Source organism: Polypterus senegalus, chromosome 1 (assembly GCF_016835505.1).
Source record: "Polypterus senegalus isolate Bchr_013 chromosome 1, ASM1683550v1, whole genome shotgun sequence".
In the NCBI taxonomy this organism is placed as follows: Eukaryota; Metazoa; Chordata; class Cladistia; order Polypteriformes; family Polypteridae; genus Polypterus; species Polypterus senegalus.
In genome coordinates this window covers 88,109,531-88,181,619 of record NC_053154.1, presented here as the reverse complement: position 1 = coordinate 88,181,619, position 72,089 = coordinate 88,109,531, and the positions used below count along the sequence as shown (strand labels likewise).

At 39.1% G+C, this 72,089-nt stretch overlaps 2 protein-coding genes and 1 long non-coding RNA gene across 3 annotated transcripts; 1 reads left to right on the top strand and 2 right to left on the bottom strand.

Moving 5' to 3' along the window:
• Positions 1-13,321: 13,321 nt before the first annotated feature.
• LOC120528950 (protein rapunzel-like) lies at positions 13,322-26,142 on the bottom strand. Its single transcript, XM_039753024.1, has 3 exons — positions 25,974-26,142; positions 18,823-18,903; positions 13,322-14,522 (listed from the first exon to the last, which is right to left on the bottom strand). Exon 3 carries the CDS (start codon positions 14,496-14,498, stop codon positions 13,812-13,814), a length of 687 nt encoding a protein of 228 aa, XP_039608958.1. The 5' UTR covers positions 14,499-14,522; positions 18,823-18,903; positions 25,974-26,142; the 3' UTR covers positions 13,322-13,811.
• Positions 26,143-26,404: 262 nt separating this feature from the next.
• Positions 26,405-30,539, top strand: LOC120528961. The gene is made up of 2 exons (XR_005633596.1): positions 26,405-26,638; positions 28,154-30,539. It is a non-coding gene; the product is annotated as an uncharacterized LOC120528961 (long non-coding RNA).
• Positions 30,540-40,236: 9,697 nt separating this feature from the next.
• Positions 40,237-62,257, bottom strand: LOC120528930 (protein rapunzel-like). The gene is made up of 2 exons (XM_039753010.1): positions 62,179-62,257; positions 40,237-43,328 (listed from the first exon to the last, which is right to left on the bottom strand). Exon 2 carries the CDS (start codon positions 43,292-43,294, stop codon positions 42,155-42,157), a length of 1,140 nt encoding a protein of 379 aa, XP_039608944.1. The 5' UTR covers positions 43,295-43,328; positions 62,179-62,257; the 3' UTR covers positions 40,237-42,154.
• Between the last annotated feature and the right edge of the window lie 9,832 nt (positions 62,258-72,089).

Genomic DNA, 72,089 nt, shown 5'->3' with positions numbered 1-72,089 from the left:
AGAGATGTGTAGAGTTCCCACAATTTGTATGACTGGTAGATCGGTGACCAAGTTTACCTCTAAGAATCTGGCTGAGGTCTACCATAAACTAACATTTTGTAGATTCATGCTAAAGAGATATTGTAGCCGTATCAGGCCAAATAAGGAACCCATTTTGTATACTTATCAAGAACCCAAGAGACCTTTCATTTTTTTGCTTTTGTAATTTATTTGCATTATGATAGTGCTGAATGCTAATATTTTTGCCAGGAAGTCTCCCAAACCTGCATTATTGGCCAGAACTTGATGGAATGATAAACTGTTACCAGTAATGCCTGACAAATCATTTACTTAACAACCACACCTTTTACCTTAAAATCATAAGTGATGCAACCTGTGAGACTAAGGCTCAATATTCAGTCCTTCCAAAGCTATTGCCTCTCCATGATATAATGCATATGCAATATACTATGTCAAAGATGTGAGGCCTGCAACTTTTGCTGGCCTAACATTGACTTATGAAAGAATGCTCAGTGAACCAATAAATCAATCTATTCATTTTCTAATCTTTTTTATTTACTGTTTTGTGACTAAAAAGAGACAGAGCCAGTTCTAGTGAGATCAAGCCCCTAGAGGGGATACTCACTTACACAACTATACTCATTCAGTCTAGGTCAATTTATACCTAGTAATTCTCACAATATACACATCTTTAGTGTGTGAAAGAAAAGAGAAGTACTGAGAGTACAGCCCTGGAGACACGGATAGAATGCAAACCACACTACAAACAACACTCTATGGCCAAATTATTGAGTCCATTATTGTTATCAGGTGCACAAGATCAAGCACATGGCCATGTGATGTCCATGACGAACAATGACAGTAGAATGGCTTGTACTGAAGAGCTCAGTGACTTTAAACGTGGCACTGTCATAGGATGCCACATTTGTCACTAGTCAGTATGTGAAATGTCTGCTATGCTAGATCTGTCCCAGTCAACTGTAAGTGCTATTTTTATGAAGTGGAAGCATCTTGGGGCAACAATAGCTTAGCCACGAAGCAATGGCTAAGGCAAGCTCACATAGCAGGGCACTGAGCTCTGAAACTCAACAGTGGAAGAAAGAAATGATTATCCTGTGATGCATCACTTACAGCACAATTCCCAACTGCCTCTGGATTTAAACATCAGCACAAGAACTGTGCACTGGGGCCATCGTGAAATGGGTTTCCATGGCTAAGTAGCTGCTGATTGTGAGCCAAGTCTTTCCTTCCCACATCAGTACCTGACTCCACAAATGCTCTCTTTGCAGAATGGGCACAGTTTCCCACAGATACGCTCTGCCATCTTGTGGAAAGCCTTCCAAGAAGAGTGGAGACTGTTAAAGCTGCAAAGGTGGTGGTGGTTGAGTTGGCGTGGGGGGCGACTCCATATTAATGCCCTTGGTTTTATAATGTCCAACAAGCTCATATTTGTCTGATGCCCAGGTGTCTGCAAACTTTTAGTCAAATAGTATATATAGAGAGAGTAGGTGGGCTAATAATTGACCCCAGGTCCCTAGAGATGTAAGGGAGCTATAGTGACTATTGTGCTGCCAGTCCTGTGAACCCAGTAAAGTAATACCTGGATATTAATGCATCAGACAATTTTTTAAATCTGCCTAGTCCCATATTGGATCCTTGCATATTAGGCATAAGGAAGAATGAAGCTTGTATTAAATGCCAGCCCACTGCAGGCTAGATTCATGTACACACCTATACTTACTAATACAACTTAAACTGAAAATGCTCATACTTAGGATATGGAGAAAAAAAAAAGAACCCTAAAACCTAAAAGGAAAAAATATTCAAACTGCACAGATTGCACCTAGTCTAAGAACTGATCTCACATCCCCGGAGTGCTGATGTAACATTTTCTGGCACTGTACACAAGCTCTATGAATTCACAAAAAGAATATATTTTATGCAAATTGTATTAATTAATTTTCTAAACCTACTTAAGGTCATAGCGAAATTGAATACATCCAGACAGCATCTTGTGTAAGGAAGTAACCAGGCCATCACAAGGCACAGTCAGGCAAAATGTTATTCTTCATCATACGAGAATAATTTAGTGATGCCAATGAATCTACGACACATGTGTTTGGGATGTGGGAGAAAACTTAAGGAATAACTAACACAAATAAATGCCTATGACTGGAAGTAACTCTGAGTCAACAGAGGATGACCAAATGGCCACTAGAAACTGTCTGCTATCCACCAGAATAAGCAGAATCTCGATTCTAATTAAGACATGTCCATTCATAGATTCTTACATTGCCTATGGGGTACATCAGATTTTCCATGCGCAGTCGCTGATCTTGTTGCTGCACCATTTTAGATTGCACGACTGAAAATGCAGCCTGTTCTACATTTGCAGACTGTGTGCTGATCTTCCAGTGTAGCCATCCTTGCTGCTTTTTCTGACAGTCAATAAATAGCATGTTGCCTGTAGGTAGCTGGCTCTGTATGAAATAGTCATGGTGTGTATGACTGCAGTCTCTGCCTTTTGTTTTCTTTTTATATTCTGTTTTAGTATATAAAACATGAGACATCAGACAGACCAACTTCTCTTCTATTGGTGAGGTTTCAAACACGTATGTTCCTCATTCTTCAAAGTTACATTCCATGCATTGAACTTCCAGCTGAACGCTCATTGGTTCTCCACTTTCGCACACAAAGAGCCCACGCCTCTAACGAGATTGCAAATCAATCCGGATTGATTTTATCCTAGCCAGTCACAGACTAGTTGGGTATGTCACATTAGATGATCCAGCTTCTGATTGGCTAAGATTACAGAAATGAAGGTTATAACTGATAATTGGTGGCACAGCCTTAATTTCATAAGTGCTCCAGCATAAAGACAGAGTGTTGGATATTTTATTTTAAAAATTGCATAACACCATCAAACCACTGCTGCCTAAACTGATCCAGTGTCCTAGGTTTAGATATGTTGGACAATCGTTATCTGTGTGGGGTTTGCAATTTCTCCCTGCGTCTGTGAGGGTTTTCTTTACACATCCCCAAAAATATGCAAGTTTGGTTTATTAGTGATTCCAAAGTAGTCCAATGTGAATGTGAGTGGGTCCCACAAAGAACTGGCACCCTTTCCTGGGCTGGTTAGTAGTCTGAGCCCAGTGTTGCCATGATAGGCTCTGGCCCCACACAACCTTGGATTGGAATAAGTGGATGTGAGATTGTTATGATAACCAAAGCGATCCAACAGTCCCTTAAAATGATCAGTCAGTCATTTTCCAATGTGCTATATCCTAACACAGGGTCATGGGGGTCTGCTGGAGCCAATCCCAGCCAACACAGGGTGCAAGGCAGGAACAAATCCCGGGCAGGGCGCCAGCCCACCACAGGGCACACACACACACACATCCACACACCAAGCACACAATAGGGACAATTTAGGATCGCTAATACACCTAACCTGCATGTCTTTGGACTGTGGGAGGAAACCCATGCAGACACGGGGAGAACATGCAAACTCCATGCAGGGAGGACCCAGGAAGCAAACCCGCGTCTCCTTACTGCACCACCATGCTGCCCCTCCCTTAAAATGCACGCTATTCAGTGTCTCATACAGGGCAAATAAAGTTACAATATCTGGTAGATCATGAAGCAGTAACTATAGTGTTATATTTGGTCATTTTTTAATATTTTTAAGCAACCAATCGACTCTCCCCACTAGTCTAAATACTTTGCTTGTTGCTAGTCATTGTTAAAGAAAAAAAAAGGAGCGCACAGCTTCCTGAGGACTTTTTCAGGACCTTTCATAATCACTCCTGCAACTTGGGCAGATTACGTACTTTGCCAACAGTTTCCTGTGTTTGATGATCTGTGAATAAGACAAAAGGAAGGCATGAATCAAAAACTTTAAGAGCAGAGAAAAAAGGAGAAAAAGTTTCATGCCTCAAAAAGAAAAAAATAATTACACCTAGAAGATGTAAAGCAGCATCTCATAATCTCAAGAGAAGATTAAGGTAAAATCCCCTCCTTAGGAGTTTTATTACATAAATAAGAACAGCAGGGCAGATCTTTTAAAGTTACATCATTGTGTTCTAATTACAGACTGTAAACAAAAAAGTATCTTTTTTTACTTTCCATTATCTTTCAATGTCCTGCTGATTTGTTACTCTTTATACTTTGTATTATAATCTGTAAATATCACTTTCTTGGACAACATAAATAATTTATCCACTAGAGTGCTTTCAGACGGCCTCCCTAGTACGCACAATGCCCAGGCCATGTTGCTATGTAGAGGATTATTTATTCGCAGCTGCTCAAAATACTGCATTTTCTTTTTTTCCTCTGCTTTGAAAGGAAACCCCAAACCTTCCCAAACTACCATGCCAGGGTGGGTGTGTCGCTGGCTCAGCACTAACAGGTTTTTCCTGTAATGTATAAGATAAGCAAAGACTGTTGCAAAATGTACAGAAAAGCATGAGGCCAAATTTAAAACCTAGTTGCAAAAATTGAACAGAATCAGCAGTATTTGCATTTGAAAAAAAAAATCTTTTAAGTTTTAAGTCTTGGTGCAGAGCAAAAAATACAAAATATTAAAAATAAAACACAGGAAAAAAAGTAAAATGGAATCACGTGTGTGGGTGTGAGCTTGCAAGGAAATCACTGCCTAAGAAGAAAGTTCTAGAGAGTAAACAACTCAAAGTGATTTTAACTCTTGACTTGGAGAGTAAGGTGCCCTCTGGTGGATTATGAAAATATAGCATGTATTTAAATAAGCAATGACCTGTAATACCGTTTGTAGTCTCATATCACGTTCAGGTTGTGTTTAAAACTGTAATAAATGTACTTAGGAAATGTAAGTTGTGCTAATAAACCCAGGCATTCACTATGCCCTCATTACAATGGCTAAACAAGCAAATAAAGAAATAATTGACTAATTGAAACATTGATGTAATCAATCGATTAATCAGAATTCTGTTTTGAGTGTAATTTTAATGTGTACACATTTTTCCAATTCTCTTGGTCTTTGACTCTTCCACTGTCATCCACAAGCGCTTTTCTGTAATATTACCATACATTGGTCTAGTTTCTTTCAATATGTCTTTGTGACGATGTGGGTTCAGGCTCCACACTCCCATTGCTATTGGAAGCACTTGAACCCAACACCGTCACATTTTGGTGGCAGCGGTGGGATGAGCTAGCAGTGGAGGCCAGAAGAGGAGACAGAGCAGCAAGCGGGATTGGTAACTGACTTTGAAGAACCCACGTACCCAAGCCGGAGGAGGACATTTTTAAGGACTGAGCTTTTTAAGGACATTTATTTATTGCTGGTTTTTATTTGTCTTTTAAAGTTCTTATTCTTTTAATGTCCTGTTTTTATGAAGGGGGCTTGGGTTGGATTGTTTTAGTGGGATTGTTTTAGTGCTTTTATTGGTTTTAGTGCAGTGTAGAGTGGCCGAGCTGTGGACCTGAGCTCCAGTTGCATTGGGTTGGCAGTGGTGTGGAGCCTTCCCATGCAACTGGAGTTTTATGGGGGGTGGAATGTGGTGTTAAGGGTCCACAGCTCACTGAGCACAGGCCATTTTTAAATAAATAATCATTGTGCTCGCGGCTTAGTGAGGGGACGTTGGGCCATAGTGAGCCGCGGGACGATCCGTAGGGTGTGGGCGTTTCTCACCTAGTGCACAGGTGAGGAACTGCCCACATTCATGATTGTCCCGTGGCTAATGCTGCAGCTGCTGTGGCCTCGTCATTTTAAAAAGAAGCGCGAGTCGGGTGTGTTGTAGGGGGTGTAAAAAAACGATCGGGGAGAAAAAGGAAAGGAGAGGACGGAGGTTATCGGGAGCAATAGAGGAAGCAGGTCGGTGAGAGAGAGAGAGAGCCGCGAAGAGCGAGCGGACGGGCGAGCGAACGGGCGAGCGAATGAGCGCTCGTGGGCAGCTGCGTTGAAGCTGGGTGTTAGGCCGACACCCAGACGTTTGTGTTGATGTCGCTCCCGCTGAGCGATCAGGTAGCGGGAGTGACCAGGGAATGCGACTGGCCGCGGAGAGGCCATGGAAAGGCGGCGAAGTCGGAGACTTGGTGGTGGGAATCCCCAACGTGAGCGACCTGGCCGTTGTGGAAACCAAGTTCTCCGGGACTGGGATGAGTGCCATACCGAAGCCAGGGATCGGGAGGTCTCCAGTCTCGTGCGTGTGTTTCAGGAGGGCAGCTGCAGAGAGCGTCTTGCCTGCTGCGATGCCCAAACGGGATTAGCAGGTGAGACGCATACAGAAAATAGGCACCGGATTTTGTTAGTGTTTTAAAACTGCTTCCAAGAGAAGATTTTAACCTCATGATTTTAAGGATTGTTTTTTCTATTTATTGATTTTTCCAATGGTTTTAACCTCCACGTGTTCTTTTTATGGATTATTTATTTAATGAATATGAAGAACTGCACTATTTATTTGAACACTGTTTTTGTTTTGTTGACTGCTTTTAATAAAAGCACTATTGCACTTTTTGTATACCACCCCTTGCTCAATTGTTTATTTGCCTCCATTGACTAGCTCACTCGGCAACATTATCGACGGTGTTGGGTTCATGTGCTTCCAATATCAAAGGGAGTGTGGAGCCTGAACCCACATCGTCACAGTCTTCCAGCACATCTTTCACCAGAGGTTAGTTTCTTGATCTTAAAAACCATTTGAAATTTTTCCACCTTATGCTTTCACCACTTATTTTCTTTTAACATCATTTGCCTAAAAGTTTAAAATGTTTATGACTTCAGTACTCACTACATTATACTACAAAACCCAGCCCTCCTTCAGGATGTCTCTGTTCAATATGTTGGATGATCATCCATTTTTCCAACTGAAATTGTCACCAACAGTATGCTCTTCTGAGAGGTCCTCTGTCAAGGATGATCTTCTTCTTCTTCTTTCGGCTGCTCCCATTAGGGGTCGCAACAGTGGATCATCTTCGTCCATATCTTTCTGTCCTCTGCATCTTGTTCTGTTACACCCATCACCTGCATGTCCTCTCTCACCACATCCATAAACCTTCTCTTAGGCCTTCCTCTTTTTCTCTTTCGTGGCAGCTCTGTCCTTAGCCTCCTTCTCCCTCTCTCCTCTGCACATGTCCAAACCAACGCAATCTCACCCCTCTGACTTTGTCTCCCAACCATCCAACTTGAGCTGACCCTCTAATGTACTCATTTCTAATCCTATCCATCCTCATCACATCCAGTGCAAATCTTAGCATCTTTACCTTTGCCACCTCCAGCTCTGTCTCCTGCTTTCTGGTCAGTGCCACCGTCTCCAACCCATATAACATAGCTGGTGTCACTACCGTCCTGTAGACCTTCCCTTTCACTCTTGCTGATACCCGACTGTCACAAATTACTCCTGACATTCTTCTCCACCCATTCCACCCTACCTGCATTCTCTTCTTCACCTCTCTTCCACAATCTCCATTACTCTGTACTGTTGATCCCAAGTATTTAAACTCATTCACCTTCGCCAACTCTACTCCCTGCATCCTCACCATTCCACTGACTTCCCTCTCATTTACATACATGTATTCTGTCTTGTTCCTACTGACCTTCATTCCTCTCTTCTCTAGAGCATATCTCCACCTCTCCAGGGTCTCCTCAACCTGCTCCCTACTATCGCTACAGATCACAATGTCATCAGCAAACATCATAGTCCACGGGACTCCTGTCTGATCTCATCTGTCAACCTGTCCATCACCATTGCAAATAAGAAAGGGTTTAGAGCTGATCCCTGATGTAATCTTACCTCCAACTTGAATGCATCCGTCACTTCTACCGCAGACCTCACCACTGTCACAATTCACTTGTACATATCCTGTACAATTCTTACATACTTCTCTGCCACTCCTGACTTCCTCATACAATACCACAACTTCTCTTGAGGCACCCTGTCACATGCTTTCTCCAGGTCCACAAAGACTCAATGCAACTCCTTCTGGCCTTCTCTAAACTTCTCCATCAACATCCTCAGAGCAAACATTGCATCTGTGGTGCTCTTTCTTGGCATGAAACCATACTGCTGCTCACTAATCATCACCTCACTTCTTAACCTAGCTTCCACTAGTCTTTCCCATAACTTCATGCTGTGGCTCATCAATTTTATCCCCCTTTAGTTACTGCAGTCCTGCACATCCCCCTTATTCTTAAATATTGGCACCGGTACACTTCTCCATTCCTCAGGCATCCTCTCAGTTTCCTAGATTCCATTAAACAATCTGGTTAAAAATTCCACTGCCATCTCTCCAAAACACCTCCATGCTTCCACAGGTATGTCATCTGGACCAACGGCTTTCCATTCTTCAACCCCTTCATAGCTGCACTTACTTCCTCCTTGGTAATCCGTTGCACTTCCTGATTCACTACCTCCACATCATCCAACCTCTCTCTCTCTCGTTCTCTTCATTCATCAGCCTCTCAAAGTACTCTTTCCATCTGCTCAACACACTCTCCTTGCTTGTGAGTATGTTTCCATCTTTATCCTTTATTACCCTAACCTGCTGCACATCTTTCCCAGCTCGGTCCCTCTGTCTAGCCAATCGGTACAGGTCCTTTTCTCCCTCCTTAGTGTCCAACCTCTCATACAACTCATCATACACCTTTTCTTTAGCCTTCGCCACCTCTCTCTTCACCTTGTACCTTATCTCCTTGTACTCTTGTCTACTTTCTGCATCTCTCTGACTATCCCACTTCTTCTTTGCCATCCTCTTCCTCTGTATACTCTCCTGTACTTCCCCATTCCACCACCAGGTTGCCTTTTCCTCTTTCTAGATGTCACGCCAAGCACCCTTCTTGCTGTCACCCTTACTACATCTGCTGTAGTTTCCCAGCTGTCTGGTAACTCTTCACTGCCACCCAGTGCCTGTCTCACCTTCTCCCTAAACTCAACCTTGCAGTCTTCCTTTTTCAAATTCCAACATTTGATCCTTGGCTCTGCCCTCACTCTCTTCCTCTTCTTGATCTCCAGCGTCATCCTACAGACCACCATCATATGCTGCTTAATTACACTTTCTCCTGCCACCACTTTGCAGTCTTCAATCTCCTTCAGATTGACTCTTCTGCATAGGATGTAATCTACCTGTATGCATCTTCCTCCAGTCTTGTATGTCACCCTATATTCCTCCCTCTTCTTAAAAAACGTATTCGCCAGAGCCATGTCCATCTTTTTGGCAAAATCCACTATCCTCTGTCCTTCATTTCTCTCATTGACACCATACCTACCCATCACCTCCTTGTCTCCTCTGTTCCTTTCACCAACATGTCCATTGAAATCCGCTCCAATCACCACTTTCTGTCCCTTGTGTACACTGTTCATCACTTCATCCAACTCACTCCAAAAATCTTCTTTCTCACACATTGCACACCCAACTTGTGGGGCATATGCACTAACAACATTCATCATCATACCTCCAATTTCCAGCTTCATAATCATTACTCTGTCTGACACTCTTTTCACCTCCAAAACACTCTTGACATTCTGTTCCTTCAGAATAATCCCTACTCCATTTCTCCTCTCATCCACACCATTATAGAACAATTTGAATCCACCTCCGATCCACCTTGCCTTACTCCCTTTCCATTTAGTCTCTTGCATGCACAATATATCAACCTTCCTTCTCTCCATCATATCTGCTAACTCTCTCCCCTTACCAGTCATACTGCAAACATTCAGTCCCACTGTCTTTACCTTCCTCCTCTCCTCCTGCCTCCGGACACGTCTCTCCTGCCTTCTTCTTTGGCCAACAGTAGCCCAATTTCCACCAGCACCCTGTTGACTAACAGTACTGGTGGCGGTTGTTGTTAACCTGGGGCTCGACCGATCTGGTATGGAAATTTGTATTGTTGCCCGCATATTGATTTGGCAAAATTTTACACCGGATGCCCTTCCTGACGTAACCCTCCCCATTAATCTGGGCTTGGGACCGGCGTGAAGAAACACACTAGTTTGTGCATCCCCTGTGGCTGGGTTCATCAAGGATGATATCTAGAATAATTGCTGATCGACTCTACACTGTATATGTTTTTCAGGACTAATTTATGTAACAAAACCTTACTTAACATAAGAGACTTTTAGTAAACATAAGTTGATTAGCAAACTATTAAAACAAACAACACCAAGGGACAAGAAAAAAAGTACAAGCTGATAGTACATTCCGTTGTACTTAAGTTGGAGTTTATCTGGTGTACTCACTTGACAGAGCTTCTCTTGACTTCACTCAGAATTGTTTTCACACAACAATTTACAGTATATCAGTTGGGAATTTAATTCTGGGCCTGCAGGGGCAAGGTCAGTCAAGTTATTTTCTTTCTAACTAAATGGTTAGGGTTAGGGTTAATTTCATGTCAGTTCATACTGTTAATTAAACTGTTTAAGTAAAGGTCTACATTTCCACTTGCACTCTGAGGAATCAATAAGAATGCGCTTACTTCAAAGTTAAAATATATATTGCTGTGCTTGCATTTTCCACACGGCAAAAATTGTTTTGGCAGGTTGGCAGTGTTTTTTGTGCTTTGGATTGATTTTTTTTTTTGTTCATGAAATCTTTATGCAGTCATGTGAAAAGTACACTACATAGAAATTATTGACTTTCCCAATATATCTGAACAGGCAAACATTAGACCTTCATGCAAACAGTGCCAATAGGAAAATGTGATATACTTGATAAAATGACACATAAAATTAATTCATTCTTATACTCTTAACAAAAACAAAAAAAAGTAAACCTATAAATGTATTAGCACGTCAAATCCATAAAACTAGAATCAGGTGTTCCACATGAGGTGCCAATGATTAGACTCTCCTTAGGGAGTATACTGATTGAACCTGTGTGTTTAAACCACAGATACCTAGGGTTTGTGGTGTCATTGTGCTAAGATTCAAAGATTTCTCAAAGGCCCTCAGAAAGAAGGCTCTGGATGCATAGGAGTCTGGCAAAGGATTTAAAAAGACTGACAAATTAATATGAAATCACTCATTCTACTGTAAGGAAAATCATCTAAAATGGTGTAGATTTCAAATGATTGCCAATTAGTTCAAGAATTGACCGATTAACACTAAACACTTAACACTCATTGCGGGATCTGCAGATAACTCTTGCAAAAATTGGTGTCAAAGTGCATGCATGCACAATCAGAAAAAGACCGAAAAAATGTAACCTGCATGCAAGGTGTGCCAGGAAAATGCCTTTAATTTCTAAAAAGAAAAACATTACGACTACAGCTTGCTATCAAATATACAGGTAAAGACTTGGGGCCTCATGTACGATACCTCACTTAGATTCCATACTGAAATTGTGCAGAAAAGGTGTATGCACAAAAAAAACGATTTATTAAACCATATGTCTGCCAGGCCCCACGCAAAGTTCCTTTATAAATCTCAAATGACCTTAGAACTATGTACTCATGAATGTGTTTTTTTTTTGTTGTTGTAAAAAGACATTATTTAATTAATTACCATCTCTCTATGAGCGACCGTCGTGTGGTGGGTGTGGTAACGTGCTGCATCAGTGCATGCTCCCAGCCTACAACAGACCATCCTCACAGTACACTACAGTGACATTATTCTCAAACAGCATACAGTTTTTGATGACAAAGTACCTCATAGAACTGAAAAAGGCGTAATGATAGCACAAAATGCAGTTAGTGATGATTGATGCTTCAAGAGAGATGTGCTGTCTTTTTTGAGGTATCACAAAGTGTGTCACCTCCCATTCACAGCTGCTGTATTTTCTGAGACATCATGGCCGTGAGGGGTAAGGAGGATACTGAGAATCACAAACAGCAGGTTCTACATTCCCATTCTACTGTATATGCAGTCTTTCCACAGGGTCTGCTAAGAATGTCACTTCCCCATCCCAGCAGCCATGCTCCCTGAGAGTGTATGGTTTGTATGGTGGGACAAAAGCTTAGGACACTGGGAATTACAGCCAGCTGCTGATTGAGCTACTTACCTATGTCTAAGCTTATTGCCTGTGCTGCTGGTTACATCTGATGACACAAATACATGAAAGTACAAAATGATTGAAAGTGCTGACAAAGTCCATATTGTGTAGTGACCCGGGACCCGTCTGTAATTATATTTATAAAAAAAAAAACACAATTCAAAGTTTCTAAATAGTACAGACATGTAGAAATAAGACTTTCAATGCTTTTATCATTTAACAATACCACTTTGATGACTTTGTCTATTTTTTTGCATGTCTGTCATCTGAACAGTAAAAGCCAGTAATTTAAAGCAAAAGGACTATAATATACAGTATTATCAATATTAATCTGAAATGTCTGTCGGGCATCTGTTGGTGAAGAAAGATTCACGGATCTTGACTTTGCTGATGATGTTGTGATCTTCGCGGAGTCAAGGGAGGCTCTGATTGGGGCACTCAAGAGACTGAGCGAGGAGTCTGAGTGCCTGGGCTTGCGAGTGTCCTGGATAAAAACCAAGATCCAGGCCTTTAAAGATCTCTTAGGCACAGCCATCATCAGTGTGTCTGTTTGCAGAGAGAGTGTTGACCTTGTTGAGAGGTTTACTTACCTTGGCAGTGACATTCATGTCATGTGACTCTTCCTTTGAAGTCAGTAGACGGGTTGGGAGAGCATGGGGGCGTCATGAGGTCACTGGAAAGGGGTGTGTGGTGCTCCCAATATCTTTGCAATAGGACAAAGGTCCAGGTTTTTAGAGTACTGGTGCTTCCTGTCTTGCTATAAGACTGTGAGACATGGACACTATCCAATGACCCGAGACGAAGAATGGACTCCTTTGGTACTGTGTCTCTCCGAAAAATCCTTGGGTTGAATTGGCTTGACTTTGTGTTGAATGAGCGGTTTCTCATGGATTCCTGAATGAGGCACATTACCTGAATTGTGAGGGAATGTCAGTTACGGCACTATGGCCATGTGGCGCATTTCCCAGAGGGTGATCCAGCTCGTAATATCCTCATTGTTGGGGACCCGAGTGGCTGGACCAGGCCAAGGGGTCACCCACGTAACACCTGGCTGCAGCAGATAGAGGGCCATTTCTGGAGGGTGGGACTGGACCACATGTCTGCCTGGGGGGCTGCCAACCGGGATCCCGAGTTGTTTTGGCGTGTAGTGGGTGCGGCAACACACTGTACCAGTGCATGCTTCTCAACTTGACTTGTTAAGAAAATTAATTAGCAAAGACTTTTCTTCTTTTCTCCTCTTCCATTTTTTTTTCTTTTGAACTAGTTCAGTATTAATTCCCGAGAAAAAAAAAACAACAAAAAACTGAAGGCACTGTGCTGATGTCCAACTAAAAGGCAAAATGCTGAAATCAGCACAACTGGATATTTTTTCAATACATGTAAGACTTTATTAGATTTTTGAGTACCTGCGTCATTATGTGAAGACATTTTTAATCAATCCAATGCAATAGTTGGGAAAGAAGACAAACAATAATAATACATTTGTATATCTTAATCAGAACAGAATAACAAAGTTCTTACCAATAATTTAAAAAGTGGGATACTTAAAAAAAAAAAAAAAAGTATAAAAAAGCTTCACCAGCTAGCAGTTACTGTTCTATGAGAGGGAATGCATGAAATCAAAGCAAACTTGAGCTTAAAAAGCTGGAATGGTTGAGAATTTATATTGAATCCTGCAATAATAAAAATGGATGTTCATTTAGCCAGGTGTTCAATTTAAAGGCAGACGTTAATAAAGACTGGTTGGAATAAAACCCCTGGATCCACTATTGCCAAAGATGTCCATTCCTGGTCATGTCATTTATTAACAGTCTGCTTATAATGTCTCACCTGCCTTTTCCCCACCCTGACATTTACTGCCTCTTTTGACACGCACTTAAAATCATCTGCATTTTATTTTCAACATCTTCCATTTTCTTTCTCCATTCTTCAATACATCGCTTCTCATTATCCTCAATTATAACTGTGTAGCCCACAAGGGCTATGATTCCAATAGAAAAAAGACACCTTAAGCGAGTGCACAGGGTTCCCATAACATTGGGATCATTATTTGAATACTTTTTATATACCTCCAAGATAGGTTGGCCGAAAAGTAAGTTTTTTCCCATGACAAGGTCATAAAGGGTGTGCAGATTTTGGTCTTCTCCTCTCTTTGGGAAATTATCTTCAAAGTATTGTGTCCTTTGTGGTTTGTGTTCTGGCTTGGCATCATAAATTTCCTGAAACATGCGAAACTGGTCTTTAATGTTTCTCTCAATCCTAGAATACTGTAAATCGGCAGATACTTTTTGAACCTGATTCAGCGTTTCATTAGTTTGTACTAAGATATGATCCAAGTTTGTAAAAATATTGTCCATTTCTTGTTTCAATTCACTGATTTCATCATTGCCTGTTTGATCCAATACAACCTTTATGAAGGATCCTACTATGCCAAACACAGGATTGAACACTGCTGCTGCAGAGGAAACTTCTGCTACACAATTCAGAAACACTATCAAGCCTTGCTTAATGTCATCTTTGTATTCTAGTATATCTTCCATCGTTTCTGTATTGGCTTGAAGCAGCTAAAAAGGAAAAGTGAGAAGAAAATTAAAATTTGACACTCCAGCATAATCAAAACAGATTAATTATAATCCTAGCAACAGGAACTTACAGATAAGCATAAGCAATTAACCCTTATATGAGAGCAATAAAAAGCAGAATTCTGCAGAAAACAGTAAAACATGAATATGCAAGTTTATCACATCAACCATTTCTGCAACACTACTGGACAATTAGAAGATGAGCACTCTTGGCACACTTTTAATAAAAGTTAATGTAAAAACATAAAATCACCAGCCAGAATTTCACTCATATACTATATGTTCAATAACTGTGATAAGCCCAGAACTCAGATATAATGTTTAGGATAGGTATTATTAAGTACAGTCCTGGGAAGCATGGTGGAGCAAAGCACTAAGGGTACTATTGCAGAATACATGCAGCTTTTCTTTGGATACTCTTCACAGGTATGTCTTTAGTAAGTGAGACAAAACAGGTAAACTGGTGTCTAAATAGGCCCAGTATAAGAACTGCCTCATTATAATCATTATGGTACTCAAGGATATAATTTCTGAACCCCAGTACAAGCACTCCTTTTAGGTAAGCAGCACAAAGGGCAGACATCAAAGGTTAAATATCAGAAATCTCAAAAAACTCATTGAATAACAATCATTGAAATGTAAAATTACAATTAAGGGAAGCCAGTAATTAAAATGCAATAACTAAACCTTCAAAATGGGTACATATAAGAGGAGTGTTTAACTGATTTTTCTAAGAGAAAATTCCTTGGGCCTCATGTATAATGTTGTGCGTAGAATTCACACTAAAACATGGCGTGCAGACAAAACTGGAAGTGTGCATACACACAAAAAATTCAGATGCATAAAACTGCACATGCCAAATTCCATGCACTTCACCTTTATAAATCCCAATGAACGTGAAATTTAACCCACGAGCCTACAGCCCCATCCCGATTCCTCCCAGAATTTTGCATATTTGAATATGCAAATCAATATAAATAGCCCCTTCACTTCAGATTTTTGTTAAAAGACAATGGAAAAATTAAGACATTCATCAAATGTTAAGTGATGGCAAGGAAAAGTGTACTATCTGTTGGCTTAAGAAGTAGTATAAGCAGCAAAATAAAACTGATGGAGTGATAGTGCATGGCAGAGACACTCAAAAGCTCAAGTTCAGTAAGTCACACAGTACCTGCAATAAAAAAAGAAGTTGTCCAATAACAAAGTCGAGTCACAGCCCACTGTCTGTTTATTTTGCTTCAGACAATATTACAAAATCTGACACCTGTGCCAAGGATGCGACTCCAGGCAGTGATGGTGCTGCTGTGCCCAGCACATCTTTGGGCACTGGTTGCTCACATACCTCTGTCTCAGAAACCGCTGGGTGACCATATGGCTGTGTGATGACGGACTCTGTTCTGAGGTCACAAAATGCAACATAACAAAATGCACTAAGAGATGAACTAAGGCCAATGAACTAAGGAATGTAAGGGTTGTACTATGTGATACTGAACACAAATTAAATCAACTCATTAAAAACAAATGCTGCATCTGATTACATTCTCCTAATTACAGTCAAACGAACACTTTTCTTTTTGGCTGATCATTTGGTGAGTCAGGGTGATCATACCGCATCTCTTCAGGTAGGGGAAAGCTATGATTGTGTGTCACATTATGAAGCATGCTACATGCTTGCACAATGTGACACATTTTCTGTGGACTATAAAGCAGCATGTTAATAGAGCGTAAATGCTTTCTATTTACATAAGCAAATTCATTCTCTGAAGGTGCCTTTACTGTATAGTGTAACATCGGTGCCAAGTGCCCCAATGGATAGATTCTCTGCTCTTTACGTGGCTCTTTTGGGTGACTCTACTTAAAAGGACTGCTTGCCATTTGCCGCACTAGTTGTTGCATATCCATAAATAGTGAAAACGTAGTAATGCAATTGTGTTACACAATGACAATAAAGTCCCTGAACTTGGAACCTCAACTATGTACGTCTTTCAACAAGATGTTGTAAGCTGACCATTAAATGCTACACTAAAATACAGGTTTATAGTGTTGTAACTGTCAAAAGTACACATGCCAAACAACATGCAACATGTTGCCAATCTCCACCACCATGGTTAGTTAATATACAGTGAGTATGTAACTACCTCATTTCATCATCTTAGCTGATCAAAAAAAAAAAAAAGCGATTTATACCTGTCAATTATCAGTAAAGATGGACATCTTACTGCTCATTAAAAAGTATCACAAAAGAACTAACTATAACTTGAAATGACTGCATACAGACTTTTTAATTACAATTGTTTGAAAGTAGTATAAAAACCAACGTTTATTAAAAAAAAAAAAAAACACACTACTAGGAATTTTTAAGCAAACAAAAAGTTAAACCACTAGCAGGAACCTAATTAGATAACGGTTACATGAAATTAATTATTTAGATAAGTCATGACGCTAACATCTAACCTCTTACTTTTAATTTGGTCAATCAGGTCCCTGTCAATATAAACTGCTCAAGAAAATTAAAACAACAATTTTTAATCAGAGTATAGCATCAAGTCAATGAAACGTCTGTGCTATTGATCTGGTCAGTTTAGTAGCAGAGGGGGCTGTTAATCAGTTGCACCTGCTTTGGTGTTAATGAAACTAACAACAGGTGCTCTAGAGGGGCAACAATGAGAAGACCCCCAAAACAGGAATAGTTTAACAGGTGGAGGCCACTGACATTTTTCCCTCTTCATTTTTTTGGACTGTTTTTTCATTAGTTTTGCATTTGGCTACGGTTAGTGTCACTACTGGCAGCATGAGGCGATACCTGAACCCTACAGTGGTTGCAAAGGTAGTCCAACTTCTCCAGGATGGCACATTAATATGTGCTATTGCCAGAAGGTTTGGTATGTCTCCCAGCACAGTCTCAAGGGTATGGAGGAGATTTCAGGAGATAGGCAGTTACTCTAGGAGAGCTGGACGGGGCCATATAAGGTCCTTAACCCATCAGCAGGACCAGTATCTGCTTCTTTGGGCAAGGAGGAACAGGATGAGCACTGCCAGAGCCCTACAAAATGACCTCCAGCCATTGGTGTGAATGTCTCTGACCAAACAATCAGAAACAGACTTCATGAGGGTGGCCTGAGGGCCCAACATGGAGCTCGATTGGCATTTGCCACAGAACACCAGAATTGGCAGGTCCACCACTGGTGCCCTATGCTGTACACAGATGAGAGCAGATTCACCCTGAGCACATGTGACTGATGTGATAGGGTCTGGAGAAGCCGTGGAGAACATTATGCTGCCTGTAATATCGTTCCGCATGACCGGTTTGGTGGTGGTTCAGTGATGGTCTGGGGAGGCATATCCATGGAGGGACGCACAGACCTCACCAGGCTAGAAAATAGCAACTTGACTGCCATTAGATATCGGGATGAAATCCTTGGACTCATTGTCAGACACCATGCCGGTGAAGCGAGTCCTGGGTTCCTCATTGTGCACAACAATGCCCGGCCTCATGTGGTAAGAGCATGCAGGCAGTTCCTGAAGGATGAAGGAATTGATACCATTGACTGGCTCTCATGCTTCCCGGACCTAAATCCAATAGAACACCTCTGGCACATATGTTTTGATCCATCCGATGCCGCCGGGTTACACCTCAGACTGTCCAGGAGCTCAAAGATGCCCTGGTCCAGATCTGGGAGGAGATCCCCTAGGACACCATCTGCACCAAGCATGTATGGGCCATACAAACTAATGAGTACGATCTGGAGTTGTTGCAATGAGATTTCGGCAAAATGGACTACCCTGTCACATCATTTTTCACTTTGATTTTTGGGGTGTCTTTGAATTCAGTCCTCTGTGTGTTGATAGTTTTCATTTCCATCAAATGATGTGGCATCCTTTCATTCCTAACACATTACCCAGTCCATATCAGTATAGATATCCAGTATGATTTTTTTTCCCATTGATATCTTTTCAAAGTGATCCTTGAATTGTGTTGAGCAGTATATTATAGTACAAAATGGGTGTGGCAAACACCATGTACATAGACAGTGCTTTTGAGAAACAATAGTACACAAGCAACAAGTAGAAAAATGCACAAAACACAGTAAGAGAAAGTTGACATTTCAACTCATGAATCAAGGTATTTTGTAAAAAAAAAAAAAAAACTTGTCAATTATAAGAAAGATAATGTTCAGTTCAATACAGTGTTCATATTCCTCAATGTTGTAGTCTTTCTGATGATGATTTAAACATAGCACTTTACTCAGGAAAACATTATTTAGATAATGAAACCTCTTACCTGTTCTGCAGTTGCAAAAGCCGAACTGCAATGCTGGTCTTGTTTGTTGTATATAGGCCTCTGTTAAACCTAGTTCTTGGGCTAGAAGGAAAAAAATAAGTTCTTAATAATGAACATCACAAATAATGAAATACACCTGAAGACAAACAATCTGAATTAAATGCATGTTATAATGTATTATCAAAATATACTGTATTCTGAATCACCTCATGCACACTAACATGACAAATGAGTAGAAGATCTCATCCTCTTTGCAAACACTAAACATGGTTAATAATAAAAACAATTTGATACTGTTAACAGAATATGGCACATATCCTGTTCAATCTTACCCCCAGGTTATTCAGAACAGCACATCCATCCATCTAGCATTAAAACAGTTTAGTACTATTTAAGATCACCAGGGCTGGAACTTATCTCAGCAATAGCAATTCCAATAAAGGAATGAACCCAGAATGGTATAACTTTCCACTGCAGCACATACTGACGCCTGATTAATTTTGATTCACTAATTAACCTAACATCTTTGGATTATGAGTACCCAGACATGGAGATTACATCAAAAATTCACATAGACATTGACTGAGTCCAGAATTTGAGCCTGGCCTTCTAAATGTGTAAGGCAAATACTGTGCCACCCATAAAAACATGTTCTATCTTCAATTCTAAATTATCACGTAGGCCCCAAAAATACAAATCAAGAAAGGGGTGAGACAAAATGTCTGCACAATCCTTCTCAGCATCATTTGTACAGAAAGAGCACAACTCTTTTCAAACAGAAAGCATTAATTTATTATTCTCGGTCTCTTGTCTATAGTTGTGTGTTTAAGTATGAAGTGCAGAGACATGGCTGGCTGAGAATATGCAGTGTAAGAAATGTTAATCATTCCATACACATTCCTTTCCTTAGTAGATGATTGGTGGTTGGGAAAAGCACTTTCTTTTAACAGTATTTTCAGGATACATAAGTCATAAAATAATGGCCTTCCAAAGAATAGACTTCTACATGATAAGACATTAAAATTCCATTAGTGGTAAAATGCAGTATCAATCAGCTGAAAAGGCTGGCAGCATGCAGTTTACCACTGAGAATAGACATCACAGTAAAATAACAAAAATAAGACATAAATGTTAATAAAAAGGTAAAAGGCATAAACAAAAAGAAAAACAACTAAAAGAAGGTACTATATAAAGGAAGAAACATTCTCTAAAAAGTATCATTTTTTGGCATACAGTATTAATATGTGGCAAACAGTGAAGTTATGTTACATAATTCAAACAAAAAACTGAAGCACAGTTTATAAAATACTGCCTATTTATGGTTTCAGAACTGGCACTGCATTCTTTTGGTAGAAGCTTTAGACCACTTAAGAGAGCAACTAAGAAGGGGTTGAAGAGTTGTAGTTGATGCTTCTAACATTGTTTTTCTCTTCCTCACTAAAGAACATGAAGTGCATTACCCAAGGCAGGTTAATCCAAAACAAAAAGGGCCTAAGGAAGGATCTGAAATTACTTCTTTCAATTACACCCTTCCCTTGGCTGAAACCTACAAAGACAGAGACCACAGGTTATTGGTAATTTTGTTGTTTATCACTAAAGATACGTTTGCTCTACCAGCCAGACTGTTTGTGTACTGTTGAAGAACCTGCCTTTCAATAGCCCAAAATAGGCACAAATTGAGGCGGACTTAATAATCAAGTCTAAAGGATTCTGAAATAAACATATCTGGCACGATTTATTTCCAGCACAGACCCTCGAGATCACAACAGATATGGTAAGTTTAATTATATTTACTTATTTTTTATTTAATCCTTAACACCTTTATACATGTATTTATGAATTAATTTACTTATACTCATTGTTGCAAGAATTTGCTTTATTTTCCTTTTAGCAATACAATTTTTCAGCCAAATAACATGTTACTAGCTTTCCCTTTATCAACTAACAGGTTTTACTGGAAGTGAATATGCTTACATTTTTAAGTAATACCAATTGCTATGTACAAAGACAGCTAAAGAAGGAGTGTTGTGATGTGGCAAAGCTTCAGATCGTGTTAACCTGCAATATCTCTCTGGAATCAAAAAAGTATCTTTTCTGTTAATTGTGCACTGTGTATATATTATACATGTCTATCATAATAAAAAAATCTTGGGTCGATACGTGATCTTCTCGGAAGACACTTTGATATCCCGCGAGAGTCCCACGAGAGACACTTTAACGCCATGTGAGACAAGGCAGCGAGACAAAAGGACAGCTGCTGTACGGGCTTTTAAATGATTGACACACAGCACGACAAGCAGAACACGCAGCTCGGCAGCAGCAGCAGAAAGCCAGCAGCTGATCCATCCGCATCACCTCAGCATGCGTTCAGCAACACAAGCATCAAAGATGCAAAGCGGTTGGAGCGTAGCGCGCCCCCGGGAGGGTTTTGTGCGAGCAAAGCGAACTTGGATTGCATGAAGTTAAACAGTAAACTCCTTCAAAACTAGAAGTAACAAGGAAAAGGTGTTCCCCAGATTGACAAGATATAAGGTGCAGTCCAAAACTCAGGGAACTTTGCATATTGTGCAACAAAAACTGTACCCGTAACAAAACAAATGATCCAGTGATGCCAGCAAACTTGTCCACAATTGTTTATTTTATCAGATATATATAAATAAGAACTATTTTGTTTTCAAAACTGGCCACACACTGTGGAAGGTGCATTGTCCCCAGTGCAAACTAATGTGGGAGGTATGCAATGTGAAGAAAACTAAAATATTAAGCTTTGTGTAAAACCTTTACTAAGTCTGTCAACGTGTTTCAGGAAGAATTTGATAAGAAACGAATTCTGCAAACATAACTGAAGCAGCAACATTGCTGTACAGAAGAAGCAACAATGTCTTTTCAAAATACATCAGAAATTACATTAACCTTCAGCCAGTCTGTGAATTATTAATTTTGAATTAACCTATATACAGAAAAAAACACCTTTAAATTTTAGAAATCACAGTTTACAAGAAATGTAATGTATCATTGCCCAATCCCCTTAATCCAATACTGATGCACATTTTTAAAGGGACTGAACCTATACCAGCAGCACTTAGGCAAGAATTAACCCTGTTTTGGATACCACCCCTCTGCCAGAAACAATCATGTTTGCACCCACAATAACAGATATTCAAGCTACAAAGTATCCTTCTGACATGAGAGGGATAAGGAAGTACAGTACGTGGGCAGGAAAAAAATTTGCTGAGCACCTCCACAGTTACATTAATGTCTGACACTTCCATTAACATATGCTTTTAGAAACATTTTGAAAAGTGTCTGTGAAGTTAAGGCAATATGAAATATTTGTAATCCCACAGCACATACTGACAGAGTGTTCTTTGTGGAAAGAAAAGCAAACTGAAAAATTCACTGGCAAAAACATGGGACAGTGACACACATTGGTAGGAAGTAAGCAAAACACCTGACAGTTAACCCGTATTTCTTTAAACACACTTAACAACAACAACATTTATTTATATAGCACATTTTCATACCAAAAAATGTAGCTCAAAGTGCTTTACATAATGAAGAACAGAAAAATAAAAGACACAGTAAGAAAATAAAATAGGTCAACATTAATTAACATAAAATAAGAGTAAGGTCCGATGGCCTCAAGGACAGAAAAAACAAAAAAAAACTCCAGACGGCTAGAGAAAAAAAATAAAATCTGCAGGGATTCCAGACCATGACACCGCTCAGTCTCCTCTGGCATTCTACCTCACATAAATGAAACAGTCCTCTTTGTATTATTTTATGTTGCATACAAAACTTGGTTTAAACAAAACATTGCTTGTGTGAATATTAACATTTAATATAAAACAATTGAAGACCTGGTTTTGAGTAAACATCATCCAATGGAGTTAACACACTTTTTAACAACACGGTATACTCATAATATCCAATTTATGTAATCAATAAGGAATTTAAATTATGCCAACACTATTGCTCAAAAGCAGTCACTATTTTGCCTCTGTACAACATCTGAAAATGTCCTTTTGTGGTCCATTTCCTTATTTTGGGGGTGTAGCCCACAGCAGTATTTTGAAGAAATGAGTTATAGCTACAACAGGTAGGTTCTGCTTTTTTGTTCTTTGTTTGTTAAGTGCATACTTTCGGAATTAAAAAACAATTATGAAAAAGATATTAATTTTCAAGTACTCAGATTGCTGAGGTTTATGAACATACTGCAAAGAAACAGTAGTAATACACTATTCAACTATATACTTTATGCCACAGAAACTCCCAGATACTGTATAACAGATAACATATAAACTATTACACATCATAATATTTGTAAGATAGATATTTTACAGATTATAGCAGAATTTCACTTGATGTTGATCATTTAGATTAATACCCGTTTTCATAAATGATTGTCCTCCAGTTTTACTGGTGGAGATTTAAGGGTCCATGAAGCACTGAGTATATGTGCTTAAGTCACCCTTTAGAAATCATTGTTTGGCAAGCCAGTGAGCACCTCATCACAACAGAGAATAGTGCCAAGATTGCTCATAAATAATTCTGAACTAGCTAGATAATGTAACACGAGGTATATTTAAAATGTTTATGCTTTAAGGTTACAGATGAAAAGACATATTGTGTCCAATATATTTATAATATAAACAGTATGTAAACTGCATACAGAAAGTGACCAGACTAAGATAAGCTCTAAACTCCCCAACTTACCTCTCCCCGCACCATACAAAAGGACAAGTATGTCAAACCCACTGGTAAATTTAAACTGACCTGTTGTAAATGTTTGTGGATGTGTATATTAGTACACCCTGTAATAAAATGCAGCCCTGGTTCATATCTTCTGCACAGTGCTGCCAAAACAGGATCTAGCTCCCATGGCCTCCAGATTGGAAAAAGCAGGTTTAGAAAAATGGATGGATGATTTCCTTAATGAAAGTATATATGGCATTTGAGCCGTTGTACTCTTCCGATGCATGGATTCAAACAAAACAAAAAAGAGCACTTGCACGTGAAAGGTACACATTTCTTTAAGTGTTTGTTTTCACTTGGTGTGCCTGCAATGTAGTTGTAAAAGAACCACCTTGAGGCATGCATGTAGTGTGGTGAAGCCTGGACATCTTAAGCATAAGAAAGTATTATTCTATTATCATTCTGTAGACAAAATTATACCACAAGTTGCGAAATATTATAGTGATAACTCACTGCATCAAAAAAGATACCTACAAACAAACACACATGTATAGGAAAGCACATACAATATAATGTATATACTGTACAAATACTGTATATGTATTATGCATTATCTAATATATAAAGCTGAAGGTATGTTTCTGTTGCGTGTTTCAGGAAACCAAATCCACACCACTGAACCTCACTGTCAAATTTTGCACTGATTCCCAGAATTTACCAGAGAACAGGCTATATCTCTCTCCAAAATTTGGTGCCCCCACCCCAGGCAGTACTGGTTATCCCTGGCAGTCAGTGTATGTAATGATAATAAAGAATTTCATTGTGGTGCTACACCGTTTGAGTTCCTGATTATTTTATCTGCGGTGTGTATATTCTCACCATGCCTGATTTTTCACATACAAGCCAAACATGTTATTGGTAACTATAAATTTTCCCGACATGAGCATGGACTGGTGCCCAGTTGTTTACTGATTACGTCAATGTGCTAGTGCTTCCAAAACAGGCCCAATAAAAAAAGGTTAAGAAAAAAACTTATTGAATTATTTAACTCAAAGACAGTTATTTAAAATTACTTTACCCTCAATTGCAACCTAGAAGGATGTCTTCCAGCATATTCAAGTTTGAGACTAAGAAGTCCAAGTAACTAGGGGGTACAGAAAAAGTTGGGAGACCATAAAGAAAAAAAAATAGTGTAATTAAAAACAACAGTAGGCTATAAAATCTGCCAATTTAGTTTCAAATAATACAATATTTTAGGCATTGTGAAACTTAGTCATAAAAAATACGATGGAAATTAATACCAGGATCAGCCAGCTTCCTGGAAAAAAGTAAACATTTATAATATGACTTATTTTGCAAGGTCTAAATTTAACTTGTCATCTAAGCCTGCATAAGTAAAAATCAGTTAATATCCGAATCTTAGAAAAGATTAATGTACATCAGGATACATAAAACATTATGGATTGATGGATAAATAAAGTGAGTTTGCTCACTTTTCCAACTTGGACTACAACTGGATACCGCTGAGCATAAGGAACACTTGAATTACGGTAGAGACTCACTTTAAACCGAATTAGCCTCACCTATAGTTTATCTCTGATAGCTGGACCCTTGGAGCTGGAGTTTGATCCACGCCTGTAATCATTTAAAGCAGAATTATTTATTTTTTCCTCTAAGACTGATAAAATAGGCTAGTTCAGGTTTTCAGCATCAAGGCAAACCGCTACAGGATGATTGTCTAGGTAGGCGAACACCCAAGGCAAGTTCAGTAACATGCGGCATAATCGAACAGCCCGACTGTTGAACTAACGAAAAGACTGCAGTGGCGCTACGTGAACGCATAGAATTAACACATAAGCGATACACAGCACAGATAAAACGCGCACAGAACAGTGAATTCGGGTTTTTCATCTTACGAGAACTACGCCGCAGTCACAAAGGCCTGCAATGTGGTAACAATAACGTAGCCTGCATCTGCAATGACAAAACGAATAAGCGAGGCGGCCGTGAAGAAAAAGAAGGGCGTGAGATGCTGTACGATCATCCAAGACTGTGAAAAAGTGCAGAACATCTCAAAAAATACAGTTTTCTTACAATATCAGACACTGTTACCATAAAAGTAAACATGTTATTCATTATTGATTGAATTATTAATGCACGATCATAGATGGCCGCTTTCTCAACGTGATTAAGTTAATTCAGATAAATGATTTTTAAACTCCGGTTCCTGTACAAACAAACCTTTCTTGTGCTCTACTTGACAGCAACTGAATAACTAAAGTAAATGGCACTTCTAATATGTCAAAAATAATTTTATTTTTTTGTTACAGCACGCCACATTAAGAAACGTGGAACTGCAAAGTACAATGGTTACATTTGATATTTTTTGAAACCAAGAGAAACTCTGTCAAACCATCTTCATCTGCGGAAAATGCAAAAAATTGGAAGACTTTTACCTGCTTCCAGAGGGGTTAACCTCCACTGTAGTTTCGGCTGCAGGCTCGTAAATGTCTGCACTTAACCAATAAAAGCCTGGATGTTTAAAATGGGACGGGATCTTCGTAAAGATTTTTTTTCTTCCTGACACTGACTGTCAAAGACCTGCAGAATTGTGTTTCCTATGAACGGTAGTGGAAGAGGAACGCCCACTTTCTCTCTTAAAAAGACATGCCGCTTTTAGAGTTCAGCGTGAAGATATGTCAATCCCGCGGGGTCTACTTGCCGGCCGACACCTTCGATTAGAACCACCAGCGTTTCCAGACTTGACAGGCAAATTGCAGACCAATGACACTCAAAATCCCTCCTAATCTTACAAAATCAAACAGAGTGTCGATTAGTCCATTTCAGGCAATCAAATTGCCACCCGTCCCAAATACACCTTCCTACCTTCAAACTGCAAACATACTTGGACGTCACTTCTCTGATTGGTCAATTTGTACTTAATTTGCATGAGTAGGTGAGGCCATAATACTTCAATACTGAGCGTATTTTACCCTAATGGCTGAGGTCCGATGGTACAGCTCAAAAGAAAAGCTTTTAAATGGATTGCATGTGTATCTGGATTTGGATCTGCATCGGAGTAAAGTTAAAGGTTTATATATCTTCCCTGAAAAGAAACAAGGTAAGAAACGCTACCTTTCAGCTGTATATCATTCAGAAGGTGTGTCACCAAAACGTCACGTTTTTTTAATCTTTTTTCTTTTCCAACCTGGAAACAAACTTTACATTTTTCATTCTTATAAAAAGATATGACACCCAAACAATATTGCAAATATCATGCTGAAATACAACATATTTTGTTCAAACAGTGCCTTTATATACTGTATATATATATTTCTAAATACATAAATGTATTTAATGTATTTAACAGTGTATTAGTATTAATGTTGCAATCATATAAGAAAAAAACACTTCCCAACTATCCTCAGTCTTTAACCGTTGTATTGTCTCAAATAATAGAAGGGAGTGTTTTGAACTGGGATTATCTTTTCATACCATTTAAAACATTGTTTTTTTCTGTTTTTAAAATTATTTTTTACATTTTTTTCACGTTTACAAAATGAAGTTTGAAGGAAGTAGAGACAACGAAAATAGTTTCTGTTCTGCTGTTATCTCACCTCTCCATTCCCGTTTTGGACACCCATGTGTTAGGTTTTTTTGGGGGGCAGATCATTTTATCAGCTGTAATTGGTTGTTACCTACTGCAATGGCCAATTTTATCAGTAATTGTGTTGGAGTATCTGTAAATGCAAGGTCATTGGTTGAATGAACTGTAATGAAACTTCAGATTTTAAAGTTTTGAAGAAGGTTGTCTGAAGATTCACTGTCAGAGCCTGAAAAGAGAAGACAGTTTCATTGGCAAAAGGGATGAGGCAATGCAAATATACATTTACAGGCTTTACAAAATCACACACAATTTGAAGAAAAATAGCACAAGAAAAGAGTCATGGCCAAACTAATTTTGCCATGCGTGATTAGATTAGAAATAGCCCAACTGGGCGTGAAACCACACAATCTGACCACAATGCGAATGACATAGCTTAGAGTGGACCCCATGTTGTGTGTATTTTATTCTGTGCTAGTTAGTTCATAAATGTAGTGGTTTATTATCTGTTTTGCATATAACACACCGTAACGGGGCTTCTGGTGCACAAGAGTAGGATGGTATGCCACTAACTCATCTGCACTTCTTGCCCATGTTGTGCAATGCATGTGCACAATGTTTAAACGTGCATACTGTAAGGGTACTCCAAATCATACTTTATGGCACTGCCTGATCTGTTTCACACACATGTGAATAATTTATGGTATACATATCAAGCAATGTTGTGAAAAGATATTTAATGTACACATATCTGGAAAATGGGGTGCAAATCAGGTAGAATGCGCATGCGCAATGCAAATGTAAATGTAAAGTAATAGGCACAAATCAGGCAGTCTCATGAAAGATAATCATGTGTACATGTGTATGAAAGTTCACAAACCGGGCAGGTAGCAATACGGTGCAACTTGATGGAAGGAATATGGTGTCACACACATGTGCTTGGGAGTCAACCAAAGGGACCAGGAAATGCCAATTATATGCCAGGCCAGGAGGTGGAGGGGTGTACTAAGCCTCTTTCTTTTCTCTCTGCAGACCAACCACGAGAAATCCCACCTGTCCCAGCCCCGAGGATGTCACTTCCTGTGAACCACCTATAAAAACCCCTCATCCTCCATACTTAAACAGTTCTGTTTTGGACTCTAACCTGTACACATTGTACACAATGTCTTTTGCAGCCAGGGAAACTGTATGGGCAGCTGTCCCAAACCTTTGTTGTGTGTCCAGCTATTTATTTCATAATGGAAAATTCTGGTTTGAAAGTGGCCCATCTGTAAGAGTGTCGAAATGTTAACAGGATTCACAAATTCCCACCTAATGGAATTTATTAAAAGTAAATTAATAGTGACATTGTAAACTGCATTGATAGAAGAAAATTATTATCCAGTGTAGTTATGCTCTCCCAGTGAAAGGCTTTTCCGTACTTAAACTGACATGTAAGACCATGAATTCCATTGTGAATTGTAAGATGTAATCAACCAAATAGTAGTATTTTTTATCTGGAAAACAATCTGGTGCCTATCACATACTTTCAGATGAGTGCCAGATACTATTGTGTGTGCCTTGCATCATTTCCTGTTGACAAAAATGCACTGTTAATAGTTTATGTTTACAGTTACACTCTTAATTCTTTAAGTTTTTATATAGTGCTTTTCTCACTAATAAAAGCACTTTACATAGTGAGAGGGGAGGAGCCACTTCAACCACCAATAATATGCAGCATCCACCTGGATGATGCTACAGCAGCCATTTTGCTCCAGTACGCTCACCACACATTACCTGTTGAAGGGGTGAGAGATAAGGTAAGAGGCAGGGGAAGATTAGGGAGGCCAGAATGACTAGTCTGTTATGAACAATATAGCTAGGACATCAGGATACACCCTACTCTTTACGATGGATGCTCCAGGATCTTTTATTACCACAGAGTGTTGGGATTTCAGTTTTATGTCTCATGCAAAGGACAGTGTCATTTTTACAGCACACTGCATTGGGGGCATTGGGATCCACATTCAGACAACATGGTAAGTGCCCCCTGCTGGCTTCGCCAATACTTCTTTCAGGAGCATCCCAAGCTTTTCATGGTTGGTTTCCCCTCCAATTACTGGCTGTGCTTAAACATACTATACAAACATGAATATTTATAACTTTAAAAAAAAATACATTCAATCCCAGGTTGCTGGGTCTGCAAAGCAGCAGCACTAATCACTGCACCATTGTGTAGTAAAAGGTAATTAATTTGGTTAGCTAGCTACTTGCAGCCAGCTTTTTATTCATACACCATATGAGCACCATTCATACTCCATATTTTCATTGCATGTGAATTGTTGCCCTGTCCAGTGCAGGCACACTAATTTACGGGCACACTCAGTATTCAACAGGAGCAGACTGTGAAGATTACAATGCACTCCAAGGGGTTAAATAACATTGGGCCATTGTAATTGTCAATATTTTGTAATATGAGCTGTGTTCATGTTAAAATAAGACAAAATCTACAGCTTCAAATTTGAATATCCTGGTCAATTCCACTGGCACACTGGGTCAACCCCTGCTCTGTACAGAGTAAACTGTGATATTGAATGGGCATATTGTAAATGTCGTAGACTGCCGTGTGCTTTGAAAAGTGATTTTATTACCTTTTAGTACATGGTAGTGCAGTGGTTAGCATTGCTGCCTTGTGGATACAACAACCTGGATTTGAATGTATGCAATTATAAACATGCCAATATTCATTATTGTAGAGTGTAACTGTGTGCATATTATCAAACTGTTAAACATTGATTTAGAGGAGCATGTGATGGTACTGGTGCTTATCAGAAAGTCTATGGTATGTACCACATTTCTCTCCAGGAAGAAAATATTCCTCAGTGTCCCCTCATGCGCTCCATTATTAAATATTAGCAAACCTGATTAATCTAATTCAGCTTTATGGGAGGAGCCTGAATCTATCTTGTCAGAAATGAGTGCAAAGCAGATAACACCACCATGCAAGCTGCCAGTCCGTCAGAGGGCACACTTTAGTGTCAACAGATACTCTACCCTGCAAGTCTTTCTGATGTGGATGGAAACTCTGGATCTGATCTTCTCAGAACGTGCAAGCTCCACTTGAACTGCGGCTATGTGCGGGATTCAAACAACACAGTGAATCTGTGAGGTGGTGATATAAACCACTGCACCACTGTGTCACTGTATAGTTAGATATTAAAAAAAAAAAAACTTTATATGTATCATTATATCCACTGTTGATATTTGTTTTTGATTTAGAATACAGTTGGATGGAGGCAGATTTTTGTTTTATTATTGGGTGAAGCTACATCATTAGCCAAGTGATTATGAAATGTCTAAATTAGTTAATGAAGCTTTGGAGCAATTGCTGCAATTATTATGTTATGAAACGTTCTAATAAAGTAACATTTTTGACATATTTCTTGTTTTGCCCACAAGAAAAAAGAAACCATACAGCAACTTTGAAACAGAAGACGGAGCAACTAATATGCTCTAGAGCAGGGTTCCTCAATCACGGTCCTGGAGGGCCGCAGTGGCTGCAGGTTTTTGCTCCAACCCAATTGATTAATAAGAAGCACTTACTGCTCAAGTAACACTTCTGCTTCACTTTAGTTGTCTCGTTTGTTACGATTTTGAACCCTTATTGCTTATTTTAGTCTTAAACAGCTGTATTATTGGTTTTTAATTGCTCCTAATCTATACTAATAAAAGGCAAAGCCCTCACTCACTCACTGACTCACTCACTGACTCACTCACTGACTCATCACTAATTCTCCAACTTCCCGTGTAGGTAGAAGGCTGAAATTTGGCAGGCTTATTCCTTACAGCTTACTTACAAAAGTTGGGCAGGTTTCATTTCGAAATTCTACGCATAAGGGTCATAACTGGAAGCTATTTTTCCCCATATAATGTAATGGAGTCTTGAGTTGGAGATGGCCGCGGGGGGCGGAGTTTCGTGTGACATCATCACGCCTCCTACGTAAGTACGTAGAGCACAAGGAAGAACTCCAAACAGCGATCAGCACAAAACGCCATTTCACAATTGAGAAGGCAGAAAAACATTATGAAGCAAATGATGCATACAAGCATATTCATAAGTACAGCTACTGCGGAAACAAAGCACGGCGTGAACCGTAAGTTTATATTAAATTAAGTTCATAGGCTACCACTAGCGTTTGTAATTTAGTGCCTGCCCATATAAGGCCGTCCATCAGCGGCAATCCAATACAAACACTGCCGGTAAATATTCACGTGTGAAGGACTGTGCTTATGCAGAGGAAGATGAGATGGTCAGGGTGGTGTTTGGCACAAACTCATTGAAACTGCCAGAGAAAGTTTTAAGTGCCGGGTCTTAGCTGACATTACGAGATGGCACCAGTACAGCTGGGAACCTTCGATGCAAGAACACCAAGCGGCTCACGTGAACTGGCGCGTGCACAGACAAAAGCAACAGTTCCAAAGAGTGCTGAACAAAACCGAATTACACAATTGAGAAGGCAGCAAAAAATATGAAGCGCCTTATACATAGAATCATATTCATAAGTGCAGCTACTGCGGAAACAAAGCACACGGTGGAAAAAGTGAATGTCCTGCTAAAGGAAGACAGTGTAAAAAAAACCCGTGCATGCAGTTTGTCACATCACAGATAAAAGGAAGACGAGCTGTTTATTGATGCAGTAAGGAACTAATCGATGAATGAAACCTCTTATCTTTACAACGATTGACAAACACGGAATGTAACTTGAACACATCCTACAAATACGAGCCTGATTGAAAGAAATAATGATAATCAAATCCTTGATGACAGCAACATTCAATAACACTCACAAAACAATTACTGTATATTGACAATCATGTTACGTTATTTTTAAAATGTTCCCTTTTCTTTTTCATAACTTCTACTTCTCCACTGCGATACGGTTATATATTTAAATGTATATATATACCCGATCTACAATACATACTTTAGCATAGACAAGCCACACGCTGTGGCTAATTGTAGAGTCTTCGCCTCTAACGCGACATTCGAGGTTCGATTCGAGAGGGATGTACTGACTATGTACGCGCTACCGATTCATTTTACCTTCATCTCCTTGGTTTGGGACGTATGAAAAATATTAGGTTAACGCAGAATCATGTTACGTTATTTTTAAAATTTTCCCTTTCTTAGCACAAGCACAGCTGAGAAGCTTCGATGCATGTACTCCATAACGCGTTAAAAATAACGCATTTAATCACACTTTCAATTCCAAGCAAACGGGAACTTTTGTCAATGCATGATTTCCTGGTACATCCATTACACTGATGCACACATCACAGCTACAAAAATGTTAGAGTCGGAATAAAGCGCGTTCCTACGACTGATCATTTCGACTACCCGAGCGAAGCCTTGATAAAAGCATGGTTTTGTGCACACTGAAAAGCAAGCAAAATTAGATGCATTACAGAAAGCGGACTTTGTGGCTCTTACTGGGGATCATTGGACTTCCGTGACCGTTAGTAATTCTAAATACATCTAATTACAAAATGTTCAATGATCACACTGTTTTAGCCTAATGTACAAAATAATTTTGGCTAATGTTACTCAGAGTTTAAAGAGTAAGCTGGTCAAATTACCTTTTATGTTTCTGACTTATTTTTTTAAGAAGAAAAACTGCACTTTATGGTGAAATTTTGGTTATTATTATTTAAAGACAATACTATTCTGAAAATGTACTTAAAGTACTTAAACTACCACTTTATTTTTAAGTCTGCCCAATTTTAACCAGGGATGATATTTTTGTTTCTGTTTTGAATTCAAATGCAGTTTAAAGGCTTTTTTTCAGAAATTAAAACAGCTTCAGTTTACAATATTCATGTCCATGTCTATTATTTGATTCTGTAAGCCCACTAAAACCGTTTTAAATAAAAAAAAACATTTGCATTTGGGGCAAATTTACGTGTCGATTACATACGATTAATCAAGATTAATTCTTACACAGCCTCTAATTAATTGGATTAATTTTTTTAATCGAGTCCCACCCCTAATATATATATATATGTAGATATATATGTACATTTGTATATATGTGTATATACAGTATATATGTAGATATGTATATGTTGTATATACAGTATGTATATATGTGTGTGTATATATACAGTATGTGTATATATATGTATATGTATATATATGTATGTGTGTATATGTGTATATATATATAACTGTATATATATGTGTATAGATGTGTATATATATATATATTTATATATATGTTTATATGTATATATATGTTTATATATGTGTCTGTGTGTGTGTATATATATATATGTATATATATGCCAGCAACACTCATATCAATGACAAAACAATTACATTAACAATCATCTTACGTTATTTTTAAAATGTTTGCTTTTCTTTTTCATAACTTCTTTAACACACTACTTCTCCACTGCGAAGCGCGGGTATTCTGCTAGTTAGCAATAACAGGCAAATGACAAAAGAGACCAGCATTTCCCCATTGAACTGGTTACCATTTACACCTGTGTGTTATTATCATACACTACTGGGTTTAATGAAATACTTAGAAGGAAAGTGAAGAGAAAAAAGTGAAGGACTGAGAATTACTCATCCATTTTAGCCTTCAAATCATTTGGATGATATCCTTAAAAAGGGGAACAAAATCTAGGATATGAGAATTACCTGACATAGCAGAGTTAAAGCACTAACAAGCATTGAAATTAAATTATCAGCAAGAATTGCTTTCTATTAAAGCAACCGGGTTAGAACAAAAACCTGCAGCTACTGCGGCCCTCCAGGACTGTGATTGAGGACCCCTGCTCTAGAGCATGTAGTGTCGAACTCCAGTCCTGGAGGGCTGCATTGACTGCAGGTTTTCATTCTAACCATCTTCTTCATTATTGACCAGTTTTTGCTGCTAATTAACTTCTTTTGCCTTAATTTTAATTGACTTGACTCCGGCCCCTTAGTTGTGTCTTTTTCCTTAATTAGCAGCCAAACAATAATGAGACACAAAACAAGCTGCCACATGACCAGGCAACTTGTGCCCATCAAACAATATCTGAAAATAAAAAAAGGTGGAAGTCTCAGTAAGGTTGATCTCTTAGGTCACCAAAACATTGTGACAGTGTTTTTTTTTAAATCAATAGTTTTGGAAATGTCTGCTGTGGCAGAATGAGAGCAGCAACAAGCCATGGAATTAAATATTGGGTTTAATTAACAGCAAGAATCAGCTTCTCATTAACAGATTGATTGGAGTGAAATTGGTTGGAGTTTGAAGCCCCAGTTTAGCTGGTCATCTGTTGGCTCGTTTCATGTCTCATTTCTGTTTGGCTGCCATTTAATGAAGAAAGGAATACATTCAGAGGACTGAATCCTTAAAAACAGGCCTATTAAAATGAAGGGAAAAGGAGTGAATTAGCAGAGAAAACTGGTCACTGGTTAGAAAAAGGGTTAGAATGAAAACCTGCAGCCACTGTGGCCCTCCAGGGGCCTCATGTATAACGCCGTGCGTAGAACTCGCACTATAACATGGCGTAAGCACAAAAGCCGAAATGTGCTTACGCACAGAAAAATCCAGATGCAGGAATCTGTGCGTACTCCAACTTCCACGTTCTTTCGTTACATAAATCCCGATCAGCGTGAAAACTAACGCTCGTGCACACGCATTTTGTAACGCCCCAAATCCTCCCAGAATTACGCCTATTTGAATATGCAAATCAATATAAATCGCCCTTAAGCGCAGCCTTCTGTGAAAAGACAATGGGAAAAGCACAGGGAAAATATAAGAATTTCAGCGAATACCAAGTGGAGGCAAAGGAAAAACATACTATTTGTTCAAATAAACCGTGGTATAATCAACAAAATGAAGTTGATCGAGTGACATAGCGTGTTGGAGAAACTTGAAAGCTCACATTCACAAAATCGCACAGTGCCGGAAATAAAAAAGAAGTCACATATCAAAGTTGCCGTGAAAAGAAGAGTTGTAAGCCCACTGTCTGAGTGTCATATGAAAGCTTATTAGGGTACAGAGAAAAAAGGCACACGGTGAGGAAAACGCACGAAATGTCAACTTTAATCTCGAATTTTCCACTTTAATCACGTAGTTTATTTTGTCATTTAGTAGAACATTATAAACTTCATCTTAAAATCGTTTAATTAACCAGTTTCTCAAAATTACATCGCAATTAAAGTAGCACGTTAAATGCTTTGTTTTGTATTTGATCTTCTACTCGTATGTGATCTGTGTGTGTGAATCACTACTTGCTTCTTAAACTGGCTCTCTTCCTCCAACTGGACACAGAGTCCATTACATTTGTGATATTACAGCTCTCTGAATAACTAAAATACTGAGATGTATACGTGATGTCATTTTCATGATGAAAGGAGCTAAAGCACATTATTAAACATGTGTTTCATGAGCCTCGTGCTCATGACAAGCATTTATCTTTATCAAATTTGTCGCTGCTTTTAGCTGTGTTGTTATTTTCTTTCTGTTTTATATTCAATATATATTGGCGTAGCCCAAGAGTCCTTGCTTTTCTTTCCCCAAGTAACCGATCGCCACACAATCAGCTCTGTAATAGAAGTTAAGCCATCTGTAAGCTTAGCCGATTCTTCAAAACGCGTTTAAAGAACATTGAAATATCTTCGTAGTACATGTTTAATTATTCTATCCTTCACGACACTCCCAGTGAAGAATATAGATTATTTAAATGAAGTTAAAGTTTTATGTGTATAATTTAACAAACATATTTTGCTGCATTTCACCTTAAAAATGATATCGTCATCATATGTAAATGCGCGCTTTATAAAGTGGCCCAGGTTGTGAGATATTATAACTGTAGTGCAAGTTTACAGTGTGGTGATTGTACTTATAAGTACAAACCGTTCTACAAGGAGCAATTGATTGAGTGCATTTAAAGTTCTTGGGATTAAACTGTTTCTGAACCGCGAGGTCTGTACAGGAAAGGCTTTAAAACATTTTGCAGTGGCTGAGGTAGCGTGTCCTTAAAGCTGTATACCGATAATTCTCTTTCCGATCAGCTGCTGCTGTGATTCACACTCAGATACAGTGATATAAATACTCCGAGTCGTGCAGTGAGAGTAATATGGAAAAAGATGATCCGCTGTGGCAACTCCTAACGGGAGGAGCTGAAAGAAGAAGAAGAAGAAGAAGAAGTGAGAGTAACAACGCTAAAGCAGTTATGGTATTTGGAATGCTGTTCCCTGGACCATTATATTGTTACGAGTTAATTACAATCAGATGCATTACACTAATAAACAATATGCGGTTAGTTTCTGTGTATTTATAAAGCCGCGTCATGAAAATAATGAGTAATCACACAAGAACAGTACCATTGCTTTGACGCTGGGTGCCGCCAGTTTGCAAAACCGAGCGGAGAACTTGCGTACGACAAGGCATGAGGTACCGTGGAAAAGTGCGTGGCTTTACGCCAAGTGTAGGTTTTATACATCGCGATTTGAACGTGGAAAAGTTCTTACGCAACATTTCTGTGCGTACGCACAGTTTATACATGAGGCCCCAGGCCTGGAGTTCAACATCCATGCTCTAGAGTATGAGGTCCTCAATTCCTGCCTTGTGTGTGTGCTGTTATATTGTTTGTTTTACTGCCTTTTGTCACTCTTCATGAATTGAATGTGGGTTATGAAAATTGATGAATGCAAGAATAATTTTTAAATAATGACCCGATATCTGATAATTAACACTAAAATGGATCATTGCCAACTTCAGCTCCACTTTCACTACATCACTCAGCTGCTTTGTACCTTTGTCCGCTCACACTCACCACCCGACTCCGCCTTAATCCACTCACCTGAGGTCAAAGCCAACCTGTATGACTACTACCCCACCGGGCTCACATTTGGGACAGTGGGCTTTGTCAGCTTTATAGCCAGCTTCTTCCAGTATTCCTGGTCCCTTGGTAATAGTAATTTCTTGCAAGAACACAAGAAGTTGCTGTGGACTAACACCTTATTTCTTCCTTACTCTGCAGACCAGAAGATTGATGGGTTTACCACCCTTGATGTCACTTCCGGTTTCAGTCTGCCTGGACCCGCCTCTTCCTGTGGAACCTCCGCCATCTTGAACTGGCCTATTTGGAGACTTGCCTCTGCAATGATGTTTTCTTTTACGACATGTTTATGCCAGCATTTTATTTAAATTATATGGGGTTTGCCTATGGGTGCCTCAACACTTTACAGTTGTCTATGTTCTTTCTTACAGCAGCTACCTGTGAAGTGTTGCTCTCTCAGGTCTGGACCTTTGGGTTGTTACACTAGGTATAACTGTAGCACTGGCACAGAGTGCCAAATGGATTCTTTGCTTTTAACAGGGTTCTTTTAGGTAGCTCACTATCCTTAAAAAGACCACTCACCATTGCCACACTAGTTGGAATTGATATGTGACTGTGGAAGGCTTGCTATTTTTCCACGTTCCCCAGCAGGTGATACTGAAGCTGCTAATTTTTTTCATGATTGAATGCCAGCTCGTAGTGGTGGTGACTTAACCCCAAGTTGATGCAACCTGTCAGCGCTTTACATAGCCCTCGCTTCGAGATTTTATTTCCCAGTGACCACTTCCATCTCCTTGAAATGGTGCACAACCTTTCAGAATAGCCGCGTGGTTTACACTTGTGTAGCCAATGACAAAAACATATCAACACTTCTGTTATGATCTCTGATTTTTCAAAAATGTATTGTGCAAATTCTTTCAGAGTTTGCAGTTAATCATAAATTTACTATGGGGTTTTAACACACAGATTCCAAATCTAAGGTTTGTTTTTGTGTTTTTGTTGCACCTTAACAAAATTTTAAAATTTACTTACTTTTTACTGAAACACCATTTTGTCTTTTCTCTCTGGTACTGCAATTTTTGAGAAACCTGTTGCTATAATGTGATCTCCAATTGTTGGGAATTTGTTCTCGGAAGTTGAGACCCTGCCCTCATTAGGTCAAGGGTTTAAAAGTTGACTTGAGTGGCCATGTTTTATGTGAGCATGCAGATAAGTCTTGAATAACCAAGAAATAATGTTGCTTTGGTTTTGATGAAATAAAACTCTTTTGTCTTCCCGATCTTTTGCTTTTGGTTCTGACTTCTGATTTTTTTTTTAAATGTTCCTTGTTTGTAAGATTTAATTATTTTTATTTCTAACCTTGGCTTACTTTTTGACTTTACTTTTCTTCTGGTTCTAACATAAAAATATTTTTACTGTCTTTCTGTGTGGCAGTACAATTTTGTTGTTAAATGGAGCAGCAGGGATGTTAAGTGCTGTGCTGTTGTGTGATGTAGCAGAGGTGTTTAAAGCAGCATTTCTGTGTGGTGGTCTGTCAGTTTATGAACAAGTAGGCAAACCTCTTCATGGGGAGCTGCAGTTTAGTCAGTTGTGGGAGTAGAAACAAATGCAATCCCTTGTTGTCAATAACTACATTCAGTAAAAACACAACTGTGATTCACATATAAAAAGTTCTAAATCTTATGTCCTACAACCTATTCATAGCTTAGTGGTTTGACATAACATGACATGTTTGGTGCAGATGACTGGTTTATGAGCTGATTTAAACTTCCAAGACCCATTCTGTTGGAACTACAGTATGTGCCGAAATGCTGCTGGCATTGGAAAGACAGACTGCATGAAATTGGTCTATACGCATTCTCAGTTGTGGAGCGCATCATAGGACTCCTGAAATGCATTTGACTTTGATTTTTCTGGATGTGTCAGTAGAATGGTTGCTCTACCAGCCAATGAAGGTCTACAACATTATGACTGCATGCGCTGTGCTGCCTAATGTGGCACAGTATAATACTCCCCTGACCTTGTTGATATGGAGCAGTCCTTACCAACCTACTGACAACTTTATTTATTGCATTAGCATGGTTATTTCACTCTAAGGCATACTTTAAATGTTTACCTGATTCCTCTGTAGCTCTCTTATCCACCACATCTGTATGTGCTACCATAATGTTGCATAATAAAGACATTGTAGGTGTGTTTTTTCTTCTCCCATTGCACTCCCAATTTGTTTGTGACAAGTGATCCACTTCTTCACTTCTGTCTTGAAGCCATTCTTTATTATTATTATATTATTTTATTTCAGACATGGTGCAGCCAGTAGAGCTTGCTGCATTTACAGCAACAGTAACATGATGCCATTCAATATATTTGCATTTGCCGCTGACACCTGCACTTAAGGCCACCAAATAAAAGTTCTTTGAGTTCCTGTACTTCAGAGACGAGAACTTCTGCGACTGTTCAAGGTTTGTGTTTTCTGCCTCTCTTCTCTTGTCGCCATTTTCTCACCTTACAGGTAAATCATTTATTGTATATGTATGAGGTTGATTAGCATACTCCATATATGGTTGTTTCAGGGTGGCAACCAGGTGGGGTTTGATGTATATGCATTTACACACAATTGCAAAATGATTGTGATTTATAAAAGTGAAAATTGCATACAACTGTGTGTACGCAATGTTTTATAAATAGGAAATGTTTTTTGGCGTACGCATATTTTTACTTTCAAATCCATGCAAAGTTTTATTAATGAGACCCTTGGGGTCAATACAACTCGTTCTGCCACATATTTCCCAGTTCCATGAGTCTAAAGCCACTGGCATCCATGGACCTAAGCCAATGGATCTTAGTGGATAGAAGTGGTGGAGCTGTAGAGGTAGCAGTCTCTGAGCTGTCTTTTTCCCTCACTTGACACCAATGTATTGCTGGTGCTGAGCGGCAAATGGATTCTTTGCTCTTCATATGATTGTTTTAGGTGGCTCACCATCTTTAAAAGGATAGTTTACAGTGCCATTCTTGCTGGAATTCTTTTTGCAACTTTGTAGACTTGCTGTTTTTCTAGCCTCCTCTGCAGCTGGCTCTGAAAGTACTTATTTACATTATGGAATGCCAACTCATAGTAGGGGTGAGTTTCACCCAAACTGATGCAACCTGTCAGTACAGTTACAATACTTTAAGAAGTACTTGTGCAAAGGGGGTACAGAATAAAAGTAGTTTGCTGCTTATCTAATCGAGGGAGGTTTGAAAAAATCATTCTGGTTAACAAAAATTTTTAGCCCAAAGATCACCTAAAATGCATCTCATTCATCTTTAGAAATTCAGGTTTATTGAACAGAAAAAGTCATACATTATGCAATACATTATACAAAACTACAGTTACTATTAATAATTTGCAATTTACTTTTTGTATCTCTATTTTCTTTTAAAAAAATTAAAAGTTCAAAGCACAGTTGTGTATTGTAATACATTTAATTTGAAACATAGTACACTACTTCATAAATCATGTGAATAGCTTTGCACTTTACCTTTTATTACTTGTATTAATAAAATCTCAATAATTTACCCCATCAACGTAACATGTAAGCTTTTCATGAAATAGATAAACTAAAATAAGTCTTATCCCGCATAAACCCCATAAAAAATATTTCTCTCTGGCCTCAGAAATTACATGTTGACTTCATCCAATGCCGTGTGTTGAAACTCTTTTCTTCTGTAGGATCAGACCAGATGAGCTAGCCTTTGCTCCCTTTGCGCATCAATGATCGTTTGGCTTTATTAGTTTACCAGTTGTCTTGCCTTAGACTGTATTTGGTGGGTACTAATCACTGTATACTGGGAAAAAGTCCACAAGATCTGCCATTTTGGAGATGTTCTGACTTAGTCACAATTTGACTCTCGTCAAAGTTGCTCATATCCTTAAACTTGCCCATTTTTTTTGCTTCCAAGACATCAACTTCAGGAACTGACTGTTCACTTGCTGCTTAATATATCCCACCTCTTGACAGGTGCTATTGTAACAAGATAATTGATGTTATTCACTTTACCTGTCAGTAGTTTAAATGTTGTGGCTGATTGGTGTATATTACTACATATGTGGTGAGAAAAAACAAAAAAACTAAGAACTGCACAGAATTTCATTGAATTAAATTTCACTTCCTGAAAATAAATAGTTTTTCTTGTTTAATGATTGGCAAACTGGCTGCAGAGTTTAATAATGCCTTCTATTGTACATTAGACATTTATTCTGAAATAGTTATTCAAGTTAATTACGTATAAAGGCTTTACACAATATTTTCTCTAATTTTTTTTTTTTTTTGTACTGATTAAACAATTGTCAGCTAAATCTGTAAATATGGAGCAAGTTCAGGTGGTTTGTACATGAAGTCAAAATGCTCTTTAAGAGAACACCTGCGGCAGACTGAGGACACACTGGATGGGTTGTATCTTTTGGCTTTTATGCCTGGGAACTCCACAGGAGAAAATGGAGACTGTTTCTTAAAATAAGGTGACCAGCTCAATATTTTTCCCACATCAGAAAATGTAATCAAAAGTAAATTGATTTGTGAAAGGAAATTGTATAAAGAAAAACAAAAGTTGTAATAGCAATCAGGATGTGATTATCAGTAACTAAAATTCAATAATTTTGTTGTTTCTGAAAAGTAAGCCCTTTTTCTATATTTTTGCACAGCTAACATCTATTTGCAATATTTTGGTGCTTGACTATTTTGCTGTGTTATGCTATATTTTCTACAAGCAATGCAAATTTTCTTATTACTAAACAATACAGAAAAATATGAATAACTTTATATACCACCACAACAGTCACCACAATTATGATTTATAAATGTAAAATAATATTGTTAAAAAAACACACTTTAAATGTGTTTAAAGCTCTTTCATATAGTTTGCTCACTCTGCTAGTTACTGTATGTAGCACCTCACACGAGTTGCACACACAGTGAGAGTGCTTTTTATTTCTCAAAGATCAAAAACAATGTCTTAAGTATTATTTTGTGCATCTATTTTCAGTTGAAATGTCTGACTATAGTGTTACAGGTATGATCAGTATTAGAAAATTTAAATAATTTAGTGATAAGCATCTTAAAGCTCTGTTTTGGCTTGATTTTTCAACTGGTGTACATTTTACAATATTCAAAAAATGTAGAAATAGTACTATTTTCTTAAATATGCAGATCTTTGCATATGCAAAAAAGTATCATATCAACAATGCACAAATAGATGACAGTTTTTGTTTTGTTTATAATAATAGCAATGCTTTGAGAAGTTGTTCATTTGTGTAATGTTTTTGCTTGATTTAATGACGTGAACCAAACTGTTTGGCATTTTCTCATAAATTGCTTCTGCCAGCTCTTTAATATTACCATTCGACATTTTCTCTGTAAATGTTTGCTGAATTTGCTCCAGATCAATTTTACATGGTACCGTACAATACGACACAACAACCTTGAGATCATCTGCTTCAGAGAATGTAAAATGCCTGTTTCCGGTGATATAATCATTTGTACCTTTTTTCTTGTCTTTAGGTTGACTGTACACTTTCACAGACCATTTCACCCAATCATATTTTTTCACTAAGAAACTATAAAGTGTCTCCACCAATAAATCATGGTGGCTCTTCTTAGTAAACTTCTCCAAGTCAGTTTTTGCCTGGTCTTCAAAATTGTTTTTGCAGTATTCTATGGCGGATACCATTTGACTTTGTACAGCTGTCATCTTCTCCGACCACTCCTTCTCTCTTTTTGATACATCTAAACCTTTCAGTGAAGCATATGCCATTGATGCACTTATCCCAATGAGGAACAGGTAGCCTAAATGAGCACAGAACTCTTCCATGACATGACGATCTCTGTTCCAGTAATTTTTTATTGTTTCCAGGATGTCTATTTCTCCATTTCCCATCACACCGTCATACAGCTCATTGAGATTGCTTTCTCCTTTCGTTTTGTCGAAGAGGTCAGAAAAATCTTCAATTCTTTTATCTCTGTACTTTGGCTCTTCATCTAGAATTTTTGTATAATACATATATTGCCCTTTAATATTTTCCTCAATTTTAGAAAACTTCACATCCATGGGAAGTTTTTCAATCTCCTTGTTGACCTGTCTATAATTTTCTGTAATGTTATTGAGCTTTTCACCAATTTGTTGAATCTGAATTTTTAGGTTTCCTATTTGTGGGCTTTCAAGATTATCTTGCAATGACTTTATTATTTCTGTTGTCGCTGAGCAAATAGGGACTACCTCTCCAATTACTTCCAGAAAAAACTGTGACCCTTTTAAAACTTTACTTATTATTTTATTAATGTCTGTTTTATCTTCTGAATCCTTCATGCTTTTATCCATCTTCCGTTAAATGTTTTCCCTTGAGGAAAAATTCCTGTGAATGCATTGAAAGAAAATAAAATTAATCCATTAACAACGACAAAACTATTTTATAAAGATGAGTTTGCTTCACAGTGAAAGATATATATGTATTTTTATTCTTGAGAAATGTCAGCAGTGCATTGGAAAGGTATCTTTCCAATCTCCTGAGACTAGAGACACATTACTCTGTCCTCATAAACTCTCTGTTATTTTGTATTGAACTGTATTTAAATCAAATTAAAAATGGCTGTATGATAAGAAAATAAAGTATCATTTTGGTTTAAATTCCTATTCGTGAAAACAAAAAGAAATGAAAGCATTAAAAATTCCTCCTAATTCATGATAATTGAATTGTTCTGGAAGATTTTATTTTGTCAACTTTTAATATTGATTGAAAGAGCTTAAAGAATTTATATTAATATATATTAGACGTTACACAATTATAGTGTGTAGAACATAATGTTTCATATTTGTGCCATTTGAAAATTCTGACAACAGTCCTGCCTGTTAACAACAGCTTTTAGTATTGATGAAATAATTATAACTCATTTATAGAGGATTTTTAACTTTTGATACATGCAGTAAATAAATAAATAAAAGTAGAATGTCTTATTGGCAAAGCAGGTTGACTTCCTGCTGTACTTCACATGACTTGAATTGGCTTAAGTGCCTTCTGTGCTTGTTCTTCTCATGTTTGAGTGCTCATCCTCAACTACTTCCAGTATTCTCCAGAATATGTAATGTAGAATACTGATTGTAACAACTTTGTCTTTCTATAGTATACATTGTGACAACTTTACAGGGCGTGCCAGCCACCCAACCCGACACAGACAGATGCAGGAGGCACACTTATAAAAGCACAAGTGTTTTTTTATTTTGTTTCTTCACTTGTGGTCAACGCCTTCCCCATTCCCACAAGTACAACATGCAGTCCCAAGCACAGCACCCAATAAATCAGTTCCTTTCCTTCTTTTCTCTCAGTCTTTTTCTCCTCCTCGGCAAGCTTCGTCTCCCAACTCTGGCACCCAGAGCACTGTCTGCAGGCTCCTTTTATACGTTACCCAGAAGTGCTCCAGGTGCTTCATGACATACTTCCGGCAGCACTTCTGGGTGTGGTAAAAGGATTGCCCATACGGGATCAGGAGCAGCTGCAGCACCCCCTGGCGGCGCCCCTGGATCCCAACAGGGCTGTAGACAACTCCATCATCCATAAAGCCCTGTGGGAGTCTGAGGCACCGCTTTAACCCTTTGGGGACTGCCATCTAGCGTCCTGGGGGAGGAAATGATCTTCCCAGGCTGGCTTCCCCAGTCCTCTCAGCGAAGAGGCATCCCGGCCAGGCAAGGACACTGGCTGTCCGCTACAACATGTATTTTTTTATTTACATTTAGTCTATGTTTGCATTTCTCAAAGAGAAGTATAGGTATTGCTATATAATAGGTACATGTGGTTTAGATTAGGATTAAATTGACCAATTTAATAAAAATACACTAATATTGTTAACTCTACTAGAATGGACTACTCATTTAAGGCTGCCTTTTAAACTGTTATCTCTATTTTGTTGCTTGCATGTTTTTTCTGTCTTTGTCCAATGCTTAATTTTTACAATAAGCTAAGGTAATTTAAAAATATACTTAAACTTAATTTTATATCCCAGCCCTGTCCCTACTTATGATGTGCTCACTTTGTCTGTGCAGGTTTTTCTCTTTGCACTCCACTTTTCCTTGCTTACCCCAAAAACATGAATTTTAGGCTCAACCATGAGTTGGCCAATATATGTGCATGGATTCCTTACAATGGACAGAAACACTAGTTTGGTTCCTGAACATTTTGGTGCCATTATAACCCTAGCAATAACATAAGCAGGTACATAAAATGAATTAAAGGGATCTTTCATAGTTTACTCACCCCAAATCACTTTATACTTCCAGGTTAGGTATTTAGTTTCCATTTTCTGTTAGAGTAAATACAGGTTGTGTGACAGGCACACTGTGAGTTTGGTACCTTACTTGGCTAATTTCCTTTTTGAAAATGGGGTTTCCTAAAATAAGTTCTAGCAGACTGTTAAGGCTATTGGCTTTACTTCCAAACAATTTTAAACAGAGGCAAGTTTTTACCTAAAACTTTACTGGTTATCTTAAGTTTGGGTTCTTCTATGTATAAGAATGATGCTCTAATGGTAAAATAATAATAAAACACAAAACAAAAAACTCAATGAGCATGTAGACACATACATAGTGTCACAGGCGGCTGGGGTGGAGCCCAGCCGGGACGCCCGAGCGGATCGGAGGAGGGCTGGTGTCTCCTCCCGACCACAAGGGGGTGACCTCCTTGGTTTTGTTGGTGGCCTCGGGTAAGGGGCTTGGAAGCCAAACCCTGTAGGGGCCCTTGGCCACCACTAGGTGGCGCCCCGGTGCCTGAAGAAACTTGGAGCCCAGCACTTCCACCACACCAGAAAGTGCTGGGGGGGAGAAGACAGGGGACACCTGGAGGGCTTCCGGGTGCACAGCCGGCACTTCCGCCACACTGGGGCGTGTCTGCGGAGGAATGCTGGGAAGCAGCTGGAGTCCATTCGGGGTGTGATAAAAGGGGCCGCCTCCCTTCATTTGAGAGCGGAAGTCGGGTGGAAGAGGACGGAGCTGGAGAGAGGACTGGAGGCGGCTTGAAGAAAGGCTTTAAGGACTGTGAGAGGTCCGGACTTTGGGGAATTGGTGCTGGAGGCACTGGGTTTGTGTGCACTTAAGACTGTAAATAGTTGTAAATAAACAAGTGTGTGGTGGAAGAAAAGATGTCCATCTGTCTGTGTCCTGGGCCCGTTCACATCTGGCATAGTCTGTGCCGGGTTGGGCACTATATAGCGGCCTTTACATCTGGTGTAGCCGGCAGGATCCCGGTCTGTCCATTTGGGCCGGAACCTGCAGTTAAATTTGCGAAAAGACCCGGCATAGCAAAGCGCAACAGCGTGAGGCACATGCTCGACTGAGCTGCGCGGAGAGCGCGCTCCCACAGCAGTCACAGGCAAGCAAGCACAGAGTGCTCAGCACAGCACAGCACAACGAAGCGCGCACACGCGGCAGGGGCCGCAAGCCGGCATGAGCGGCACAGCAAGAGGAAGGACCGAAGCGCGCACACGCGGCAGGGGCCGCAAGCCAGCACGCGCTGCTCAGTGCGAGAGATCGCAACCGAGGCCGCCAAGGAGCAGCTGCAGGCACCGTTTAAATGGGGAAGAAAAAAGCCGGGCGGACACAGAGGCCAACTGGCAGACGCCGCCACGCTAGTCCGCCACACGGGTTGCAGCCGGAGGTAGGTGACAGACCCAAGACTGATGGGCCGCGGGTATGTCTTTCCGCATGTGGGTCATCCTACCTCCTAGACGCTGAGGGGCAATGCGGGCAGGGGGATGTGTGTCCATGGCGTGATGGCGGAGCCAGCTCGGGAGAGAGCGAGGCGGAGCTGTGTCTTCCCTTCGGCCTGATCCAGCGGCTGGTGGAGAAGAGCCCGGACGAGCTTCCCAGCATGGTGTCTCTGCAAGAGGAGCAGGAGCAGCTCCATGAACCAGGTAAAGGGTGGGAGGGCGTGTGTCAGTCACCCGCCGAGGACGATTGGCAGGCGGGGATGACGGACCTTCTCCCCACACCTCCGGAATACCCGAAGTGGCCGAAACTGTTAACTTTTCCTGGGCTGTAGGGGCGGTACAATCCATTGTCCTGGCCCTACAGTCACTGTTTAAAGTCTTTCAGGTCCTGCAGGAGTCGAAGGAGGGGCTTGAGAAGAAGCTCGGCAGCCCATGCAGAGCCCTGGCCAAATGGCTTCGTGTACGCGGAACGCCATCCTCCTACCAGCAGGACAGAGCGGTGCAGGTGAGTGAGACCTGTGCCATAGAAAAAAGGGGGCGGGACGCATTGGCAGCAGTGATGGTTAGTACTGCCTGCCAGGCAGCCCCACCCACTACACGAGAGGCTGCTGCAATGACTGACAGCTGGAAAGGCGAGCGTGCAGGGAGGCAACAGGCGGAAGCCGGCAGCCAAATAACCTTGCCCGACCGCCAGCGCCGGTCTTGCAGCAGTCCAAAGGGATGCAGATGTGTGAGGGGTCCCCCCTTTTCCCATAGGGGGACTCAAACCGCCAGTGCGTCCCAGAGAAAGAGGAGGGTCCGGAAGAGGAAACCGGAACCTCCGGACAAAATGCAGTGTAAGCCTGTCGGCTTGAGACCACAGGAGGGCTGCACTGCAGAGGGGCAGAAACGTCACAGTCCCTATGGGGGTGAAGGGGCAGGGGTTTCCTGCCTGTTTCCGCTCTCGCAAGGGTTGAACAGGAGGGGGTCGGTTGTGCTTTAACTGTGGCTGCGGTGACCATGTCTGGAGGTGTTGTCCAGAGAGGACGTCAGAGTGGCAGGGACGTCAGGGCAGCACCCACATACCTGTTTGTTATATTTCCACAGAGCATAGCCGTGGAACCAAGAATGCCGACTCCCCGTCCTGGAGAGGACCGGCCCTCGCGGGGCAGACCAATGAGCCCCACAAGCCTCATCTGAGGGAGGGGCACTGTGATGGACAGCCGGGTTCCATGCCCGGCCGGGACGCCCCTGCTGCTTATGTTCCAGGGGAGCCACCATGGACAGCTCAATACCTCCCCCGGGACATTAGGTGGCAGCCTCCCTGGCCAATGTTCATATGTTCATTTCCCACTCTCCCGCGTGGCTCCATGGGACATGGAGTCCTCCACAGCCTGGTTGGGAGATGGGGTGGCCGCTAGGGGGGCGCTTCCAAGACTCAAGAACCCGGCTGGACGAGTCATCAGCCCCACCTGGAGGTGCAATTGGGACCAGGTGGTCAAGCACCTGGAACACTTCCGGGTGGGGTATAAAACGGGCCAGCCTCCACCACTAAAGGGCCAGAATCGGGAGGAAGAGGACGAGGTTGCCTGAGAGGAGTGGTGGTGGTACAAGGTGAAGAGTTGTTGTGTGGGACTAAAGTGCTTTTGGGACTGTGTATTGCCTGTGGGTCACGGGGAAGGCGTGTGCCCATGGGTGAAGAAAAAATAAAAAGCCTGTGTGTTTTGTACACGTGCCTCTGCGTAGTTTGTGCCAGGTCGGGCGCTATATAGCGTCATTTACAATAGATACACTTAAACAAAAACTTGTACTTAAAACACAGAGGATAAAACAGTGCAAATTATGTATTGTATGAAAACAACACAACACATTATTACAAAACAATGAAAAAATATTATACAGACACATCCTGAATAACATATCAATACAAACCAATGGAAAGCAAACACAGGAAAAGCTCACACGGTACTGATTTTCCCGCTGGCCTAATGTTTTTAAGCATAATAGCACAGCAGTTTGGATCAAGGAGGAGAGACAAAACATCAGACAACACCAAAGCACCTCAAGCAAATCACCTTAACTGATCTCACAGAAACAATAAGGGAAATGCACCAGGCTTGAGTGAAGTTCACAATTTCTTTTATAAGAGGTTCATCACTCTGCACTTGGTACTTGCAGACAAACTGGCTTACGCAACAGGGCATCACATACATGAAAAAGACAGTTCCCAGAGCTATCACCTGTCTGCCTACACTCTACAAAATAATTGCTGCATGCATTACAAACAAAATATGCATTCACAGATAACAGATAATCAGATAATGATGTACTTACTTACAGTATGGGTGACGCCATGGCAGCGTGTCATTTGGGAGCCCAGGCCCCCAATCCAGAAGCCACCCCTCTGCAAATGTTTCTATTTAATTGATATTAATGGTCAATTGTCAATCATTTGAGCCACTCAACACCAGAGGGTCCCTCCACTGGACCTATGCTATGCTAAACTTCAAGGGGAACCAACTCCAGAACTTGCCTCTCGTCCCCAAAAAGTGTTAAAATTAAAATATTTAATGGCTTTCCCACTCGGTTATTTCCAGGCCCCTTTGAAATTTCTGGTTATGCTGCTGACTTACTGAACAATAAAAGGCTTTTGAAACAACACATGGTTTACAAGAAACAGCTCTAAATTGAATCTGTGATACTTCTGCAGTCATACAAAAATCTATCTATCTATCTATCTATCTATCTATCTATCTATCTATCCATGCAGTTGAGAAACAGTCTACAGCACCCAATTGAATTAAACTCAAAGGAAAGATGTTCAATAAATATCATTATTTATAGCATCTGGAGTATACTGTATACACATAAATACATTAAAGGTACATCTGAATTAGTACAAGAAAACAACAAACAGGCGTAAAATTGAAAATATTTGAAGACTTGAAACATAGTTCAAACTAATGACCTACTTTACAAGGACCAAGTTATAAAGATGAAACTGAGAGAGTAAGAATGTTAGTGTAAGTGAAATGCCTTCTTGAACAGATTAGATTTAAGCTACTAATTAAGGAGATGAATTGAGTCAGCAGATCTAATAGCTAACAAAGGACTATTGAAAAGTCCTAATGAAAGTAGAACTAAAGGCTCTTCTACACAAGGACCATAGGCTAGTTGGAGGCACAAGAACGCTGTCAGCAATACCAGTAGAAGACTGGAGTGGGCAGAGTGGAACATAGTGATGCAAGAGGTAGCAGATGTCATTAAAATTTGAGCTAACTGGAGCTCTGACGACAGATTTAACTCTGCTGACAAGTTCAGGACTGAATAAAAACATCTTCAAGGTTCTCAGTGTTCCAATCAAAATAGGAGCAACTGGATGTAGGACATATTGTAGATTTTAAAGATATTTCAGATTTGGACAAACTTTATGTTGTTTATGTCAACTGAATAACAAGGGTGAATAATCAAGAATAAAGCCAAGGTTCCTTAAAGAAGATGATTCGTATTTAGCACAGATTTAAAGAAAGGGGATTTATTTCTTAAGTTGAGATTTCGTGCCACTTAGCATGATCTCAGGTTCTGTTGCAGTTCAGTAAGTAAGTAGTAAATCCAGAATTAATCCTTCCATAAATATTTACTTTTATAACTGAAATAAATCTTGAGTGTCATCTGTGTAAAAAGTCCAAAACTTTGAATATTATGGTCAATTAAGTTTAATTATTTACAGTAGACTTCACTTAAAAATGCCTGCCCTTGTCAGTCATCCTTACTGATCATGTGAATGAACATTTTATGGGTGTTGGTCTCAGAGAGTCTAACAAACTGATAGTCATTTCAAAATGACAAAAGTAGGAATCAGAGTTAGTCTAAAAAATGTAACATATAACACTACATGCAATTTTAACTCATGTGGGGCTGTTTACAGTCAAAATCAATAAAGCCTTCTCAGTAATCCTTTGGTCATTGGATGGAGTGACTAGAAAATGTAGCCTTTAAATCCTAAGGTTTATTAATTATCTAGCTGCTCTTTCCACAATTGTTTGATTTAATCTAGAAACATGAACGGGGAATAACATCCATCACGGTGTTTACATAGTCGCCAGTAAATAACATCAAATCCACATCATTGTTACAACAAAACTAGGTGCTAGAGAGAAACACAAAAGGGCACCAAATGTAATCCAAAATAAAGCACAAAATAGTGTCATGGAAACATAATAAACAAAATATAATTTTCAAAATCTTAAAAAGATGTTTAAACAATAAACAATGTTGTTCCCAGTTCTTTATAATGTTAAGTCATGACATACAGTACAGGCCAAAAGTTTGGACACACCTCCTCATTCAATGTGTTTTCTTTATTTTCATGACGATTTAGATTGGTAGATTCTCACTGAAGGCATCAAAACTATGAATGAACACATGTGGAGTTATGTACTTAACAAAAAAAGGTGAAATAACTGAAAACATGTTTTATATTCTAGTTTCTTCAAAATAGCCACCCTTTGCTCTGATTACTGCTTTGCACACTCTTGGCATTCATGTGACTCATTTGTATGCCAGAAGAATTATTTTGCAGTGACTTACAAATGTACAGGTAATTCTGGACATCATGGTGTAGAAATAATGCAAAAAGATCAGTGGGGGACAGTTCCTCTAGGGCTTTACAATATTTTTCAGCATCAAGAATTACTTCACACATGCACCAAGATCCTCTTCTTGACCACCGATTGATATAGGCTTTAATTAGTCTATTTTTGGGGTTCCTGGGTTTTACTTTATGACAGGAATTAGATAGTGCAGTTGCAGGGCAAAATTTCTAAGCACCTTACCATGAGCATGGAAGACCCATAGGGTTGTACTTTGTCACCACTCCCAAAATTGTTGTGACTAGCTACTGTCTGAAGATTCTGTAGTTTGCTGATGACACCATTTTCATGGGCTGCCTTACAAATAACAAGAAAGAGGTAACAGAATTGTTTAAATGCTGTAGCACAGCCTAATTACAAGTCAAGGAAACAGAAGAAATGATGAAAAAAACATTAGAACAATGTAGACAAGAACAGGCCATTCAGCCCAACAAAGCTCACCGGTCCTACCCACAAAATTCTTCTGAAATAACAAGTCTAGTTTTGAAGGTCCCTAAAGTCCTACTGTCTACCACACTACTTGGTACCTTATTCCAGTTATCTTTGGTTCCCTGGGTAAAGAAAAATGCAATATCTGTGTGAAGTTTATCCTTAGCAAATTTCCTCCATAATTTAAATGCCCTCCATAATTTAAATGCTTCAGTCATGACTCCTCTTAATTTTTTTTTTGCTTAAACTGAAAAGGCTCAAACTGAAGGTGCACATTAAGCCTGGCAAAAAATCCCTCTAACCTTTACACAGCAGGTAACTCAGAGGTTGCTGGTTTGAATCCTAGCAGTGACAGAAAGAACACTACTCTGTTAGACCTTTGAGCAAGACCCTTAACCTGCATTTGCTCTAGGGGTGCTTTACAAATAGCTGATGCTGCGCTCTGACCTTCCTCCTCCCAAACAAAATCTCTGTGTGTGTCTCTCTGAGAGTATGTAGTGGGGTATGCAAAAAATGACAAATTCCAAATACAAAAAAATGTATGTGGTGAATAAAAGATTAAAAATCAATGGCCAGGTTGTAGGGATAGTGGAGAATGTCAGATTACATGAAACCTAACGTGAAAAATTAACACAGCCATTCTGGTCGGTGAAGCTTACCAGAGGTTGTTCTTTTTATGACATTTGAAGAAGTTTCAGCGGAAGCAATGATCATTTTCTACATACGTATACACTGTTAAACTAGTTTTGATATTTTCTTGCTCACGGTTTGGCATGATAGTGTCTTTGCCATTCTTATTCTACCTCCATCTAAACCAGGAACACTAGATTTCAGAAAATACTTATCCACAAGCTGTGAGATGCATTATTTCAGCCAATTGGAAAGTGGTGCTTCCTGAGGAGGAACAAAAAATGAATGAGATGAAGTACCAGGAGAATCAGAAGGTATTAACAAGGCCTGGCAAGGGATAGGCCAAAGGTTGTAACTGGAGATAAAATAACAAGAGTTGCCAAAAACAAAGCACAAGGCAAAATATGAAGTTATAAAAGAAATAGCAAAAGATCCTAACTGTAAATAAGATGTATTTCTCTAACTTAGAACTTTGATACATGAGCTGTACTGCCATAATTTATAATGTCAGTAACTGAAATGATGACAATGCATTACTGCAGATCACAAGACAAGCAACAGTCATAAACAAGAAGACTGCGTCTATGAAAAATTGCACAAAATGATGACAGGGTAAAACAAAATCTTGTTGTGCAATACAAATGAATTTAAAGATGAGACTGAATACTGGACATACAGAAATGTATTAGATGTATGAAACACAAGAATCTCTCATACATGCATAGGTGCTGGTGTCTTGGTAGCTTTTGGGGATTGATTCTTACTATTGTCCAGATTCTATATCTTGTTATTAATCTTTTATTTGTATGAGTGTCACTTAATTCCATGTAACCAACATTGTTATGGCAAAATAGGTAAAGTAAATATAAATATATGCTTTATGGACTTTTCTGCAGGCACTAATGTTCAATTGTTCAAAACCGTGTGCTGGCTATTGACAGAAGAATGATAAATGCACATTCACTCATACCTTGAAGCAATTCAGGTCATATGCCACTTCTCTACTAAACTGGAATCTTTTGCTAAGTTAAACTCTACTGTGTGCTCAAACATGGGAATCTTTCTGCAATTGGTCACTGGATTGAAGCAAGCTTTCCTGAAACCCTCCACCTTTGCCTTTGACCCAATAGCAACAGGCTTTTTCAAAGAAGTCTCCTTTGTGCTAATTGATAATATACTTGACATAGTGAACTCATGATTAGATACTGGGGTCTTCTCTGACTGTCTCAAGGCTGCAGTTATCAATCTGCTTTTTTAAGTAAAATTCTAGAAAAGGCAGTTATTACACAGCTAAATGATTATTTATTTAAACATTCTATTCTTGACAAGTTTCAGTCAGGATTTAGAACAAATCATAATACAGAAACTGCACTGGTTAAAACAATTAATGATTTACAGGTTAATGCGGATAGAGGCTGTATATCTGTTCTTGTTCTCTTAGGCTTGAGTGCAGAAACATTGCTCTCAATCTATACTAATAAAAGGCAAAGCCCTTACTGACTCACTCACTCACTGACTCACTGATTCACTGACTCACTCACTCACTCACTCACTCACTCACTCACTCATCACTAATTCTCCAACTTCCCGTGTAGGTAGAAGCCTGAAATTTGGCAGGCTTATTCCTTACAGCTTACTTATAAAAATAAAGCAATTTCTATACGAAACGGTCATAAGGGTCGACTACGTCCGCCATGTTGAACTTTCATATTTACGGCCCCATCTTCACGAAATTTGGTAGGTGGCTTACCTGCGCTAACCTAAACTGATGTACGTACTTATTTTGATGGTTTGACGCCACTGTCAGCCGCCTTATTGAACTTTCCAACGTCACTAATTTTACAACTTCCCGTGTAGGTAGAAGGCTGACCCCATCTTCACGAAATTTGGTAGGTGGCTTCCCTGCGCTAACCAAAACTGATGTACGTACTTATTGTGGTGGTATGACGCCACTGTCGGCTGCAATATTGAATTTTTTAACGTCCCGTGTAGGTAGAATGCTGAAATTTGGCAGGCTCATTCCTTACAGCTTACTTACAAAAGTTAAGCAGGTTTCATTTCGAAATTCTACGTGTAACGGTCATAACGGTCAACAACGTCCGCCATGTTGAACTTTCTTATTCATGGCTCCATCTTCACAAAATTTGGTATGCGGCTTCCCTGCGCTAACCGAAACCAATGTACGTACTTATTTTGGTGGTATGATGCCACTGTTGGCCGCCATATTAAACTTTTCAACAGTCTTTGTTACTTATGGGCCCATCTTCACGAAATTTGGTATGCGGGTTCCCAACGTTAACTGAATCCTACTTACATACATATATATGTCCATAGCCTGCAGCTCGGTCACCGTGTGAGGCGGCGTTGGGTCTCCCATCTGGACGCCTCCCATGTTGTTGGCTGCCTGCCTATATAAGGCTGTCCGTCGCTCCAGTCTCTACATTCCCTTCCTTGCTTCGCCACGGGATTCACGGCTCCCTACTGATAACTACAGCCTTTTTATTTAATCCACGGCTTCTCCGGTGTTTTATTGTTCATTTATTACGATTATAGTTATTGTGTGGGTATATTAGACTTACTTTACATTGTTCAGATACCCATTTCCTTTATCATTCCAACCGTACCCCCATTAACATGTCTATCGAAGTGATCACCATCGATCAAAGAACTGTCTCTTACGGAGTGGTTTACATGGCCGGAGATGACACCTACCTTTTCCATTCTCTTTGTTACATATTGCACGGCCATATCAGGCTCACTCTTGATATCCGGAGGAACATTGTGTCTTATGTATTGAATGACTGGGACAGGTTCAAGGTGTGGACTGATGACGGTATAGGAGATAATTATACTACACAGGAGCACTATAAGAGTGAAATGCTTAAGCCCTTCACCTATAGATCTGCATGTGAGTTGATGGCTGCCGCTGAATTGTTCGGTTGTCGTTATCAAGTGTACCGAAATGGCCAAATATTTTACACCTTTCGACAACCGCCAATGCCTCTTAAACATCTTAGATTGACAGGTGATGATTTCAGTAGTGGACACTTTGATGTTTATGAATGTTTAAATTCTCAAAAGCTGGATGTGAAGTTATCGATGAAACCAGTTGTATGCTTACAATGCTTGACAGATGCCGAATTTCTCTTCAACACAAGTCCTGCAAATACTGTCGTAATTGAAACAAACGATGAAACTCAAACCGATTATGACAGCAGTAATCCAAGCTGTGAGATTTGAAACAAGATTACTTCTCATATGGCCAACTGTATGTTGCATGCTCAAGAGTAAGCTCAGCGCACAGCTTGGTCATATTACAACCGGAGGGCCGAACTGACAATGTGGTATACAAAGAGATCCTTAACAAATAATTATTGGTATATATTCCCTCAATTTAAAAAGGTTTAATTTTCTTCTTAATAAAAATTTTAAGGCAGTACTTTGCCGCTGCGAAGCGCGGGTATTTTGCTAGTATTCTTATAAATCACCTTAGTCAATGGGGGCTTCTGAGGCAATGTCTTAAATTGGTTTCAGTCTTACTTAACAAGTTGGAGATTCTTTGTTATTTGTGGTGATTATACGTCGGAGACCTATGATATTTTATGTGGCATACCACAAGGATCTATTCTGGGTCACTGCTCCTTTCGATTAGGTTAGATTATCTCAAAGCACAAGGTGAGCTACCACAGCTATGCTGATGATACACAACTGTATTTATGAATAGTTCCTGATGACCCTGATGCTCTTGGTTCTCTGATCTTGTGTCTTACTTGTATTTTGCAATTGATGAGCAGTAACTTTCTCAAACTAAATAAGGAGCAAACAGAAATTTTAGTTATTGGCAAAAATGGATATAGTGAGGGTATTAGAAACACACTTTATTCCTTAGGTTTAGGCTAACGTTTGACCTCTTATAATTTAACAAGGCACTAAAAAATTAGTTCACACTTTTGTTTTCAATTGACTAGACTACTGTAGTGCACTGCATACAAGACTACCTAAGAAAGAAATCAATCAGTTAGTTAGTGCAGAATGCAGCATCAAGAATGTTAACTAGAAAAATAATTTTGCCCCTTCCTATATTTTGTAATGTCTGTCCCCTTACACCCCAAGTCGTAATTTTAGTTCTTCAAATGAAGGTCTGCTTATAATTCCAATAGCCAACCTAAAAAGAAGTGGTGAGGTGGCATTTTGCTGTTATGTACATAACATTTGGAATACTTTACCAGGCTAATACTGTACAACAATTTAAAAAAACTGCTAAAACCCCATTATTTTGAAATGTTTTTTTTTTGTAGCTACTCGTCACTTATATCCCTTTTAGACTATATAAGCACTGAATTATCATTGTCCTTGAGGTTCTGCAATCCATACTAATCTTCACCATTCTCTGCTGTCTTCTCTGGTTCTTCTGTGGTGGTGATCTGTGCCGCCACCTCCTGATCAAGGCACCTTGCTGACACCTGCTTTTATGGATTGAATTGCAGGGTGTCCCAGATGTCCACATGATCATCATCATCTATTTCTTCCATGTGATGCCTGAAAACCATGACGACTGATTTAGAACTTCTATGATATATCGAATGCCAGTGGAGGCTTTTGGCCTTGGAACCCATGCAGATTTTGTTTTTTTTCCAGTTTCCAGAGGTACTTTGTTTGTATGAAAATGTGCTATAGGTAATAGTTGTTGTTGTTCATGTAACTCTTACACATCCCATGGTTGTTGAGTTTTTCATCTGGCCTTTTTAGTCATAATGTTGTCATCCTCTCACTTTGCTCTTCACTCCATTTTGCTTTGTTGATGAAAGGCAATGTGACTTATGATATGAGACAGGATACCTACATACTGACTTTCACACTGATGTGAGCCCCTGGAGAGTGTTTTGTTTGTATAAATAGTATGAGTTGTGTACATTTGCTCTGTTTTTTTCAATATGACAATAAATATAAATGAATTGTATTATCTGCAGTGGGCTGGTGCCCTGCCCGGGGTTTGTTTCCAACCTTGCGCCCTGTGTTGGCTGGGATTGGCTCCAGCAGACCCCGTGACCATGTAGTTAGGATATAGCGGGTTGGATAATGGATGGATGGATGGAATTATATTATGTGACAGTTTATCTAATACTGTATTTTATTTGCAGAAATTGAACGCTGTTTCCTTACGTGGCCAATAGGTGGCCATGTTGACTGTGAAAAGAACACATAATAAAGCAACAGTTGAATTCAGGCTAAAAGAAGATGTGCTGAAGATTTCAGTGGGGTAATAAAAATATATCTATATAACAACGTAGAAAGTCCTAACAAATTGCTGTTCATCATCTCTCTAGTCGCACCCCTTTCACAAATCACTAAATCATTTTTTTCTTTATTCTCATTTTGAATTCTGCATGTTTTCAACCTTCAAGTGCTGAATTTATTAGGATTGAACATTTTGGGCAGTGTAGATTTTGCTGCATTTCTCTTGTTGGATTTTCCTGTAGTTTTACATTAGCATCATTAAGATGGCCCTGACTGAGTGAATGTTGAAATGTGCTTGAGTGTTCTCTGCAATAGACTGGTACACTGTCCAGGGCTGGTTCGTTACCTTGATCTTGATGATACCAGGTTGATAAAGAGCGAATGAATATTAAAACTGTGATATCCTTTTCTGGTAAGTACATTGGCTTATTTAGAACACAGTTCATTTAGGTCTGCCTGACCTTTCTATTCTTATGATTGAGACTCCTTCTTCTACAGTAGGTACAGTGTATTGTTTAAATCCCAATACTATTGCATTACACACATATGTGTTGGATTTTATATGCTTACCGGGTAATGCTTCTAATTCCATCTGCTAAACATTCAACTGCTGTGTTTGAGGTTTGCCAATAATTATCTATACATTTAGTTCAATGTCACTAGGAGCTAGTTCCTATCCCATCAACATTAGGTGCAAGGCAGGAATTTACCATGGATTAGGGCACCAATTCAACGCAGGTAGAATACTCACAGTCACTCAACTCACACTGATCCATACTTGATGAATTTACAGTAGGTAATTATCTGTGTGTCATTGGGGTGTCAGAGGAACACTGGCATAGACATGAGAAAAACTTGCAAACTTCACACAAATGCTGCCAAAGCTGTAATTCAAACTCAAGATTCTGGGATTATTATTATTATTATTGAATGTATAGCTCTGGGTCATGCATTTATGTAATAATTCAGTGCTATCTATCTATCTATCTATCTATCTATCTATCTATCTATCTATCTATCTATCTATCTATCTATCTATCTATCTAATTCAGATTTGTATTTTGGCACACTGAAAGCATAAACATAAATGTGTGATATACTTACATAGTGATTGTCCCTATTCTAAATAGATTTGTCTGATACAATTTCAACATAAAACCAGGGTGAAACTACTGTATGAATCCATAATCATCCATCTTTTTTCTTCACCTGTCTTTCAGGGTAGATTTTATAGAGGAGGATGCTCTGAAATGTTATAGGTCAAGGAATGCGCTCAAAACATTGCTTTCAATGCAGAGAGGAGTCATGAAGGGCTTTGTGACTTTAGTGAGTTCTTCTGATAGATTCCAGTTGACACCTTATGAAGGCCAGGCTAACCTATAGCTAAAGTTAGGGTCTGCCCTATGAAATGGGAGGGGGGAATTGCTAATGTAGTATTTTTAGGGTCCTGAACACTCTAATCTGTGATTTTGAAGGGGTGTTGCAAACTCCACAATTGGACTAAACTGTTGGACTTGACTGATCCCAGCTGTAGTCATTATTTGTAAGTGGACAGTGTGTCACATTCACTTCCATACCACTGAGATAGGTGTCATAATTGCTTTCACTGCTTTTGTTGCATTTGTTTTTCTTGTTAAACTGATGATCAGTACTTTGGTATCAAAAACCCAATTGGTGACACAAATTTAGTGTTTTGCTGCTTTGTTTTCAGCAATGAAGTATGCTTTTCTGGCAGCCCCAGTATGTGTGCATCTGGGATTCTCGTGCTTATGTATATACATTATACGTCATATCATTTGAGATATTTTCGTAGTACTTCAAAATATTATGAGCTGACCAACACAAACACCTTGCCAATAAATGCTAAGCCAATGTAGAAGTTCTGAAACACAAACTAAATACATTTTATTTTGGAATGAAATTTGAATCAGCTCATCATGTCAACATTGATGATTTGGCACAGTTTTACAGAGATCGCTACTTCATATGAAACGTGGCTGTTACTTCCTACTCCTTTTGTTGGCACTGCCTGATACTCCCATATCCCACAGAGATGTTGTTTTAGATAATCTAGTCTCTCTGACTAAGTGTGGATGTGTTGGTGCGCAGCGCTACGTCCTGGGTTGGTTCCTGGGATACACAAACTCTCTTAACTACGCTGAACTGAGTAAGCCGGTCATAAAATAGTTGAATGGTTAGAGGAAAAACTAGATGTACATTCATAACAATCAGAATAAGAATGCTACGTTTGTTTTGCTATATCAGGGCTATGTATTAGAGAACGAATATTATCTCCACATCTTTTCAAATGTTTTTGAAAACACAGAGATCTCATTGTGTGCATGTGGTTTTACTCCAGGCACTCCAGTATCCGCCACTTGACAAAGAAGTGAACCTTGGGTGAATTGGCAATACCAGTCCAGCTGTGCACGCCCTTCGACTCGTTATTCTGCAGATGGTTCTGTTCTTTTGTGAGACCTTCACTCTAAATAAAGAGGACACTCTCCATGTTGTCTAGAACCAAACACTTCACAGTTTAAATGATCAGCAACAAAAGTTTCGCGAATAACTTTATTATTGAGACGGTGGACTCATTAACACCTTATGTACAGCTTATGTGGCCCAAGAAAAGTCCATCTCTTATCACAGCCAGAAGTGATGCAACCTAATCCTGGTTTATTTAGCTGCCGGGTTACTAGGTAACGCCGTAAAATGCCGACAGCAGTATGCTAATGAGCTTGCAGAAGAAAGTATACAACCTGAGTGCAAATAAGATGCTGAAAAGGATGTTGATGGGGGAGTTTTTATTTTTTTATGTATTAGTCAAAGTAATGCACTAATGAGCAAAGCCACGAAAAGCGAAGGGTGACTGTTATCGAAGCACGAAGTAATAATAATAATAATAATAATAATAATAATAATAATAATAATAATAAAGGGTACCTGTATGAATTGAACCAACATGCCGCTGGCTTGCTGTGGGTTTACAGCTAATCCATAACTAAGATGGCCATTTGCTAATAATACATGTAAAACATCTGTAATATCTTCTGTAATCTATTCATAATTAAATTAACTTTAAATTAGATTTAACTGAGGACTCAGGGCTTTGTGATCGATCCACTAGTGAAAGCTGTTTTGCTTAGGTTGTCGGCATCTACCCAATAATTTCTAGTTAGTCACGGACACATAGGTTAATTACATATACCATTCCAATGTATATTTTAAAAATGCAACTTGTACGGTATCACAATCATGCAAAACCAAAAAGCTAAATTTAAAAAATGGAACTAGGTTATTCCCTGGTAGCAGCAGCAGTTGCTTAAGCCCCTGATCTTCGAATTTACCTTCATGAAAGCTTCTGGCAACAATCAAACAAAACCCTCTTCGATTTGCTGTACAAGTCTAAGCACGTGATATCTACTAAAACCAACGACGCGACTGATTGGTACATCACGTAAATGTTTTTCTTGAGATGATGAATAAAGTGCTTCATATGTTAGTAAACATTTAAGCTGAAATATGGCAAGTATCATGATAAATAATTTTTCAAAAAAATATTATGTATGATGGTATGATGTTGGGTACATTTTGTTAAATGGAACCTTTAAGTCAATCCATTGTTGTGGAAGATCATCTTTGCCACTTTCTTCTGTACTGTTAAATGAAAATGTATAGACTAATTTTATATAGCAAAATAAGGAGGCAAAAAGAAGGGGTTTGTAATGATTTCTGTACTGAACACAAACATATTAAAAAAAATTTCTTGAGGTACTCGGCTTTTCACACACGTCTAGGAAATGTATGTTAAGGTAATTAAAGATTCAAAGCTGGTGTTGTATGAATGACTCAGATTGTGTGCGTGTGAATGATCAGCAATGGACTGGCATCCTATGCAGGGACAGATCTTCTTAGGCAGCAGCTACTCCTAAGCTTAGCATTAGAGTAATCACGTACAGTCAGTGGGTGAATAGATAATAATGGTGACAGGAAGAATATAAGAGTATAGATCTCTGAGCAGTTTTGCATAAAAAGCTAAAATATAAACTTCAGTAGTTATAAATACCAGTATGGTATTTATAACCTGCACATCTTTAAAAATGTGGAAGGGAAAATCTGGAGCTTGCAGGCCGAAAAAAAAACCAAGAAGATTTCACAAAGAATGTGCAAAAATGACTTTGGATTTGAACACAGACAGCATCACTAAGCATGGTGTCACCAAATTGTGATTATTGTTTATTGATTATTCATTATTTCATGCTGTAACAAGAGCACATAAATATACTTTGATTTTGCTAAAAATAACTCTTTAACAGAGTGATATTTTGGGGCAGAGGCATGAGAGCAGGAGAGGCTGAAAGACTAATAAGTTAATCAGGAAAATGCTGGCTCCACTCCAGTGACTGGCAAGCAGTTGCAGAGTAAAGGATGTTGGCAAGATTTAATGAACAATATAGACAGTGTAGCAGCATTAGCACTTTGTACTTTTATGCTTTATCAATATTGTAAAATGACTAATACAAAATATTCTGACTTTTTAAAGTAAGAAGTTGCAAAAAAATGTGAATATTATTTTGCTTACCTTAGAGCTGAAAAAATTCAAGGGAAAAAAGATGACTTCAGCTTCTAAAAAGAGACTAAATTGCTTTCTTCAAAATGCACAAATCTGAAAGTGTTTAGTGACACCCAAAAATTTAACTGACTTTTATAAGATGGTGTCAGTGTCCAGGAGCCTATGAGATCTGTGCCCACCCACAAGCTACTGCCAATGGAAGTCAACAATGGGAGTAAACCTTTATTACCTTTCCTGGCTTCCAAAACAATATATGTTTTTTTTAAACTTTCTGTTTGGATATGTGGTATAGAAGCCTCCTAGAAATGTACATAATACTAAATTACAACCCACAAAATAAACATTAATGTTTCCATTTAATTACACTTGCTTAATCCAAAAAAAATATAAAAGGATCATGGAGGGTGTGCACACACATTTTCTGTTTACCCCAGACTAGTGAATATTGCCAACTTGTAAAACCTGTTGTTAAGAAACACCTTCTTAAATTGTGAGGCTCTAGTCTGAGAAAATAATAATTTCCCAGTACACATCAGAGGGGAGTGTATCCTTAATGGTTAAGACAAGACCCTGAAGAAGAATGATAAAATATCAGGATGACAGAGGCCATACTAGGAGATTATATGGGTTCTTTAATGGGGTTTCTCATATTATTCACTGCACACACTAGAATAGCTCATCTTATGTAATACTTTCAAAGCCCTGTTACATTTCTTGCTGCCAGCCTTAATTATACACGCATTTAATATGCAGTAGAAATGCAACAGAAAACACTGTAGAACAAGCATTAAATAAAGAGTTCCTCTGGGAATATTTGTTTAAATGGAATTTATTTTAAAATTTTAGTTTAGCAGTAACCAGAGAAAACAACCAAGGTATACCTGTAAGGCAGTGAACTAAAAACAGGACCTACTGATAACATTTTTTATACTGGTAACATCTGCAAAAAAAATTGAAAAACATATTGTAGCTATTATTTTATTACTTCTATAAGCATATGTTTTATCAGTCAATGCATATTTATTGTAGCATATCTGCTTCCCTGGCATAAAAGAAATCTTAGGTTTAAACTAATAAAGCTGTCATATATCAAAATATTGACATCATTATGAAGGATAAAGTACTTCTGGAAGAACTATTTACAGGACTAAATGCAAATCAAATCAAATAGCCTTTTATTGTCAATTCACTATATGTGCAGAACATACAGGAGAATCGAAATACTGTTTCTCTCTCAACTTCGTAGTAGAATAAAATCTAAAAAGTATAAAGTATAACATATAAGATAAATAACATTAGAACTTGTAAAGTAGACCTGTGTACAATGTGCAATAGTCACTAGTGCAAAAGCCAATTACAGTAAAAAAAATGAGAAGGTGCATTATAGAGTAGCTTATGAGATGTACAAAAAGACAGACAGTTAGCAGCAGATGTAATATTGAGTCATTATAGTGGACAGAGTTCAGCATCCTGACAGCTTGGTGGATGAAGCTGTTTGACAGTCTTGTGGAGAGGGCCCGGAGGCTCCGGTACCTTTTCCCTGAGGGGAGGAGGCTAAAAAGGGAGTGAAAGGGGTGGGAGGAGTTACCAGCAATGCTGAATGCTCTACAGGTGAGACAGGTGTGGAAAATGTCCTTGAGTGAGGGCAGTGGGGCACCAATGATCTTACTGGCCGCATCCACTATGCGTTGCAGGGACTTCCTACAGAAGACAGTGCTGCTTCCATAGCACACAGAGATGCAGTTAGTGAGGATGCTCTCAATTGTGCCCTGGTGGAAAGAGCACATGATGGGGGATGGAATTTGTGTGAAAGTTTGTGTAGAAAGTAGAGGCGGATTTGGGCTTTCTTGACAAGTGATGTGATATTATCTGACCAGGAAAGTTTCTCTGAGATGTACGTCCCCAGGAACTTGGTGCTACTCACCCTTTCCACAGCTACACCATTGATGGTCAGTGGGGGGTGCTATGTATGACCGCTCCTGAAATCAACCACAATCTCTTTGGTCTTTCCCACGTTAACGAAGAGATTGTAGTTTTTACACCACTGGACCAGATGGCTCACCTTGTTGCTGTAGTTGGCTTCGTCATTGTTGGTGATGAGGCCGACCATGGTTGTATCATCCGCAAATTTGACAATGTGATTGGAACTGTAGATTGGTACATAGCCATGGGTCAGCAGGGTGAAGAGCAATGAGCTGAGCACACACCCTTGTGGGGCTCCTGTGCTCAACATGATGGTCTTAGAGGTATTATTGCCGACTCGCACATTTTGTGGTCAACCTGTAAGAAAGTCCAATACCCAGTTGCAGAGAGATGTCTTGAGTCCCAAATGGCTGTGTTTTTGTATTAGCTGCTGGGGAATGATTGTGTTGAATGCTGAACTAAAATCTAAGGACAACATTCGCACATAGGAGTTTTTAAGTCCAGGTGGGCGAGGGCTGGATGGAAAGCATCAGAAATGGCATCCTCTATGGACCTGTTTGATCTGTATGCAAATTGAAACAGGTCATGGGAGGGGGGAAGAATGGATTTAATGCTCTGCATAACCAGCCGCTCAAAGCATTTCATGATGGTGGAAGTCAGTGCTATGGGCTGGTATACAGGTAAGATTTACAAACTACCTTTAGGATGTTCCTTCTTCAAAAACTAGAGATATTTAAAATATGAAATTGTCTCTTTTTTATGTTATTTGTCTCTTCATCTGTACATCAAAGAAAACAAATTGCAATGCCTAGGATCTTGAACCAGTCCTTGTCACACTGGCTGCAAGGTCAGGATGAACCCTGGATAGTTGCAAGTTCATCATAAGATCTTCTTCTTATTATTATTTGCTATCTAGTTAGCGCACAGTTATGCAATTCCGCTCCAAAAAATTAATATGCAAACAACGCAACCGTGTGAGATCTTCAAGAAACTTATCAAGAAAGAGAAATCTGAATTTAAAGGATACAAGAAGTGAAGTACAAGGCTGCAAAATAATAATAAAAAGTCATCAGTAAAGAAATGTACAGGATTCCATGATGTTAGATGGTAGACAGAGCAGACTGGAAAGGGATAAATTACAACACAGTGCCTTCTGCTTTGTCAAGTCACTGTTGGCAGTGCAATTAAAACAAAATGAAGATATTAAAATGTAGCATATCCAACACAGGACAATCAAAGTAAATCCTTTTGTTTGAGGAGAAGGCACGTCAACCTTCCTACATGGCTAGTATCCAGTGTAGTATATAAAACACTGCGATAATCAATTAGGTTGCAGTTTGCAGTATAGGAACCCATCATGTTATTAGCCTAAGAATAATTATTCTATTCAATAATCATTCACCTCCTCCAAAATTTCTAGCAGGCATACTATTATCTTTGTATTTTCCAGACCTAACTTGAAACATAGACTATAGTCTATTGAATAATCTTGCAAGTCCAATAGTATTGCCTGTAACACCATGGTGATGCAGACAACCTGGGAATGTTTGTGCATTGTGTGTAATACTGAGTAGATGTAAGGTCTATGCCCCCATGCTCACCCTAAATCAGGATCTACAGTGCCTGTCATTGGAGTCCTGGTCACCGTCTTTGCAGTCTTCACCGGTGCATTGCAGGGGGCAAACACACCAACTGCTTGCAGGAAGACAGAGTGAAGGCATGTTTCAGCATAGTGGCAGGAGTACTCTTGATCATCTCAGTTATTCCTGAACTTATTCCAGTATTCTGGTTGGCCAGCAGCCTCATCTCCTTCTCACTATGACTTCTGCAATCCACTAGTGATGTACGTAGAGATGGATAACAAGGTTGAAGTTAGTTACTTGTTTACAGCTATTCATTTCTTCACAGACAGCTACATATTACCAGTGTATGATTGACAGCTTTTTATTCATTCATAACATTTATGCAATGTTATTTTTTTCAAATAAAATAAATAAAAATAAAACAAAATAAAAATAAATGCACTATTCTTATGATAAAAGTAAAGGGACAGTAGATTAATGCTCAGTGTGAAATGCAAAATCAAACACCCATGGGAAGAAGATTCTAACATGTTAAAGATTTTCAAGCCTCTAGTCTAAGGAATGGAAAAAGCAAGATGGTTACATAAAAGCATGCAGTACAAAAGTTGCGAAAAAATTCTGTCATAACTGTTTAGATTAGCAATAATGGACATAAAAAACACAGAAATCTGATAGCCTCCGCACAATCCACCTGTGAATGACAATGAATGTGAAGTGTTAAAATACAATGTTTTTTTTTTTTTACCACAGTGAATAATACATTTCCTCCAACACTATTGTGTTTTAACATTTGAATAACCAATATGTATCAATCAACAAACTGCTCTTATGTAAAAACTCATTCTACCTACTCTGAAATGACAGTAGCATTTTGTCTCCTTCATAGTAAGAAAATGAAGTAACTAAATGAAAATCATTGTGGGCGAAATCTTAACAAAAGAGAGTATAGGGAAAGTTTCATATTGTAAGACCATTGTTGTTGTCCTTACAGCTGTCTTGCTCTTTGATTTCTTAGGTTTTATGAATTTTTGATTCTTAAAGTCAGTAGGAAAGGGAAAGCTTGAGGCTATTCAAGAAAAAAATGTGCAGTGTGACAAAACAAGACTCCAGACATGATGAAGGTTTTGGGCAGAAACCCGTATAATATGTTCCTGGCTGCAAAAGTAAAGAATTGTAAAACCAAAGTAGTTTACAAGACTGAGTCCAAAGCAAAACTGAAATCCAGAGGAGGAGAGAGAGGCTTTATAGGGAGTCTGGGGAAGTGATGTCGTCCTCGGGGCCGAAGTGACATGCTCTGAGCTAAGACCCCGGCTGCTGGCAGGATTTCCCGGTAAAGGTCTGCAGGAGACTTCGCCACCCCCTGGGTGGACGTGTTAACAGTATTCTCTAAGCCCTTCAGATGCCTCCTATTCGCACGTGTGTCACAGCAGATTACACAACTATCCAGGGATTGAATATGTTTTACTTGGTTAAAACTCCTAAATATAATTTCTGAAAAGTAAATATTGGACAAAAGTGGGAAAACTTTACATAAATCAGCTAAATGTGGAAATGTTTTGGAGCTATGAAGTAAATGTAATGGTATACGCTTCATTCAATACAGAAACATTTTTATTTCAAAAGTTAGAAGCAATGGCAAACCTATCATATCTCTGCAGGATATTAATGGCAAAAAGAAGAGAAGAAAATAAATTGCTGAAGAAAAGTAATCTCTGTATTGTATCTAACATAAGAGAAACAACAGCAGCATTATTAAGAGAATTTATTATAATTCCTGTATACACTAGGAGTCAAGAAAAAGAATGCCAAAACCAAATTAAAAAATAGGTGCATATGAACTAAATGACATCCATGTATCCAAACAACCTGCTATATCCTAACACAGGGTCACGGGGGTCTCCTGGAGCCAATCCCAGCCAGCCCAGGGCGCAAGGCAGGGACAAACCCCAGGCAGGGCATCAGTCCACCGCAGGGCACACGCACACAAACACAAACCAAGCACACACTAGGGACAATTACCAAACAATATAATCAATCCTCCAACATAGGGCCAGTGCAGGCCATTTTGCTGCTACAGGCAGAACATAAATATGCCACCCCATTTGAATTAGCAGCATTACAACCAATAGGCAATGTGGAAGACAGGGGGTGTTATCTTGGCCCCAAACCCTGGACACAACTGACATGAACAGTGATGGTTTCATTTCCTCTAAGTACCTTTATACAGCACTGTATACACAGAGATGCAGAATCCTTCCTCTTTCTTCTCCTCCTCCAGACTCTTCTTCATTCATGCAGATATTGTCCTATGCCTCCGACACCAATTTCACAAAGTGAAATGGAGGGCTCCTTTTAAATGAGACTCTGAAAGTACTTCTAGTGTTTGGGTAAAGTGTGGAGGAGGTTCTTCTGGGTCATGCGGAAGTGTCATAAAGTAGGGATGTTCCATCCCTGCAGATCCCCCTGATGGCATCAATGACATCCAGCAGGGCTGTCCCACGGGACTAGATTCCCAGCCTGCTCCGTGGTCTGGAAAATATGAGCAGCGACACATGGATGCTGCCCTGTAACGCATTGGGGGAGTATATACTCTGAACAGGCTAACTCCCCTGATCCTTCCATTATTCTGGTCTCCCTTCCAGGCAAGATATCAAATGCTAACCTGGTTTGGACTACAGTCTATCTCTATTCTTTCCAAGAATGTTTCTCCCTGAAAGAGATGCTGAATAACATCTCAATATAAAAAGACATAACAAACACCTAAAAGTTTTTAAAACCAGAACACATTATATGAAAATAACAAATAGTAATTCACAAACACATTAACACTAATTAATAATAAATAACAAAATAAGAAAAAATAAAACAGAGACCAGGGATGCAGTCAAATGTGGTAATAAATTCTGATTAAATTCCAATCATTTTGCTTAAACTCAGAGTGGATTTTCACTTAGGGTTGTGGCTTAAATTCAACATTTTTATGTGTTATGTGTTATGTTAAAAGTAAAGAGATGCATAGTAATGGCACAGACATTCAAATGTTATTTCAGTCATATGGAAGTTCTCCAGTCATTGGGTAGGTCATCAGAACAGCTAACAATATTGTCTCACTGTTTTTGTTCTCCTGTTGTCTATCTCAATTCTTCTCTGAATGGAGGTGAAGGAAATCATGGCTAAAAATATTAAGACATATAATTCCCAAAAACCTTCTGACTTGACTCACTATATTTAGAAAACAAACTTCATTCAAAATGTATAAAATTTGAAAAGAGCATTTCAAAATAATGGTTCCTTCATCTAATACAAAAAGTCTTATCTACAGTCTTTGGCTGCCAATTTCTCCAGCACTGAATCATGGACTAATACAACTTTTACACTTCATCTTTCTAGATATGACCCACCTCTGATTATCAACCTCTTTCATCTTTTTTGGATTTTTTATCTCTCCCTTCTTTTACTGTTTTGTCTCCCTTTTTCTTTCTTCCCTTTATAAAATTTGTGCATTCGTTCATCTACCCTTGATAATCACTTAAGAGCACAAATTATATTTCAAGTAGTTTTGTTTTTTCATTTTTCACTATGGCCTATGTTTTCCCTTTAACAGACAAGCCTGAAACAGTTAAAAGCTACTAGTTGTAAGTCCTTTAGATAATGTAATGCTATGGATCCCTTAAAAAAGAGGCATTGACTCAATCACAGCTGCTGTACTATTAATTTAATTAGTCCCATCGTGAAAATTGATTGAAGAGTATTAAAGAAAAAAACAAACCCCTGAAATATTTGTGCCAATAAAAACTTGAGTGATCAAAATACTGATTAAATTATACAATAAAAAACACACCATCTAATCAGAAAAACACATTATTTACTCTTTATAAATCCTTTAGAAGTGCAATGGTAAAATAGGAATGTATGCTCACTCCAGAATATAATACAGTAATCCCTCCTCGATCGCGGGGGTTGCGTTCCAGAACCCCCCCGCGATAGACGAAAATCCGCGAAGTAGAAACCATATGTTTGTGTAGTTATTTTTATATATTTTAAGCCCTTATAAACTCTTCCACACTGTTAACATTATTAGAGCCCTCTAGACATGAAATAACACCCTTTAGTCAAAAGTTTAAACTGTCCTCTATGGCAAGACAGAGATGACAGTTCTTTCTCACAATTAAAAGAATGCAAATAGATCTTTTTCTCTTCAGGAGCAGAGAATTTCAGAGGGAGAGAGAGACAGAGAGCTCGCAAAGAAAAGCAAACAATCAAAAAATCAATACTTGTGCTTTTAAGTTTGCCGAGGCATTTTTAGAGGAGTGTTAGTATCTTCTAAGCAAACAGCCTCTGTGCAAACAGCCCCTCTGCTCACATCTCCTCCGTCAGGCGCAGAGAACGTCAGAGAGAGAGAGCGAGATTAAAGCAACAATCAAAAAATCAATCCGTGTGCTTTTGTGCTTTTAAATATGCCGAGCACCGCAATAAAGCAGCATTTTTTTAGAGGAGCGTCAGTATCTTTTAAGCAAACAGCACCTCTGATCACACCCCCTCCGTCAGGCGCAGAGAATGTCAGAGAGGGTGAGAGAGAGGCAGAGACAAGCAAACAATCAAGCTCCGCACGGGATGCATATCTTATAGCATTGAGGAGTTTTAGTTAATATGTAATACATGCTCTGATTGGGTAGCGTCTAAGCCATCCGCCAATAGCGTCCCTTGTATGAAATCAACAGGGCAAACAAACTGAGGAAGCGTGTAGCATAAATTAAAAGACCCACTGTCTGCAGAAATCCGCGAACCAGCGAAAAATCTGTGATATATATTTAGATGTGCTTACATTTAAAATCCGCGATAGAGTGAAACCGCGAAAGTCAAAGCGCGATATAGCGAGGGATTACTGTATTCCAATTTGCATCTAGCATCAATAAATTCTTTGATATCATTAAATATTAAAGATTATTTGATATCATACCATTATATTGGTGAGCACAGTTAACCAGTCTTTCATCTCCCTATACATTTTCTCAACCCATGTGTCTAGTATGCTATCCATAGCAATCTATCAATTTTCTAAACCTTCTTATTTATTGAGCAGGGTCATGGGGAAGCTGGAGCTTATTCCTGCCAGTATAGGTCACAAGGCAAGAAAAATCTCTGAAGCATTCATTGTTACGTAAACGTGCCTGATTTTGGGCTTTCGTTCATTCAGTGTGTGTGTCTTTCCATCTTCCATCTTCCATCACATTATTATTCTTTAATTTTTTTGCAAAGTGGCAACAATTACATTCAGCTTAACTCAGTATCCCACCTTATTATGTTTTTCTTCTTCTTCTTTTAATACTACTTTTATGATTATTATTATTATTATTACTATTATTATTATTATTATTATTATTATTACTATTATTATCTTTGTAGTGCAACTGTTGCGTTAGTATCAGAAAACTATTTGCGGCTCAGTCTGTGAATTTGTGACATCATTCATTCTCAAACATAAGCTCTCACTTCTCACTTCTTGGAGATACCTCTTATGTCCTACTCTGAGGTACGACAAATTCTTATCCTAGTCTGACTTTTAGCACCATTCCTAGGAGTAATTCTGAAATGCTTGATAAGGGTCCATATTTCTAGTTAAACTATCATATAACAAAGAGAATTTTTCATTTTTGTTTCTTTTCCAGAACTGAAATGTCTGTCTACAGGGTTTTTTTTCCCATGAATGTTTGTATGCATTTGCAAACTTTGCCATTGCTTACAACTTATTCAAATTCTGCTGCTAGGATAATAACCTGTTCTAAATTCACTGAACGTTCTGTCTAAACTTCACTGGCTCTTTGTTTACTACCAAATACAATACAAAGTACTGCTCTTAACATTTAAAGCTCACCTTGCTGCTCCCTACCTTACTGATCTCCTACAGACTTGCACTCCCTCTCGCTCCCTCACATCCTCATCTGCAGCTGTATTTACTGTACTAAACATTAAACTCTGTTCTTTGGGAGCTCGAGCATTCATAGTGCCCCTCAACTCTGGAATTCACTTCCCTCTCATATCTGTCAATTAGACTCAATAAAATATTTAAAACTGCCCTCAAAACGTATCTTTTTAAACTGTTACTGCCTGTTATCTTTGCTACTACCTCTTTACCTTATTGCTATTTGATTTTATCATTCTTTTTGCTTTTATATCTTATTATCCATCCATCCATTTTCTAACCCGCTGAATCTGAATACAGGGTCACAGGAGTCTGCTGGAGCCAATCCCAGCCAACACAGGGCACAAGGCAGGAACCAATCCTGGGCAGGGTGCCAACCCACCGCAGGACACACACACACACCAAGCACACACTAGGGCCAATTTAGACTCGCCAATCCACCTAACCTGCATGTCTTTGGATTGTGGGAAGAAACCGGAGTGCCTGGAGGA

Coding starts and splice junctions, on each gene's coding strand:
- LOC120528950 (XM_039753024.1), bottom strand. CDS start 14,498: ATGGAAGATATACTAGAATACAAAGATGACATTAAGCAAGGCTTGATA.
- LOC120528930 (XM_039753010.1), bottom strand. CDS start 43,294: ATGGATAAAAGCATGAAGGATTCAGAAGATAAAACAGACATTAATAAA.